We start from the raw sequence: 71,620 nt of genomic DNA, 5'->3' as shown, positions 1-71,620 counted from the left end.
TCTTTGCTTCTTGAAGACATTGACTTTCAACAAGTGTCCTGTCTGCAAAACGGATGACATTAAGTAATAAAAATTAGTGAACAATTGATTCTGTACACAGAAGTCAAATATAGTCAGCTGTCCATTAAATTGGAGTAATATGAACATGAGATCTTCTAGATAATGGAAAAAAATGGTATAACTTCTTCTGTATAAACCAAATTCCCAGTTTCTCTTTGTTCTATTCAGTTGGGTTTGCACCCATCTGGTTTAATGTGGGGTTAGTTTGTGTGTAGCAAGTAATCAAGTGATCTATTTGAGTTAAAGAGCTTTGATGGACCTGACCTAGCTCTGTGCAGAGACATGCTGGTATCTCAGTGCAACGATCCCTGGCCTTCCACAGTCTGGGAAGAATAATTAGCTTAGATGCAGCACTGTGTCAATAAACAACTGGATTGCCAGCCTCACAAGCAGGCTCAGAGAGTGGTGAAAAAACATTCAGTTGGCACCATGCAGACAAAGTAACGTTAAACTTGACCTAAACATCCTTTCTGGACACACATTAACTTCCTACAGAGCTGCTGAGTCTCTGCACCACACTCTCTAAAGCTGTTGCTCTGTCAGGGTTTCTAAGTTTTCATACAGAGCATCAATTCTGGATAGAGCCGGCTATGCTGTCTGTGGCCATAGTACAGTTTATCCACAAAATCGATAATCTGCCCCAAAATAAATGCATCAGGGCTGTACTTTGGTATTTCCAAATGGCTGAAATAAGGCAAATGTACTTTTACATTGATGTAATTATACAGATATGAAGTATATGCATTGCCAAAAAACCCCACAGTAATCTGTCACTCAAATGAAGCAGCATCATTTTATTCTTTGCATATTCAACTTAAGTACAATGAACCCCACAAATGTTCACTGATTCTTCCTGCACTTTACTAAGAGATGACACCAGAGAGCTCCTTTTCTGAAGAATTTCAGACAAAATAGGGTATAATTATGCTGTAGCCTGGGGAACTAGGACTTCCTACCAGAAACAGCCCCAGTCACTTGCAGTAAAATGGAGATATGCATGTTGGTGAATACAAAGAATGAACAAACATCTTCATTAATAAACTGGCAGCTATGACTTTTATTTTTCCCTCCACCATTTCAGTAACATGAGGTTTAAAACTATTATTATGATTTCAGAGCTCTATAACATGCCTTCAGTGCCTTCAAAAATTACAAAATGCCTCCGTCTGATACATGTATCTCCCAAATAGTTTTGGCATTTCTGGTTGGCAATAATAGCCATTTTTGGATTTACAGAAGGCTGCTAAAGAAAGTGTCTGGGCAGTACAACTATAGCAAATTTACTTCTGAGTTACCAACTCTGTGCTTGCACATCAGTACTGTTCTGCAGCAACTCAGTAAAACTTACTGTGTATGAACTCTTCGCTCGGAAGTTCACACATAGGTATCAGCAAAACTGTAATAAAACATATATGGTATTTGTTATTCAAATCTCAAGGGGAAAAAGAAGTTGTAGTCAGGATGTTGTGGCCGAACAGTTTTGTAATTCTCTTATGTAAATAAGAAATAAGATATATGTATATAGTTTCTGTTGTTAAAATCAGTTGTTAGAAGGGAGCTAAAATGGCCCCCATCTTCAAGCCACTACAAAAACACCTGTGCTGAGTCATCCCCCTTCTGTGACGGAAACCTGAGACAAGCCCGCCGAAACCTGAGAAAAGCCCGCGAAAACCTGAGAAAAGCCCGGGAAAACTTGTTTACAACTTTGCAGACCCCTCAGGGTACACCCATCATGAATATGGATGAAGCCTACACTATAAAGGGACTCGGTTCTGCCGGGTCAGGTGTGTGTCCTGGTAGAGCAGAGACTCCCGGCACACTCAGTGCTGTTTTGCTCACTCGCCACTTGCTAATAAATTTATTATTGATCACTAAAAATTGAGAAGTGGTTATTTCCCACTAAATTACTTTTAATCTATAACAAATTTGGTGCCGTGACTCGGATCCAGATCTTTTGGTGCGAAACCCCAGATAGGGGAGGCGCCCTATCTTCGGATAGCCCCAGTCTGAGGATCTCGTGGCCAAAACGCTGGATATCCGAACCCCTTTTAATTCGGACTCGGGAGTGAGCAAAAGAATCTGCAGAACCCCTTAAATTTTGTGCACGAAGACCGATCGAAGACTCCGGGGAGGAGTAAGTATTTGCGTTTGTGCAGTTATCCGTTCGGTTGGGGTTGGTAATCCCAGAGTGCGAATGAGTGAGAGGTCTCGAAGAGATCACCTGAGTGCGGACCCTTTAGTAGTGCAGTTCTCGTAGCCTGCGAAGGAGCGAGTCACGAATAAGGGGAGCGTGTGTGTGTGTGAAAGAAGGCACTCTGGAAGATGGGACAGAGGGAAAGCAAGCCCTCTGGATCCATGGGTGGGGGCAAGGAAGAATTGCCGGATATCCCACTAGGAGGTTGATAATCCCAGAGTGCGAGCGAGTGGCACTCTGGAAGATGGGACAGAGGGAAAGCAAGCCCTCTGGATCCATGGGAGGGGGCAGCTGAACTCCTCCCGCTGCTGGCTCCAGCTGGGACAGGGCTTGTTCCCGGGGCGCCACCGCCCGACCCGAGCAGCGTGCCCAAGCCGAGCCCTGGAGCAGTGTCGCGGAGCCTGGCCCAGCGTGGGGGAAGGGGGGGGCAGAGCTGCCCACTCCCCAGCCGGGAGGGCCTGTCCCGAGCACCCAGCTGCCCCGGGGTGGGGGTTGGGGCTGGAGCAGGGGGCACCGAGCGGCCCCAAATTAGCGTTTAGGCTTCTGCTCAGAGACAGGCTGCAGTAAACTGTCTCGAGGGGGCTCTGTGCTGAGCACCCCCCCCCCCCCCCCACCTTCTAACCCGCTCATACTTGTAACCAGTGATTCTGACCCTGAATCTCCCGGACCCCCTCAGCGGGTTACCCGAAGCAAAGTTAAGGAAGGGAGATTATACCCCCTTAGAGAAATGCTTGTGCCAGGAGTGGGGGCACAAGGGGAACCGGGAACGGGGTATGTCACTGTTCCCCTCAACACTGGAGATATTTTTAAAAAAAGAAATGGGGAACTTATTAGAGGACCCGCTTGGCGTAGCCAAACAGGTGGACCAATTTCTTGGCCCAGGTAGGTGTAAGACTTTGGGACAAGCAACATCAAGTGGGTCCCACAGCAGATCAGAAGTGGCTGTTGGTAAAACCCAACTGGAATAATCAAGACCCAGGCCACCAAACCCACATGGCAGATTTAAGAATGATCATAATTCAAGGAATTAGAGAGTCAGTTCCCCGAGGGCAGAATATTAATAACAGTTGTACTCGGGAATAGATCCTGCCACCCCTGTGGGGCAGGCATTATTAAAGACTCGGTTTGTGTCTAAGTCTTGGGCAAATATTAGGAAGAAGCTAGAAAAGATAGAAGATTGGCAAGGGAGAGGAATTGCTGAGAGAAGCTCAGAAAGTTTAGGTGGATTCCTACTTGAAGTGGTGGTATTGTTCTCGTTATCAGTTTGGATACCCAGATAATGATCTATTTAAATGTTGTTTCACCTCTTCATAACTCGTTTATTATTCAGTATACCTTTGCCTGCTTGACTTGGTGATCAGAAGGTGACAGCTTAGAACTTTCTATCCTCTTGGTATTTTGAGGACTGTAGACAAGGATCAAAAGATACTGTGATAGATACAAGCCCTTGGCTAGCTTCAGCAGCTTTTTTTTCTTAACAGTGATGAATCAATTTAAATAAGAAAATTGGAGTAAAACATTATCAGAGTGAAAGCAATAGTCCAAGAGGGAAAAAAGTGAGCAGATCTGCAGCTTAATCTGGCTGCCTGTTCTTCAAGCAGGCAGCTCTCTTACATCATTGGCAGGAGTTGGAAAAAAAAAAAAAAAAAAAAAATCAGGGTTCTAGCATACAGGCAGGTATATGGGCTGGGGAGCCAAGTTCAAGCTAATTTGCCCCCAGACCACATTCTTTTGGAGCTGCTAATCTGGTTTGTACTTCTTAGCCAAAAGATGGGGAACTGACATAATTGTAGCACACTGACTAGACAGCTCATAAATGTTGTGTCTTTTCCAAAGAAGGAGGATGCTGCTGTGCCCTTTGCAGACTTTCTCCTCACAGGCCATGGCCTAGAGCTTACCAGTTTTGTAATTTGTGATGTGCTATGTAAACACCGCGCACTGCGTGTGTGGTATAGCTGCCCAGATGCTTTATTTGATTGCATCTGGAAGTACATGGGCAACAGTCTTGGTAGATTTAAACTGCCCTTGCTCTAAATGTCTAGACCCAGGAGTAGGAGTTTCAGGTTGAGAGGAGGCAATGCAGAGTGTGTAACAACTCAAACATGCAGCAAACTACATTATTTTAGCCTGAAAACTGTTCTGTGCATTCCCCAGTACCTGCATGTAATAAAGCTGTGCAGAACATGGATGTTTTATGTGATGATTACCTGGAGACTATGGTTTCTTTGGGATCAGAGATTTTCATTCATTGAATGGTTCTGCCTGCTTTAATATGAAGGAAGTGGAATGTTTTTATTGCAAAAGGAAGGGGCATGTTTGCATGCAAAAGGAAGGTTTGCTGGAGGAGAATCCAAGATGAGAAAATGTCTTCTGAAGATTAGTGGGGTCAGGAACTCTATGTGCTGGGAACCCAAAGAACAAAGAGCCCTTGATAAAACTTAAAGTGGGTCCTCAGCAACAAGAGGTAGAGTTCCTTGTGGACTCAGGAGCCGAAACATCTACCATTCAGGCTCTGCCTCCAGGCTGTAAAGTATCATCAGAAAAAATCAGTGTAATAGGGGCTAAAGGTGAACCGTTTGAGGCCCCGGTTCTTCATGATGTGATTGTTGAATCAAAATGCAAATATGTGATTAGAACATTTTTATTATTACCAGAAGCAGATTATAATTTACTTGGACGGGATCTGATTATAGAATTGAGAACTAATCTGGAAGTAGAAGAAAGAGAACTCAAAGTCAGATTATGCCCCCTCACAGTGGCGGATGAAGAAAAGATTAACCCAGAAGTATGGTATACCCCAGAGACAGTGGGTAGATTGGATATCACCCCCTTCGAAGTCACCATTAGGAACCCAGAGATCCCGACTAGAGTCAAACAGTATCCCTTACCGCAAGAAGGCAGGAGAGGCTTAAAGCCTGAAATAGAGAGACTCCTTAATCAGGGGCTATTAGAACCTTGTATGTCACCTTTTAATACTCCAATATTGCCCGTTAAGAAGGCAGATGGGAGTTATAGATTAGTGCATGACTTAAGAGAAATCAACAAAAGAACTGTAACCAGATTTCCTGTAGTAGCAAACCCCCATACTTTACTTAGTCAATTGAATCCTGAAAATCAGTGGTATAGCGTAATAGACTTGAAAGATACTTTTTGGGCATGTCCTCTAAAAGAGGAGTGTAGAAATTATTTTGCTTTTGAATGGGAAGACCCAGATACCTTTAGGAAACAACAGCTGAGGTGGACAGTTTTGCCTCAGGGTTTTACTGAGTCCCCTAACCTCTTTGGACAAGCCCTCGAACACATCTTAAAAGATTATAACTTGGGGGAAGGTGTTACTTTAGTACAATATGTAGATGACCTTCTGTTAGCAGGAGGCAACCCAGAGATGGTACGAAAGGAAAGCATGAAGTTGTTAAATTTCTTAAGCCTCCAAGGATTAAAAGTATCCAAATCTAAATTGCAATTTGTAGAAGAAGAGGTGAAGTATTTAGGTCACTGGATTAGTAAAGGGAGCAAGAAATTAGACCCAGAGAGGGTAAATGGAATTCTTTCTCTCCAGGCTCCCAAAAACAAACGACAGGTTAGGCAGCTCCTTGGACTACTGGGGTACTGTAGACAATGGATTGAAAATTATAGTACAAAAGTTAAATTTTTATACCAGAAATTAACAAAAGACGGGTTGCTTAAATGGATCCCAGACGATGAGGAAAAATTAGAAAAATTAAAAACTGACTTAGTCAACGCTCCAGTATTGAGTTTACCAGATATAAGAAGGCCCTTTTATTTATTTGCCAATACTGAAGACGGCACGGCATTTGGGGTATTAACCCAAGAATGGGCTGGGAAAAGGAAGCCTGTGGGATACATATCTAAATTGTTAGACCCCGTAAGTAGGGGATGGCCAACATGCCTCCAGGCGATAGTGGCAGTGGCCTTGTTAGTAGAAGAGGCTAATAAAATTACATTTGGGGGGAATCTGAAGGTGTTGACTCCTCATAACATTAGGGGAGTACTTCAACAAAAAGCGGACAAATGGATAACAGACGCCAGGCTCCTCAAATATGAAGGAATATTAATACACTCACCAAAGTTAGAGATTGAAGTAACTAGTCTTCAAAACCCAGCACAATTCCTATATGGGGAGCCAAGCGAAAGTTTAAACCATAATTGCCTCCATACCATTGAAGAACAGGCAAAAATCAGGCCAGACTTAGAAGAAACAGAATTAGAAGAAGGGGAAAAGCTGTTTGTGGATGGATCCTCTAGAGTGGTAGAAGGAAAAAGAAAATCAGGTTATGCAATTATTAGTGGAACCACCCTAGAGGTAGTAGAATCAGGACCACTGAGTCCTAGCTGGTCGGCTCAAGCTTGTGAACTATATGCAGTACTAAGAGCGTTACAGATTTTAAAGGAAAAAGAGGGAACCATTTATACAGACTCTAAGTACGCCTTTGGAGTAATTCACACTTTTGGAAAAAATTGGGAAGAAAGGGGACTCATTAATTCAGAAGGAAAAGGGCTAATACATGAGTCTCTAATTATCCAGACTCTCCAAACATTAAGAGGTCCTAAGAAAATAGCAGTAGTGCATATAAGAGGACACCAACAGGGAACCTCACTACAGATCAGGGGAAATATTCTAGCTGATCAAAAGGCAAAATGGGCTGCACTACTAGCATTGATAGTAACAGAATCAAACACAAACGAAAGAACAGACCCCACCAAATTAGGATTCATGTTTACTAACCAAAAGAAAGAAAAATTGAAACAAATGGGAATTAATGAAAAACAAGGGGAATGGGAATTACCTGATGGGAGGAAGGTTCTCCCGAAGGCAATGGCTTGGAGAGTTATGAAGGGTTTCCATACTAAAACTCACTGGGGAGTACAAAGCACTGGTAGACCAGTTTGCTATTAAATACATGTGCATAGGAATTTATGATGTTGCTAAGGGAATAATAAAAAGCTGTTTAACTTGCCAGAAAATTAATAAGTACCAATTAAGAGAAAAGATTCAAGGGGGACGGGATTTGGCATACAGACCATTTGGAAGACAGAACTACCAAAAGTAGGACGGTACAAATACCTCCTAGTATTGGTAGATCATCTCACTCATTATGTGGAGACCTTTCCCACTGCTCGAGCTACAGCAAGTAATGGATTCGGACAGGGGTCCCCACTTTGTGTCTAAAGTAATCAAAGAGACATTGACTTCCCTGGGGACCAAGTGGGAATTCCACACTCCCTGGCATCCACAAAGCTCAGGAAAGAATGAATGGAGAAATCAAGAAACAACTTACCAAATTAATGTCAGAAGTCTACCCCTAGCACTTCTGAATATCCGGACCCAGCCCCGAACTGATACTGGAATATCCCTGTTTGAAATGCTATATGGTATGCCCTATGATATGGAATTTCCCACTGATCACCCAGTATTGGAAAAAGACAATTTGCAACCATACTTAATAAACCTCATGAATAGGAGAAAAGAACTACGCAAAAAAGGGATGGTGGTACAGAGACCTCCATTAGAAATTTGTATGCACTCCATAAGACCTGGAGACAAGGTGTTAATAAAAACTTGGAAAGAATCCTCTCTTACCCCTCGTTGGGAGGGACCGTTTCTTGTTATACTCACAACAGAGACTGCTGTCTGGACTGCTGAAAAGGGATGGACTCATGCTACCAGAGTGAAAGGACCCTTAATGCCTGATCACTGGGAAGTAGCTGAAACATCAGGAGATCTGAAACTAGTGTTGCAAAGGAAGAAGGACTAAATGAATTTTGTAAAACCCCTAACTGTGTTTGTTATCCTTTTGTGTGTTTTAAATGCACTACTTGTGAGGAAAGTTGGTGGGCGCACTGCGTCCACGGCTATTCCCCAAAGGAATACTGTGACCAGGGCTATAAAAGAGAAAGAAAATTAACCAGTCATCAACAGGAAAAATTGTGTGCGTACCAATGAACCTAAGCCCCATAACGTGAATATAGTACAAACTCTTTGCAAATTCCAAATACTCCAAGTGCCCTGTACGATCCCACAAGTGAAAGCCTGGAACTGGGAGGCGTTAAGGTGTCGATAACAAGACCCTATCCCCACAGAATACGACTGCTGCCGAGAAGATGGAAAGCCCCGCTGCTCTAAGGAATGAATGGAGTAGGCGGAGGAGGCAGAGACGTATGGAGAGGGGAAAATAAGAAAGGCCTCGAAGCAACCAGTTCAGGTGATTGTTGTGGCAAGGAGAACTGGAAAGCATGGGGAAGGAAAAGATCTGAGCATGCAAATCCTGTCGCAAGACAGAAAGGGGACACGTTTGTACAATTAGCTAGTAATTGGAAGATGAACCCACCAACTCTCCTCACTATAGTGGTCATTTAGGCTATGGGAGGAATCGCAATTTTGATGTTAAACCTCCATTTTATGAAACCCCTGGTGTTATTATTAATTGGGTTAACTTTCGGACCATGTATATTTAACAAGTCTGTGATGTGTTAAGGAGATTTGAAAAACAAAATTAGTTAAAAGAAAAGGGGGGAATTGTAATAAAACATATATGGTATTTGTTATTCAAATCTCAAGGGGAAAAAGAAGTTGTAGTCAGGATGTTGTGGCCGAACAGTTTTGTAATTCTCTTATGTAAATAAGAAATAAGATGTATGTATATAGTTTCTATGTTAAAATCAGTTGTTAGAAGGGAGCTAAAATGGCCCCCATCTTCAAGCTACTACAAAAACACTTGTGCTGAGTCATCCCCCCTTCTGTGACTGAAACCTGAGACAAGCCCGCCGAAACCTGAGAAAAGCCCGCGAAAACCTGAGAAAAGCCCGGGAAAACTTGTTTACAACTTTGCAGACCCCTCAGGGTACGCCCATCATGAATATGGATGAAGCCTACACTATAAAGGGACTCGGTTCTGCCGGGTCAGGTGTGTGTCCTGGTAGAGCAGAGACTCCCGGCACACCCAGCGCTGTTTTGCTCACTCGCCACTTGCTAATAAATTTATTATTGATCACTAAAAATTGAGAAGTGGTTATTTCCCACTAAATTACTTTTAATCTATAACAAAAACCACTCCCTTGAAATAGCCATAGTATTTGGAAAAAGGAAGCACCAGAAGCAAAAGACAGTGGAAGGTTATCCCTGCTTAGCTTCTTTTGTATCAAAACGCATGTACCTCTAATATGTAGTAAGCAGCTGATACACATTTGCAATTTTCCAAAACATTAAAAAAAAATCATACCATATTGTCACAAAATAATTTAGTTTGCTTATATGGTTTGTCTGCACAGAAGTGACTCTTGCCTGCTAAGGGACTGGTTTATATTCACAGATTACAAAAGCAAGCAGTAGCTGACAGATTCTCTACTATTTGTTGTCCCTATATATGGACAATCCATAAATCCTAACTCAGTCCTTACTTCAATTAAAATTTTGCCTAAGTAAGGCCCAAATCTAGAAAACATTAACAATCTTCTCAAACTAAAATGTAAATTCAACACCCCCATCCTTTCAAGTGAGGCTGCACAGTACTTACCAGCTCCTACAGATTGTAGGCTTGCTTTCTCTTCAAGATTTGCTTTACAGGGAGTTTGCCAGAACAAAAATGAATCCAGTTATACTCCCTTAAATATTTATTATTTAGTTCAAACTGAGTTGCTTAGGTACCAGCAAGCACCAGTACCAGCTATAAGGGCAATTTACAACAGATGCAGCAGTAGCTCTGTATTTTTCAACACTAGTAAAATTCTTTTACTCCTCCCATAAGCAGGACCTCAGCCATAATGTCCCTCTATTTTTCTCTCTCTCTTGTCTGCCATAAGCTTCTTCCATCCCAGGGTTTTGCTGCCCAGCCCTGATATGACACGGATGCAATGTGAGACAGTCTGCAGAGATGCAGGGAAGATACTGCTACAGGCAGAGGGAGCAGGGTGAGACAGGATGGCTGATGGCCGGAGGACTCTGCCATGTGCCTGCCCAGCAGAGACCCTTTGTTTGCCTGAGCAGGGTGGTGAGCATGCTCATAACATCCCATCTATCTTTTGCATGAGTTAGCCAATAAATAATTGCTTTGTGCTTCCCAGTTGTGTATATCTTCAAGGTGCCTGAACAAACTGACCCAAAAGAGGAGCTGTGAGATCTCCCACAATAACATCTCCTGATCAAAACCTCTCCACTAGCTTCCTGCAGTCCCGGAAATTGGGACTTGGCTTTCCCCATCCTACCAGCCCCTCTGCAACAGCCCTGCGGTTCCCGTGGCCATGCCCGGCACCCCAGGCTGCAGTACTTTGCTACCAACAGAGCAGCCCAGGAGCCCAGGCGCTGTTGCACGCATTACAATTTGCCAGAAAAAGGTGATTGCTGTTAATTACTGAAAAGCTGATTGCCAGTAGCTGCCCTGCAGAGATGCTTTCTCCACAACTTGGGTCAATGCCTGCAGGCAGGCAGCTGCTGTTCGAGGGTACGTGTTTGAACATGGCAGGTACCTGAACACCAGAGCTCAGAAACAACTTTACAGAGGCAGAGGCGAGCTGTCGCTGCCTGCACCACGCCACCGCAGGTCACATACCCCCTGCCCATTCAGCAACCTCTGAAATGCAGTGCATTCAAAAGGTTGGCCAGAATGAAGAACTGCAATAAGCTGCCTTTGCTGCTTGTTCTACGTGTGCACACACACAGAGGCTCCCTATAACTGGAACTATCATTTAAAATCACAAAGCATGTAAACTGCTTCGCTAACAGCAAATACTGCAGACAAGCGCAAACCTGTACAGACTGTGACAGGCTCTCTGGTTGCTCTTCCGGTGACCTTTACGATACTTCCGAGCAGTTGGACCTACAATGATGTTTTCAAAAGATACAGCAGTTAGTGTAATGCATTGCTTCAATTGCTTTACATTTAGAAGAAAGACGAAACTATTTTACAAACATTCCTTTTGTTTGGAAACTTCGCCCATATTTCTACATTTAAACATTAATTTTAAAATGGGTTTTCACAGAGGCACAACAATCTATACACTCAAGAAACATATAGTTATTTATATACATTTAAAGTAGTATTAAAAAACCAACAGTGAAAGTGTATGTCAACTTTCATCACACAGCAGGAAACTGTCTTAAGATACTCTGTCAGTCACTCAGGGAACCATGTTGCATGTTCTTCCACAGGATCTTCACTTCTCTCCATTCCTGTAGCAACCTGCACAGTTGAAGCACTGTACCCTATCACCTTCTCCTGCAAGCACCTCAAAAATGGCCATGTACATAATTTCTTTTCCCAGAAAGCATAAAAACCGCAACAATGCATTTATTTGATGAAGTTACTTCAGTGGCCTCTCTCTGTTATTGGAATTACATGCTTTTAAAATCATAAATAATAGATATTAAATCAAGGAAAATAAAACACCACAGAACTGAGATACATGCCATTATTGTCCTTCTAGTAACACCAGACAAATAAATATATGACTGCCCAGATAATGCTTTCTTCTTTCTGAAAACATCCTCCTTGCAACTGTGCTCTGGCTTTTACCTCAAACAGGGTCATTCCATTTCGATTCCCTTGCTCTGGTTTTTGCAAAAGCCATTCTGATTTTGCAGTGCATTACTCTCCATACTGAAAGCTAAAGCAAGATTTTAATTAGGTACCAGTACTATCTTGAACCTCCATCCCACCTGCATTGGGAAGTGGATCTTTTACTTGTATAGCTAACAAACTTGGTTCAAACCTATACAGAAAAACCCAGCTTTAGCAAGAGCAGTGGCTTCCACATGGGCTTCTGCTGGCCAAGTTTTATGAGTCCAGTTGAACTCCTTCATTCTCAAAGATGTTCAAGATGAGATCACCTTTGCAGCCAAAGCTATTCGATCAGTTAGGAAAGCTTTAGCCTGCTATCATATTCTCCAAAGCAGGGACAGAACTAGACTGCAAATACCTCAGGCTTACAGCAAAGCAAAACCACTACTACAGAACTGTATCTTTCATATAATTATAAATGTATATTCTTGATTTATATTACAGATGAAAAATCTCTCTTTTTCTTTCAAAGCCTTCAGGTTTCATTTATTTTGCACCTCTCATACAGGCAAATGCAGGTGAGATAGATCTACTTAAGCAGCATGTTTTATATTTAGTTTCTATTGAGAATAAATTTTTACTCGTACTAAAAATTTCAGAGATACAGAACCAATAACCTTTCATACATGTAATCTTGCTTAAAAAAAAAAAAAAAGCAACAGTCTGGAGTAGTTTTCACTGTAATGGTGATGTACAATAAAAATATGATGGCATTATTTTCTAATGAAAAGCTAACAGTCAGTATATTCTGGTTTTTTCCCTGTTACAGTAGGTAATTCTTCTTGATAAAGGAAGCTGTGAAATGCTTTCCTTAAGTGGAAAATTAAAAATGAATACTTATTTCTATTTTGCTTTCTATTTTAATTTCACTCTTCAATTAAATTAAATAACTATCATAGATAAACAGGGCTAGTACTAAGTATCAACATTTAAAATGCTTTCAGTTTGAGAGAGAGAATTTTCTGGAACAGAATTGACTAATGACAAGTTATTATTAATGAGAAGAAATGGCTCTCCTCAGACAGTAGTAGCTCTAAAGAAAGAAAGATAGCACTGATGCTCTTAAGACATCTGAGATGGTGTTTTCCAAGCAACAGTTGCAGTCCTCTCATCTTACATCAGCTAATGGGTTTAGCTTCCAGATTTTTTGAGATTTTTGAGGCATAGGGGTTTTAATCATGAAAGATCTTACAGATAGTATATTTTTTCTGATGAAAGTTAAGTCCCTCAAAAACAAATGAAGTCATAGAAGAAGAGCTGTCAGAGTTCATCTAACCTGACTTCAAACATGCAGAAATGTTTAGTTTAGCATACTCAACTACAGTCTCCCTGATAATCAATAAATATGTATAGGTGCCATGAGGAGTTAATTCATCCGTCTGACTTTGAGTAGGATAAATGCCAATTAGAGGTAAGTGGCTTTTCATCAATGGTCTGCCTAAGTACTGCCTAGGCTAGCAGATTGGATACATCAAAATAAACTTACATGAAACAAATTCCACCTAGAGCGCATAGTGTTAATTACATACACAATTATATACAGCTTTTGGGTTGCTGTTTTTATTTTTTTTAGGAGAAAAACGGTGGAAATCAGGATGAAGGTCCAATTTGCCTATCTCAAGTCCCAGATAGTGCCTCCTTGGAGTGTATTCCATGATAAAGGAAGACTGGAATAGGTTATAAGATTACCACCACTCCAACAAATCCACTGTAGGTTTCAATGTACTTTTTAATTTCCTCATTTTATTTCTTACTTTGAAGGAATTCACATATATAAAAAAACCCCAAACATTATTCCTCAGCATTAATTCCAATTAAAATTGTGAAAGCAGTGTTTCAGTTGTTAAGAGGTGCATACTCAGGATTTTTCACAGCAGAAGGACAATGAAACAAAGACAAACTTTTTGGCGCCGTCAGCATTGTTCATGCAACATGGTGACTATCTGAGAGAATAATCAGCTGGCTTTCACTCAGTGAAAAGCCCATGGGAGATCTTAGAAAGTATGTAAAACAATAGATATCTAGAATAATTATAAGGTTGGGGTAGCAGACTTATACTGTGCAGTTCTCAGAAATAAAGATCTGCTGAAATCAATTGTCTGAATATAACAACCTTAAAGACAAAAAGGCGGTGGGTTTTTTGTTTGCTTTCCAGCATCGTTGCTGAGGAAAAAAGAGATATCAAAACAAATCAACCTTTTTGTACATATAGAAATATTTCTAGGACAGTCAGTCAACTTACTTGGGAAACCATTTAGCATGTTCTCTCCGTGGATCACCACCATCTTTCTAATTTCCCACACATCCACCACAAGCAAAACACTACACTGTGTCTTTCTTGCCTGCATGTAGAAAGTTAAGAGATCTTGGAGATAATCACGCTTGTGTGTTTTATACTTGTTCACACTCTAGGCATGTGACCACGAGTATACCAGTGTGTATCATGTAAAGGTAAGGAAACTGTAATGGTTAACTAAATAAAACCAACCAACCAACCCGCCTCCCCGCCCCCCCCCCCCAAACCCCCAAACCCCCCAACCAAAAAACAAACAAAAACTCCCCAACAACTCTCTTACAGGCATTTGAGAGTTTTCGTAAAGATGTTTTACTGGAAGTGCAACACCAGCATGTGCTATTTATTAGAAAACACAAAAAGTTACAGGAAAGGAGTATGACTGGGTAGGAAAATAAATCAGATTACAAGAATTAAGAAGATTATAATTCAAAAAGATGAAGCTTTTGAGCAAAGAAAACCGAAGGCTCAAAAGCTCTGGCAGATGAAGTGCGAAAATAAAATCAGACAGGATGGAAAAAAAAAAAGTCCAAAAGTAACAAGCTAAAGGAATCTAAACCTTCTTCCAGACAGCAGGAACAAAAAGGAGTGAAGAGAACTGGTAGAGCCAACTGTTAACAAGGCTGTAAAAGAACCATTCAAAGGACAATGCAATTGCAAAGGACTTGATAATATTCACCGGAGAAAAACTCAGGGGTATTCTGATTGTCTAAAGCAGGGGGGCCATACAGAAAGTGGATCCAAAATCAAAGCAATTGTGCAGTAGATTATGGCTGAGTGGGGAAAACATAATGCCAGTCTTTAAAAAGCAGTCTGCGCCTTTGGGGAGAGGAAAAGACATCAGATCTGTAAGCCTGGCATGTTACAGACAAATAAGCAGAAAAAAGTATAATTATGCCATGGTACAAACCCACGATTAATCCACATCTTAATCAGTGCATGTGATTGAGGTCCCCTCAACTCAAAAAATTGGAATAGGAAAAGGTGCAGGGAACAGCAGCAAGGATGATAAAAATATGGAACACCTTCCACATGAGAAACGGTTGAGTTGTCTATGTTTTTCAGCCTGGGAAAGAATACATTTATGGGGCATACAATACATTGCAAAATGATGTGTGGCAAGAAAAAAAAAAGTTATACCCATTCAAGTACTGTAAGCAGATTTACACTGTTTTATAAATTAAAACAGAAATCCCTCCAAGCATCACTTCCAATTACCTGTAAAGAAAAACCCAGCTCTGGCAAGCTAATTGGGCTTTGTTCCTCTGGCATAGAACGGCCATCCGCTCGCGTCCTCAGCGCAGTACCTGCAGGCATACTCTGCTGGGTTCCTCTCCAACTTCTGAACACATATGTCGTACTTTGAAATATTACCCACCTCTTTGCCCAGGACAAATCCACAAGTGGGACAAAATTTCTGGTGCTGTTTGTACGGGGTACATCTAAACTTTATGGTAAATAAAACTAATCCACAGCAAAACCACTGCACACTGGATTTAACAAGTGTGTGTGATAAAACCCAGCAGCTGCCACTTCTGTCAAAGACCATGATGAATGAGATGTTGTCCTGGTTTAGCCAGTATAGGGTTAAGTTTCCCCAGCAGAGGGTGGGGAAGCTCTAGCCGGGTTATTCAGATACCATGCGGATGTCACATCCTGGCGCAGAAGCGGGACAAGGGGTTACCGCGTGTACTGTGGGATTTGCTCTGTTCTCACTGCTGTATTGGTAGATATTTTGCTCTGTTCATTGTTATTACTGTTATTGTTATTGTTGTTGTTTGCACTGTTGTATTAAACCTTTCCTTATCTCAGCCCTGGGGCTTTGTATTTCACTCCCTTTGTGGGGGAGGGGCAGCGGCCGCATGGTCTCAGTCTCCCGACAGGGGCTAAACCACCACAGATGTATAGGACAAGAAGGACTTCATTGTGTTCATTTCTCATGGTAGGGTTGTAACTCTTCTGCAGCTGTTTATGGACTTCTTGGAATTCTGCCTCTGTATCTTTGGCAAACTTGTGAAAATCAAAGGCAACATGTGGGAAACAAGCTTGCAATGCTGAAGGATGCAGTTCATGTGTTTTATTGTCATTGGTCTCTAATGTAGGGTCCTCTTTGACAGACATTTTCTGAAAAAACAAAGATGACTACCAAATTATATTACCTGTATCTTTTAGATAACATTCAGTCATCACCTCTGTTACCTTAACATGGTTTCCACAGGTTATAAACATTTGATTTTACCTTACTAAGAAGAGATAAGGTAACTGTAGAGTTTGTATAAACAGATGTATTATTAAATCTGACTAGCCAACTGAGACTTCTCTCATTGACCACTGCCCTTATAATGACAACAGCAAGTATCCTGAAGCCTTTACAACCAAAATGGAGGGAAAGAAGAGACATAAACAGGTGAGATCTGAGGAAGATGACACTGGTGATTGGCAAATCCCAAGCGCTTCATCCTGTAGCTTAAAAACCTAGACGGTGCCAGTAAACCAACATGCCTCTATTCTTCCATCTCAAAGCCATGACTGAATGTTGCTAGCACATTTTGAATTTCTCTTTAAATTAGGAAGAAAACTGGTGGCAAAACATGCAATGCCAAATGGAAGAGAGAAAATGGAAGTGAGAAATAGAAAAAAAAGAATCAAAACAAGCAATTATTTTATTGCGGTATTTTTAAATTTCAACTGTTTTCAATACAAGTAGTGACTGGCAGGAATTACATAATCCTTCATGAAAAGGAATGGGGATTTCATCATCAGAAAACAAAATTAATTTGGCAATTAAATTTATTGACAAATTCATACTGTCAATACTTCTGTCCAAGAAAGTGGTTTTATTAAGTGTTTGGTATTCACTCTAGTCTTCTCAAATATACCTTATCTGTAGAAGTAATGACTTTTTGTTGTTATTAGTACTGTGATAAGACAACTGCAGGAAATATTTTGCTATGTGATGGTTCAGAACCCAGCAAATGTGCCTACAGTTCAGCTCCATACAGTCAAATTCTGCTCCCTCCAACTCCAAAGAGCTTTGTTTTCTCAAATAATTGAGGGATCTTATGAGATTTACAACATTTACCAAACAAATTAATCCTTAAGAAAGTGATTCTAAACCCAGAATCTCCAACCTGCTTCTACTCTTTTTCACTGGCTATAAAATTCACATTCTTCACTCATAGGAAAATGTGTGCTCAACAATTTAAGTGTTTTCAAATCCCAAGGCAAAAAGTGCTACAAAACTTGTAAAAGTCTTCAAGTTCTATTATATTTTGAAAAAATACTTTTATGCATTGCACAATGGGCACATTTTCTTAAATATGGAAATGTGATTCTCATTCAAATTTGATTACTTAAAATAAAATTAATCTACTCTCATTCCTTCAGCTAGGAGTCTGCACAATCCAGTAATGCTTCATAGTTATTACTTTATGGCATTTTTTTATCCATAATCTACATCACAATCTACAATTAAAACTGTTCCTCATATTGGATAAGAAAGACCAGGATGCCCCGTAAGTTCTTCAGAAGCTGCAGTTGTTATGCAGAACTAAACCCAGACATTTCTTTTACTCATATTTTAATTAATATATTTGCAGCACTTCCCATCTTGGAAATTAGTTATGACCGTTAATACAGATGGCAACTTTTATTCCTGCAAAGAAAGTATAAAGTTGAAGGAAAGCAGGGGCACTCACTCTCACTTTTCCACAGTCCCCTTCACTCCACGTGGCAGTGCGTTCTCTAGTCACTGCGCCTTTCAGCCTCGAACTTCTTGCCAGTTGTGTTCTCAACCCCACCACAGGGTGTTTTTGTTTTTTTGTCTCTTCCTTCAAGACTTTATGGCCAAACCATATTATGCAACATTTTCAGGAAGTCTAAGAATTTCTCACAGGCCTGCTAATAAACTCATCCATTGACTAATCTTGTGGCAGATCGAGTAAATAAGAGAACACAAGAACAAGAATTAAGCAGGTTGTAGCGTCCAGCAAGCAAAGGAGACTTGAGATCCAGTGAATTCCAGTCAAAGAGTACAGATGAAGGATTTCCTCCCCACTCCTTTCAATACAAAGGCCACAGCTGGAATTCTTTACAGATTAGAGAAATGTGGCTCTGATAGCGATTTTTCAGGACCTAGTTTGAACTGCTCTTTCTGTCCAATGAGAAGGGTGGAATAGTACAAGCCAAATGATTACTATGACCATAAGCAGATAATGGAGTACGTAACTTCTACACAGGCTCTACTTCCAAGTATGTTACTTCGGTATCTAGCTAGAGAAAAAGCTAGAACAGATTTAAAGTGTTTTGAGAAAACCTTCTTTTCCATTATGAAATTATGATTGTGACGATGAAAATATTATCAGAAAACAACTGTTATCAAGACACTGTCATCAGTATGAGAATATCTAAGAGCCAGATGGGTAGGGCACTCCTTTGGCTTGGAATGGTGTACCAGACCACACCAAAACCAATGAATATGTCCTTTTTCTGCTAGTTTTTAGGACACCCTTACAGTAAGAGGCACTTCAATCACCTGATAGCACAAAGAGTTTATAGGGATTGTTTGACTCAGCACAAAATGAAACACAGATGTCAAAACAGTCATTTTTCTGCCAACACAGTAGAATTACTGCATTCTAGCCAGCCTGCAGCCATGAACAGGAGAAAAAGCACAGAAGGAGCTATGTTAACAAGTGAGAGTTTACACATTTAAAGGACTTGAAAACTGCCTGTGAAAATTGAAAAGCAGCATGTATGGGGTAATTGAAAAACAGGGAACTGATTTATGACAAGGGTTTGCTTTTTTGTTTGTTTGCACTTTTAAGATTCAGTGGTTAGGTTAGATTGCTTCTGTTCCTAACCTGACAACACAGCTCACAGTTTTAAAAATTAAGTCAGATACATCAGCAACTGAGTTACTCTGGATGTATTACAAATGTCTTAAGATGACTTCAGAAAACCAGATGTTATGTACTGCACCATCACAGCCTCCTCTTACTGAGGTGGAGCATGTTACATTGGCACAAATTCAAATTGCAATCACACTTTGAACAGACACTGTAAAATGGCAAAGACTGTCTTGCATTTGTCTCAATTTCCATTCTTCAGTGTTCAGATAAGGACGCATACTCTTGCTTCTCCCTGCAACTTATCGTCTGTCACTCTGGGCGTTTAGTCAAGGAGAGATAAACTTGCAATTCTCGCAATTCATTCTAGCCTCAGAATCAAAATAGAATCACCGTCTTCAATACTGTGACCATCAAACAACAGTTGGTATAAACTCAGGTCTTACACCTCTGAAAATTCCTTGCCTTTCAGTAACCTTACACTCCTACAAGAAAGTGAAACTTAAACCACACAACTACAGACACAGCAGTAATAGAATTCAGTTAGTTTTGAGTTGTACCATTAAAACCTAAAATGTGTTTTCAGCACATTTGTAACAGCTGTACTTGAGTTGCCTTACTGAAGGACAAGGTGAATAGCCACAATACTTGAAATGTCTCCCAACTAACTGATCAAAGCCATCTTTGTTATTTTCTATAGATATTTTCCATAGATCAAAAAATATTTTGATCTATAGAACTCCACCATCCATCAAAAGCAAAAGCTTGTGACAACTGATACACAAAATATATTTTCAGGGCTTCTTTTCTGAACAAATAATTGAAACAGAGATGAATCACATTATCGTACAAACCAGTTTTATCACTTTCACATTTACAAATATACATGTTACTCACAATAACATTCAGAAGAAGTCAGAGCTTTTCAGACAAGAACAAATAAATCAGATACAGGTAATTCAAGAATATATTAACAGTAACAAAATCATTAATACATTAGGTAAAAATTAAAGTTTGCTCCCAAGCCAGTGTAATTGTCTAGTTTTGAGGTGCCTCAATGAAAGCTACGGCTGAATAAACAAAATAGATTTACGCAAGAATGACATAGATAAGACAATTTCTAAAAAGCGATGACATCATACAGATACAGGAGCAGGGTGCTTGTGAATACAGCCAGGACAGCAGTGCAGAGAATCATGAACAAACAAATCGCATTCCACGCAAAATGCATTCTGACACGCTTTACATATGTAAACCTGTGTGGAAAAGATAAACAAGTCAAATTAGGAAAAAAATATCACCATCATAGCACTACAGCAGGGCAACAGTTGTGTCATCAAGACAGTGTAAACACACTGTATTGCTAACATCACAGAAACCCAAATGAATTAAAAGTTTCTAACAGCAAGTAGGTCCAAAGGGCTGAGCTCAAGTCACTGTAGATAGTTCCAAATAGCTAAGAGTGGAAGCTTATTTATGCAACTCTCTAGGAAACCCCTTCCCACACTGTTACAGACTTTGCGGTCTAAAAGGTGTGACTCTGTAACAGAGAACTCCAGTTAACCATGAGATAAACTTCCACAAATATTTTTCTGGACTTTAGAAGACTATACGAAAGGATCTCTACTGACACCCCTCAATGCAAATTCCAATGCAGTTCAACATACTTACATTTTGATCTTTCATTTCTCCCTGGCAGCCCTGACAACACCTAAAAGCAAAATTGTGTATTTTAACTGAAAAAAAAAAAATCAAGATTGTGTAAAATGATGTTTAAAAAACATCTCATACATAGTAACAATTTATGGCAATTATTTCAGCTATTCAACTGAACACACAGGATAACTGCTAACAGGAACTACAAATTCTGCGAAATACTTGTTATTGCCAGAGATGCCAGAAAACACCCAAACATTCAACAGTGTCTCCAGCAGCAAAGAAGCTGCTACCAGCTATTCTTACTTTTGTGATAAGAAAATTACAGGGTCCACAAGTACACTCATTATCACAAATATGATTTGCATACCGTTCCCCCTGATATTCTTCCAGGGGAACTTCCTGAAAGGCATCCAAAGGAAATAGGTGATGGTAAGACCGAGCCAGGTGAGGTGCAGACACTAATGTAAGACCTGCAAATAAACAGACATCAAAATTGTTAGAAGAGAGGTCTTACTGAAAAGCTTTTCTGTGTTAAACAAAGCAAAACAAAGATTACTTTTTAATTAGTCAGTGGTTCAGAGCTTTTAAAAATTAAAAACCGTAAAATTATTTGTTTACTAGCTTCCATAATACAAACCTGTAATCCTTTCCAGAATTAAGTTCAAATATAAATTAAAGAACAAGCAAATTGACCAAACTGCTAATTAAACGGTTTAACTCTGTCTTTTAGAAGTACATTTACAATGCAGTTGTACAGTTAGCAAGTTTTTCATCCTCATGCCATAAACCAAACGCAACCATAGAAGAGTCTTCCGGTTAAAATTAAATGTACAACTCCCCTCTGGCAAGGATGGTTCTGTTGTTTCATATCACCGGTTAAAATAGTGCCCAACTATAAAGCTCTGCTGCAGCCTGATATAACATTGCTGAAGCGATGCCATAGCTCTGTTTCAGCTAACACAAGTCTGCTGATTTTGACTGGGGTAGAATAAATTTTCTTCATAGTAGCTTGTGTGGGGTTATGTTTTGGATTTGTGCTGGTAACAGCGTTGATAATACACGGGTTTTTGTTACTGCCAAGCAGTGCTCACACAGTCAGGGCCTTTTCTGCTCCTCACACCACCCCACCAGCAAGGAGGCTGGGGGTGCACAAGGAGTTGGGTGGGCACACAGCTGGCACAGCTGACCCCAGCTGACCAAGGGGATATTCCATACCATATGATGTTGTGGTCTGCAATAAAAGCTGGGGGAAGAAGGCGGAAGAGAGGGATGTTCAGAGTTATGGCATCTGTCTTCTCAAGTAACCGTTATGCATGGAGCCCTGCTTTCCTTGGGGTAGCTGCTGATGGGAAGTTCTGAATGAATTCCTTCCTTTGCTTGGCTTGTGTGTGTGGCTTTTGCTCTATCTACTAAACTGCCTTTATCTCAACCCATAAGTTTTCTCACTTTTACCCTTCAAATTCTCTTCCCCATTCCACCAGGTTGAAGTGAGTGGCTGTGTGGGGCTTGGTTGCTGGCTGGTGTTAAACCATGACAACAGGTCAGCTGAGGCATGGGCTGGCACAAACTTCTTCACTGCTCACTCACGTGCAGTGTAAAATTCCGAGCTCTTGTTCTGCTGACAGCTGCAGCTGTGGAGAATCTGTTGCTGATATACACGATTTCTCCAGTTACACTATGACCTCTCTGCAACGATACTCATGCTGATTTGAAAACCTTGATGTGAAACTAGGACAAGGCAACACAAAACTAGATTTCATCCTCTTGCCAAATGCATGCATCTTGGTATTACCTATCAAGTTTTAGTCATATACCTGTAGAAGGAAACAGGAGGACAGCTGTCGCTCACACAATATTAATACTACAAGAAATTATAATCTTGCCTCCCGTCCTCATTAAGGGTGGGGGAAGCACCATTAGTTGCATAGTCCATTAACATTTGCAAGACCTGAAGGGCTTCCATTTACAACTCTATAGCCTTTCATGTGTCACTGCCCTCGGGTTCAACTTCGAAACCTTTCATCCACATACTCCCAGAGGCAAGGGGGTACTTCTGTCCTTTTACTCCAAAGCACTCTTTACCTTCATGGCCTTGCACTAAGGAGTCCAAAACACTGGTGTGTCTGTTAAATCAGGATTCTTGAGGAAATTATTACCATTCATACACAAATCACCCTTCTTTCCTCCTCTACTTTAGGGCTTTTAGTTTATAACATTATACTAGGGAATAGGATACAGCTTTACTGTTACAGGTATAGTCCTGAAAGTCCCTTGTAGGAAGCTGACACCCCAGGACACAGGAATGCAGGCTTCTTAAAGTAAAGCTGCCTTTTAACTCCTAAGTATAGTTGAATTTTTCTACCCCTTAACACCCTTACCACTAACTCATAATTCATCTGCTCACCTTCTCTTGCTACTCACCACAGATTTTACATTCCACTGGAAGTTCACAGTATTTGGCTCTGCACTGGGGACAGAAATACCCACCCAGTGTAAGACTTGGCTCACTGTTGTTTTCCAATTGCCTAGAGTAGAGAAAGACAATTTAATATCCAAGAGATAACACCATAATACTACACAACTACAAATACTACATAGCTGTCACAAGAAATAGTTTTGAAAAGTTTCAGTATCTTCCATTCAACAGTTCATGTATGGAAGTGTGAGAAAGCAATTGAGAGGGTGAGATATCAGTAACCACATTTTCCCACAAAAACAAAACAAAGACCAAATCTTCCCACAAAAAGAAGCCAATATATCTTTAAAAAATAAAGTTATGAAAGGTAACAGCATTAGTATTTCTATTTACACACACAAATATTCTGCATTAGCTTATTAGTACTAACTCTTTCAAACAGCAGACACTGTTTCCTTCTGAAAATTCAGACTGCCCTATCATCCCTGAAATCTATGATTCCTTCCATTGAGAAGAGCACTAGTATACTAATCAAATCAGGCCCCCATTTTAAACTTCCCTTTAAAATCACACTAGTAGACAGATAAAAAATACTTTATTCCAGATAATACCCTTCATCCTCATTATTATCTTTATAGTGATAAAAATACTTGGCTCAAGGAATGCAAGTAGAATTGGTAATAATTAATACCTTGCAGCACTCTTGTGTTCTAATCACTGCACAACACAACTAAAAGCCATTTACTACCTTCAGAAAATTTTAAATGTAAATTTTAAAAAGCATATTTAACAGAGGTAACTATGGCCACATACTGGATGTGCAAATAGAAATCAAATTTCTATTGAGAAGTCACAAGATATTAGTACTTTTTTTATGTTGTTTTGCAACATTTTCGATGACATACAGATTTTCTAAATATGACTAATTATTATTGAATTCTAATCAACTCTACTTACGCCATGCTAAAGGATGGCTTTGCATCTTGATCAGACAGAGAAGCAATAGTATGCTGAGGAAAACCTGAAGAGAAAAATATCCTGTATTACTGATTTTAAACATGCAAGTAATCTTTCAGTTTCTTACTTCAATGAAGAAGTTCAAAGATTATTCTAAGCATTAAGACCTACCTCTTCGTTTGTTTGTTAGTTATTACAGGAGAAGTAATACACTCAGTCCTGGTTTTAGCTGGGATAGAGCTAATTTTCCTTCTTAGTAGCTAGAATGGTGTTGTTTTGGATTCAGTACGGAATTTGTTGAGAAGAATGTTGATCTGTTGATAAGAAATCAAGGACTTTTCAACTTCCCATGTCCTGCTAGTGCGCAGATGCACAAGAAGCTGGGAGGGAGCAGAGCCAGAGCAAAGGACCCAAACTACTCAATGGAATATTCCGTATCATATAACATCCTGCTCAGTATATAGATAAAGTTTATCCGGGAAACTGGGGCTCTCTCTCTCCTCTGGGATTGCAGTTTCAGGACTTTCCCTCCTCTAGGGAACAGGCTGGGCATTGGTGGGTAGGTGGTGAACAATCTCACTGTGCATCACTTGTTTGTATATTTTATTATTACTGTTATAATAATTATTTTTTAAATTGAATTTCATTTATTAAATTGTTCTTATCTCAAGCTATGAGTCTCCTTACCTTTACCCCTCCAATTCTCTTCCCTGTCCTCCTGGGGGGGGTGGATGGTGAGCAAGTGGCTGCTTGGTGTTTAGCTGTCGGCCAGATTTAAACCATGACACATTCTTACTAGGTGTCAAATTCTTCCTAAAGGTCTCCACCTACATCCACCATCAAATCCCTCACTGTTATTTCCCCCAACTGAAAAAAATCTTTTCACATACTTCATATTAACTGAAGCTCAGTGGAATCCCATTTTTGAAGAACAGCTAAAAAGAAAATGATGTGTAATTGTAGGAAAGCATAAAGAGCACTACATGAATGTTCACTTGAACAACAGTGTATATTCACCTTCCAAGTGCAGTATATGACAGATGAAAGTATAGCACTTTATGGAAACTTCAACAGATACCATTCCTTCTACCACTTTTATTTTTTACAGCTCATGTCAAGTGGGCAGTTAATTTTTCCGACTGTTGCTCAAGCTTTATCTATAACAAGTAAATCTCTTCAGTATTTAAACCTACACATAAAAATACATACATTCTTATCTGTGAGAACAGGTGGATGACAGCAAGAAATGAGTGCTCTTATTCGTGGCATTAGAGTTCCTATTCTGGTTTAACTCCAGGCTTAAATTTATTGCGAAATGTTATCAGGAGAATGTAACTAATCCATTTGCTGAAAGAACACCACAACAGTGCTCCTAACAAACATATACTAGATGGCCAAACAGATGGCTCTTACAGTCAATTAAGCTTATAATAGTTGCCTTCTGCAGGGAAAAAAACCAGAGGGACAAAGAAATTAGTTTTTCATCCTTCATTTCACCAAGTATTACCTTTATACCAATTACGTACAAGCAGTATCATTCCAGTTTATTGTTTCCAACTGCAGTTATTTGTCTTACTTGTTTTAATTCTTAACTTTATTTAAAAGCTATTTTGCAGGAACAACACCAAGAAAATTACTATCTATTTCGCAAAATAGAAGTAAAAATAAAAAACACCATGTGCAATGTCTTTATTATGCTTCTAGCTACTTGTATGGCTTTAACACAGAATATGCAAAGAAAGAAAAAGACAAATTCACAAATCTTGTGCTAGGACTTTAACAAAACTGTATCTTACCCATTCGAATAAGGGAGCACTCAGAACTTGAACTGGCAGGTGGAGGACTAACATGACGCATCAGCAGCTCCTTATAATGGCTTTCATCTAAAATAACATGGTATGTTCCTGCCACAAAGAAAGAAATGCCTTACTCTCAGATTATGGGCAGATAAGAATACAAACATATTCTCCAAATAACATAAAACAACTTAAGTAAAAAAAATAATTTAGCCAACCCTGTTCCTAAAAAGCAGTCCTGTTAATGCTACTGAAAATTACAAGTTTTGAAATTAGTAACACCAGAATGTTTTATTAGATATGAAGGCTAATACCTTTTTCTCCAATATTGAACTGTAGTAATGATATTGTAAGAGTTACCACTGTAGTAGTAAATGATATTAATGTGTTACATTAATCAAGTTCCACATCACACAGCTTTATATGCGGAACACTAGGTTTTAAAATATATTTATATTTCTTCTCTCTAAAGATGCAGCTACCAGGTGATAATAATTTTACTAAATACTGTGTATTTTGTAGATTTGGAAAACCCTTGAATTTTCTGCCAGCATAACAGAATATTTGTCCTTAAGTATCAAAATGCATTAATGAATATATGACAAATTAGTTACTTAATTTCGATTTTAAACTTGTAGTATACTTAGTAGTATAATTACTGAACTTCAGATACATACCACCAGTTTCTTGGGCAAGTACTGTACAAACTCGAACTTCAGCACTTAGACCGATGACAGAGACTCTGATCTTAACTGCTTTTAAACACTTCAAATGGAAAAAGAAAGCGCACTCAAATTCATATGCAGAACAGAAAAGAGTAAAAAGGTTCAAAGTTTTAAATGAAAATTGATTGGTGGTGACACTGCACCTGTCCGTTTTTAGTCTAACAGCTTGGACGTTCAATGTAGTAGTCAAACATCACTTCTGTACCTTTATTAGATCATAGATGTTGGCTGGATCACACGTTGTCAGACTGCTGAAGACTACCAAAACCTCTCTGCTTGTATGTCCTGGCATGTGCCTAAAGAAAGTACATAGTTAACTTACTTCTGTACACTAAGCTACTTGTATGCTAAACTTTCCAAGGACTTTAACGTACTAAAGTCAGGAGACAACATGATAAGAAGTGTCCTACAAATTATAAAACACTGTTGTAAGATCCTTCTCTGAGCACCAGAATTTCACTTTCCAAAAGCTAAACCCTTCCAGTATCTAAAATACAGTATTTGATTGTGTAGTTATTATCTGATTGTTTGCTCTAATGCTTAAGTTATCCCTGTACCTTATCCTTACTCTCACAGGTAAAACTCACTTCAAACTAGCAACACTGCAGTAAGTCTTCCTGACTTCTTAAAAAAAAATCTCTCTTATCAGTTTCTAGGTGTAAATCCATTACTTTTAAGTACTGGTTTTTAGTTCTTAACGGAAAACTCTTCCAATTAGACATTCAAATCATTTTATTATTTGACTACTAGTTTTGTTCTGTCAGTGTTTCTTGCTATAATTATTTGTTAAGACAGTCTTCCACAAATGTTTATCCCATCTCAATACTTCATACATAAAAACTTTTTTGCTATCTACGCTACCTGAAAATTAACCTTTCTAAAGTATGCTAGAACTCTCACCAGATTACTGTGATTCAGTGTGTTTCTTTTCCTGTTTCTTATTATTAACCCCCAACTCTGTGCTCTCTCATACCTTAGCCCTCTAGTAAAAAATTGCAGGGTCTTTCATCACCATATTCATACACAACATAAAATCACCTACTTTGTTTTAAAATAGTGTTGTTTTTTATAAGCAGCACACCTCTAAATAGAAGCATCTTGTGTTAGAAAATTAACTTCAGCACTACTAGCATATTAACTTCTTAACAGCTTGTATTGTAAGAGGACATAAAACTGTCTTTTAAAGACTCAGGTCAGCATGATGCAAGATGCTACTTGTTAAAAATACTGTCTCTGCCCCTCCAAAAATTCACAATCAGCATTATACTCATTATGGAAAACAAAGAAAACAAAACCACCTCCATGTATATACTAACTTTAAGGTCTGCATAGCCAAATTTAGGGAATTATATAGAGATGGCTCTCCACTGCAGTTCATATCCACTGCTTTCTTCAGAGCAGTTATGTGCTTTTTTGAGTTACCTGTAAGTGAAAAAAATAATTCACCTGAAATAACAAGTTAAAAGAATTGAAATATTTAAACTATATATTTAATGAAGTGTGCTTGTACAACAACAGTTTTCAAACTGTGACTTGTAACTCTATGTTTCTCCTTAGAAACTGACCTCTTCTTCAGAATGTAGAAAACAAAAAACCAATATATTAGCAGAATAAATGTCTGACAAAAAGAATAAAATCAGTTGTGTATCATTAAGTGCTTAACACGAGTGTGAAGTGTCTCACAAAGTGTTTCAGCAGAAACAGAGTTTAGTTTCCTCTGTTAATCCTCAAAGTACTGTCCAAAGATTGATCCTCAAATTCCTCAGTACAGTTGCTCCAGTTTAACAGGTGAATGAAGACAAAAAAATTAAGACTTCTCTCTAAAGCCACATGGATTGCTAATGACAGAAGGCAGGAACCAAAGAAACCTTGCTTCTTAACATCTGATCAGATCTCACAAATGTTATAAAATACTAAATTAACAAGCTGGGTGAGAAATTAGCTATAGGGGAAACAAAACATACTTTAGTTGCTATCTGGGTAAGACTTGATCATGAACAAGCACACGATGACAATTCTAGACCAAAACAGATCAAAGTAAAGACTGGTTTCAGATAACTTGCAATAACTACTCTTTTAAATTAAAAATATTACGTTAATGCTATTTCACTTTCAGCAGTGTCATTCAGGTAGAACTTGCATCATCAACGCAACAGATGAGAACATCTCCAATTTAGAAAAAATACCTCCCTACCTGAAAGTTCTGTCATTTTTTCAGCTCTTTTACTCTTGGTTACAATTAAGCCAATCTGGAAAAAAAAAAAAAAAGAAAAAGAAAAGGCAAAACTTTTCTTAGCAAGTTTAAAAATAAGTTGTTACATTTTTGCTGTATTTTACCCAATACTTCTTTATGGATCAGAATTACTTAACTATGCAAGTTTACTTGTACGTTTAACAACAGCAGCACAAGACTACGCATCAGCTAACATACATTCATGTTTTTCCAGTACTTTTGCCGCAGGGTACAAAAAGAAATCTAAAATTCTAAATGCTTGAAAAAAAATATAATCAGGTCTTCTGTGTTAGAATTTATGTTCAGGAAAAAAGGAATAGGTGGGTTCTTATTTTCATTAGTTTGGGCAGAAACAAGAATTTCACCAGACTGATGAGGCAGGGAGGGGAAGTAACACATCAATTGAAAACAGTTTACTAGACAGTGTTAAAACTAAAACTAACTGGTAAAATAGTTATCAATTACTTGTTTCTTGTATGGTTGTACATACCTGACTAATAGGATTTTGGTCAAAGTACTCTTCAACAAAATATTCCAATAACTATAAAGAAAAGTTAAGACTGTTAAAAACTAAATAGTTTTATTCCACATGCGTTAAGTAAGTGGTACTTGCAAAACATCCAGTATAATTTAAAAAAAAGGGAATGATCCCTTTCTTCTTCTTTCTCCCATGTTACCAATTCAATGTAAATTTCAGAAATTAGCCACCCCTTATTTTATTCATATGTGAAAGTTCTAGATTACTGTTGGTTCAAATTAAAGTTTAGAATACACCAGAAACCAGTAATCTGTACAAAATCATCAAAACTCAGGATTTCAATGCTTTGCTTCTGTTTAGAGAAGACCATATAGTACAAGATGTACAGTTCAAGTCCTCCAGTCTGAAGCAGCAATCCAATTCAACTCCTGCCTAGCATCCATTCAAACCGGAATTCATCAAAACACAACTATAAGAAAAAAAATTCTAGATGTGTAACGAAAGCATGTTCTTCTTTCATCCCTTATTACAGTGAACACTTCAGCTTAATTTCCACATACTTTTCATAAAGTGTCTTTCCATAACACATCCTTACAAAGTGCTTTTACTATACAGAAGTACTAATGCAAGGCAAACTAATGTTACACAGATTTTACTATTCAAAATCCAGGAAGACTACAGACTAGCAACAGAAATAAGGGAAAAAAGTAGAGACAAGATGACAGATGAGGCTATGCATGTACTCTAGTAACAAGAGACTGCTATTCTTTTAAATGCAAAATTGAACTGGTTTATGGAGAAACAGTGGATTAAGAAGAGAAAACTTTTGAGTACAGAAATACCTTTAAAGTGCAGGTAAGTCTGTTTGGTTTTAAATCTTGGTCCTCCATAGTTCTTGATCCATCAACAACCACGTAAAGGTGACGCATCTGCAATTTCATCAGAAGTGATAATCACTCACAGAACATGTATTTAAATTAACTGTTTATTATTCCATTTACTTGAAGAAGCAACTACTTCCTCTCTCAAACAGGGAAAATTCGGTACACTGGGCTATGTAACCAACAGCAACTGAAAGAGTAATGAGTTTTTTCCACTTTTCCTTTAAATGAAAAAAAAAGACTCTCTTGAAAAATGCACTGTTCTTTTCCTCCCATGATAAGCTACAAAATATGCATAGTTTGCACCTTCACCTCTTCTGAAGAGCTCAGTGTTGTATAAAGTAACATTGCTATTTACATTTAAATTATGCCCATTTTTCACATGAAGAAAAATTGAGTGTGTGTATGATCTGACTGCTGTGCAGAACACACCCTGATACAGTGAACATGCCAAACCTCCACCTCTGAATACTCATGCTTCACATCCCACACTGCCAATGAACAAAGAATGTTTTAGAAAAAAAAAAAAGTTTGGTGGAAAAACGCAAGCTTTAGTCTCAAGCACATAAAGTCAGCAAAGTGTATTTTAACTTAGGCACAGTAGTTTTTGACTCAGGACAGACAAGGGTTAAAACATTAACATACCATTCCAAGTCGAACTTGTCCATGGTGTTCACAGAGTCTAATAAAACACAAGAGGATTTAAGTAAGATGCAAATGAATGAACAGTTCCTAAAACAAAAGTCTGGAACAAATCTGGTATAGACTTCTAGCAAATATGAAGCAATAACAAAGCATCAGGAACTTTTCAGTGTAAATACACTGAAAAAAAGACAATTCAATTACAAGCAGATTTTATGTCTCAGAAAACAAACAAACAAAAAATATTTCTACCAGGTTTAATGGATCTTTAGAATTTAATCCAAATTTTGAGTATTTTAACATAATCTGAAATAAAACAAAATCTAGATTTCATCTAGCAATTTTTCTGACAATCTGAAACACAAACCTGGTGCCATGATACCAAAACCCAGCTCAAAGCATGGTTCGTATATTAAAAAAATGTTGAAGGATTTCCTCTAAACAGTGCCAATTGCAATTGCAGTGCTTTGCACCGTGTTTCACCGGGTCAAGACCTCACCTCTTCAGCTAGCATTCATCTGGGGTATCTAGCCTGTATGCTTTCAGTCTTAAGATTAAAGATAATTTTTTCCCCCTGGCACAATTAATAAGTGGCAGAAAAGAAGCATGTATCTGGAGCTCTGAAGGGGTAAATACATAAAAAGATATTGCAGGCGTGCCGATAGTTTTACTCAACCTAGAGGACCCAGTTTCAGAACGATTAAGTCCTTATAACCGACCAAACCAGTATTATCAGCAGGCTCGTGGCAACACATCATACCTTTTCCTCTTTGCCTTGAAAAGGATGTCCTCGATGGTCGCCTTCAGCGATCCGGATTCATCTTCTTTAAGAATTTCCCTACGCGAAACAGAGTGTTACTGCGCGGAAGGGAGGTTCTTCTCGTCTTTCACCAAGAAGAAGGTGAGGAAGGAAAAGGAAAGCCTACCATGTTCTTTCGTAGCCTCCTTCCCAGCGCTTGGTCCGCTCCGGTTCGTCATCCATCTCCGCGGCCGCGCTCCTCGCTGCACCGACAGCCGCCGGCCCCGGCCGGGTAGCCGCAACCCCCGCCGGAGGGGAAGCCCCGTTACGGGGCCGCACGATGGGTGAAGGGACTATGAGGAGGGACCGGCCCCCAGCGGGCGGCTGGGAGGGCTGAGGGGAACCGGACCCGCGCTCTGTCCGCGTCTGCCGACAGGCCCAGCCGTCCCGCCGCGCCGACCCGGAAACGCCAGCGCCCGCCCGCTTCCGCTTCGCTGCGCCGCCAACCCCTCCCGGCTGCCGCCCGGGCCGCGGAGCGATCGTTCCGGGCAGGAGGGGCGGCAGCGGCGGCAGCCCGGGGCCCGAGGTCCCCTCAGAGGAAGGAGCGAGGCGAGGCCCAGGGGCGGTCACCGGTAATGCCGGGTTTAACTTGCCCTGAGCTTCAAAATGCTCTGAGACCGCACCCGCCCGGCCCAGCCTCACCGCCAGGCGGGAAACAGACCCTCGGGGCAGGCGGGAGCGCAGCTACCCGGCCTGTCGGCGGCTCCTGTGAACGGACGACCCTCAGCATCTCAAACTGAGGAAAATTTTGCTGCCGCTACAGTTAAATACAAGATTTTTTCCACAACAACATCAAAATACACCAATTATTAAAAGGACGGTAGCGTCGCTAAAACATGTTGTGGGCACATCACTGGCATGGGCACGGAGCCATGGTAAATTTAGTCAGGTCAAGCTGGCCCTCGTTCACTGTTCACGGATCAGTTAACAGAATTAAGGCACTATCTGGGTTTACATGGCATTTCTGTAATTAACTGAAGTAATTTCAGTAATTAACAGAAGAATCCAGGAGCCTGGAAAAAGACTATTATTTACATATACTGTAGCGTTGAATTTCAATGCATTATTACACTCATCGGTTACTTAATGAAAATAACTGCCTATTCTGGTAGCAGAAGCACTACTTTAACTTTGTTCTAAAATACAGAATTTGGAATGCATTAATTGCTGCAAGTTTAAGGCATATTTCCTGTGATTTTAATGTGCACATAAGAGCAAACCGAGTAGTGGAGTAATACAAGTTTTTGCAAATGCACGGAATAATCTCACTGTACTCAGAATCACCCCCTTGAGGCTGTATTCTTGTTTCACTGTGATAGCTTTCTTTGGGGATTTCTTTTAATAAGCTATCACTACAAAACTCTGAACAGTTAACTAGCACTTCTATTTAAAAAGTGGGTCATGGTGCTCTGTATTCCATTAAGTGAGTGTGCTAATTGCTCTGACCAAAAGAAATTATTTTTCACTAAATGTTGTGTACATTCCACTTTCCAGTATCTTTAAATTTACTGTTTGACTCCTTTGCAAGCATACCATTTATTTTTAAAGGTGGCCAGAAAGATACAAGAAGGACTCTAGTTCATATCCAGCAGCTCTTAGCATTACAGATTAGAGCAGAGAGGTTTTGAAATATTAATATAGTAGAATGGTGCTGGGCTGGATGAGTTCTACCCATACATGCCGATGAAACTTTGGAAAAGTTTATTTTTGGTCTATAAAATAGGACAAGTCTAGACTAGAAGATGTAATGTAGGGATTTCTTGGAGACGAAATCTTCCTGAAGCTACAGCATTTCCTTTTCACTCACTTTTCAAAATAGGGCAACAGGCTATTTTGTTTGCACACACAAAACTCTGACTAGTCACTAAAAGAAAGGATCAGGAAGAAAATCAGTGACAGTTTTAACACCCAGTAGAAACAGTGTGTGTTCAGATGGTACATAGATCCAGGAGGGACTTTTACTGTTCTCTCCAAGAAATCTGAAAGCACTTGTAATAGTGATTATCTTCATATGCAGGCAGAAAACAGGTTGTGCTTGTCTCACTGAAAATGCATTGTTAAACTTACAGATGTTAACTAATCACCTTTCACAACTACTGTAGTAAATATTATAAAACTACATTTAACTATGTAACAGTAACCTTCTATTACTCTTACTTTGCTATGCTCAGAAATTGACAATTCTGCAGTAATATCATACCAGTTGATGCGAAATGAAGCACCACGTGGTCCCTACATTCAGAGTTTAAAACAGAAAGTTGTTAATGTTAAACCTAGAGAATGATTTGTTTAAATACAAGAAAAGCATACTTGAGAGTACTTGAGAAGATGACATAGTGACAAAATGTTGCCAGAGGAGGGATTGGCCTTTGTGAGAATGACGCAGCAGGGAAAAAAACCAGAGAGTATAAGGGAACAGAGGGACAGATTTGTTAGCAGAACAAACTTGCTAATAGAAAAACAGGATCAGAACTATCAAACATGCAAAACTACCAAGATATGAAATGTGCTGTGAAAAAGAAAAAAATTATTTGCATATAATTTACACATGCCGATACGTAATTTTTATGTATCTCCAGAACAGACTATGACACACAGTGGTAGAAAAGGAAAATTACTGTAACTATTCAATTATAGGTAAAGAGGAGGAAACCCAGTAACATCCACAGAGTGCACATATTTTAGGAATAGTAGGGAATAAGCAATCTTTCAGGATGAAAGAATACATCACAGCCATTTTTCATGTTCTGGGAATTCCACAAGGTCTTTATCTGTATTTAAACAGGACTACAGTGTATATTCTAGAACTGTACGAATGTCTCAAATTAGTTTTAAAAGCTTGCAAATGTTTGCTTTCCCATAACACAATGCAGTTACCACAAGAAAGCATAAAATGCAGTTACGCAAAAGTATACTCTTTCATGTGCAGAAAGAATTTGAGATCTTTTCAGGTAACAGGTAAAATACAAAAAGAGGTAACAAATTAGTTTCAGGTATTTTGATGTTACGTGATTATGTTTTGCTTCTACCGAAAATAATTCTGAGCAGCAGTGATCCATCTCATGTCACAAGGAGTTTCCATTTCGTAAGCATCATAGTGAGGATTAGCTCAATCAATCTAGAAATAGTTTTAGCCAATTTCTCTGCAAAGGAATCATAACTTTACTGGATACAGTGGAAGTATGCCAAGGCTGGGTTCAACCTCTTGAATTACAGGAAATTTGCCAAGCTTCCGTTTTTAAGGGGTGTCACTCTGCATCCAAGTAAGACAATAGATGAGGAAGAAAACATTTAAACAGTATTAACATTTCCTTAAGTAGCAGTGAGGAAAAACTTACTGCCTCTGTATGGTTCAATAAAGGGGAAACAGAGGAGAAATGAATTAGCTTTCAATGAAACCATACCTGGGAAAAATCCAAGATATTTTGAAGGAAAGCAATGAAAACTACTGAAGATGGAAAAAGGGGAATTCTTTAGTTTAAGAAATCAAGATTTGCTTCTAGGAACCAAAACGAAGTTGTAGTTTGATCTACTCCCATTAGATCACATGCCATCCTTTCTTAAGTAGGAAGAAGTCCAACTTACAAAATGTGAAAATGGAAAAATGGCTGCAAGCTGACAATTTTAATAGAAGAGAGAAATGAGACTTCTTTCAGAACAGGGATATTTTTTATTGTCAAGGTCAAGAATTTCAATGCTGGACAGGAACACAGGATATACAATAATTTTGTAGATTATGATTGTGCAAATGCTTCAAATCCCACCACAATTTTGAGATTAATAAACTAAATACTGGATAGCTTCTTCTACAATTTCAAATCAATTAGGTTTTCCATTGCTACAAGTATTTTTAGTTGATATGCTGTCATGAAAGCCAGTCCACGCTACTATGCGATACAATCTTTTGGTGACATTTGTTAGGTGCTGCTTTATCTGCTCTGTAAAAATGTACAGATTAGAAAAGAGCATGCAGATGTTCCTACAGTTATCTTGATCAAGGATATCCAGCTGTTTATCAAGACAAAAAAAAAAGCCCTTTTATTAATTTATTCAAGTCCAGTTTAAAAACTATGACATTCCCCAAAACTGTAAGTCTCTTGGACATTTATTTCTCTTTGTAGATCTATGGAGCCAGGTGGGTATTTTCTAAGAGGAAAACTGAAGGATAAAAGATCTTGCTGTATACACTCAGTGTCCAAGGACTGGCTGTAACTGAGAGGACACTGTATGCCCACTCATGGAGGGCAGTATGACTTGGTAAGATTCAAATAAATGTTTAACTACCTTCTGCAAAAACCCAGTCACATGAGTTAAGACTGCATAGCAGACTGTTTACACATACATGCAACAATGTAGATTCACAAAATTGAGACTAGAGAGACTAAGACTAGAGAGACCAAGGTGATAATCATCTAGTAACTTTAGTTTTATCTGAAGTACACCTTCTATTCTTTAAGGATATCAAGAGACCACTTTCCCTGATAATTCTGATTGTAACCATTTCTCACTCAATTTCCTCCTAATTTCTGTCTTGCATTTCCCTGGCTTCAACTCCCAGCCATTAATTGTTATTTCATTAATCTCAATTTCTGAGAGATAAAAATGTTTCTTAGACTAATACTTTTTATTTGGCATGTTCAGGGCACTGTTGACAAGACCCTTTTCAGACCTCCGTTATTAGGCTAGAGCAAAACCAGCTCACCAATTGTATGACCAAAAGTGCCTGTTACCGTGAGGTCCTAACAGATCCAGGACCAAGCAAGTAGCACACTGTAATGGCTGCAACATGTTGCCCTGCTGGACCTTCTAAACTGTGAAGGTAAATGCCTTCTCCTGGGGCACCATGCTCAGCACACCCCAGTGCCATGCACTTGCACTAATCCTATTTGAAACCCAAAAGGCTGGCAGAAGGGAATATTCCTACATATCTTCTCTTACCAGCTTTTGGAAAATCCACTCAGACACACCTGTGGCACCTTGCTAGGAAACATGGAGCAATCCACACACAGCTGTCTCCGCATGTTTTATTTCCCCCTTCCAGCCACAGGCATGGTGTCGCCTCTTCCCAACCCATTTGTTGGAAACTGCAGAAAAAGTGCAATGGTTCTGAAGAGGCTATGCAGGCACTGTCTGAGGGACCAGGAGACAGCTTCTCAGAGACCAAAACAGGTCACTGTCAAAGGGAGACTGGAACTGTGTCTCAGTGTCCTACAGGGGGAAGACCTACTAAGGGTGCAGACAGTGACTCTTCCAAAGAAAACATGACTCAGCTTCTTTTTACCACTTTATGAACATCAGCTGATCCTTAACTTGTATTAATCAGAACTCCCACTGAGAAAAAATGAAAAACCTGGGTGTACAGTGGAAGGTCATTTAGATTGAAGGGATCTGGACAATGACCTCTCTTACAAGAAAACTTTAACAAGTATACAGCACAATAGGTATAAAACTTGGCCCAGTTCCTTTATACGGTAGAGAGGTTTCCTCTTCTTTGAAAAGAACAGAAACCTGAACTAGAGAGATACACCTGATAAGAGAGGGACAACAAGGGATATCACTGGCTGTCTGATTTCAGACTGATGAAAATATTGAGACACCTTCCAGGTAGATGAGACTGAAGGCTTTCAAATGAAGAGGTGCCAAGTTCTCAAATTCTCTCAGTGTTCTCACAGTGTCTTGTGTTATTTACTTAATCCACTAAAACACCTGGCATTAAGTGGCTGTTAAAATTGGAATGTTAACTTTATAAATATGAAGGTGGTTTTGTAGCCATCAGGATTGCTGTGTGAATGATAAGGGCTCAAAAATCAGAAGGGATAGAACTGCCAGAGCGAGGTATATTAATCCATTTCCAGTACTGAAGAACAGAGGTGGTACTACCATCACCATTCTAAACTGGAAACAGCTTTCCTGATGTCTTGCCTTTAAATTAAGGCAAAAGTTGAAAACTTTCTTTTAAAGAAAAAATGATTGCTAACAAAAATTTGAAATAACCTTAATCAGAGCAACCTTTTTCTAACAAACTGCCTTTATAAGCAATAGAATAACATGGCTACACTGGTGGGTTTTCTTTCAAATTAAAATATATTTCAGAACAGACAAATTGCAGTTGTAGAAAACTGTACAAAGAAACTATCAATGCTTCTAACAATTTTAAAAAGTAAAAAAGTAAACAAAGATGTGAAAAAGTATACAAAGAGAAAATTTACTGGCTTATGAAAACATCTGCATATACAAACCTATCCCCAAGATAAAATATAAAAATATATATTGAATTTATGCAGATATGCTCTGGAAAGCCTGCCTATTAAAACATTTTACCTAGCCTTATAAAGGATACTAATAATTTACACTTTGAATGAGAATTAATTTTGCTGTACTTACCCTCTGAATGCACAAACAGCTGCTGCCTAGACAGAAAATCCTGTTACTTGCTGATGAAGAATAAAGTGTTTTGCCTTTAAATCCATGGATTCCTAATAAAATGGCCCAGAAACAGTATGCAGAGCTTATTGGCCTATAGCAGCACTAATGGAACACTAAAATGAGTCTCATCCTGTATCTCTATTTCTTTAACACCGTGTATAAATGTGTTGCATCACCTCTAAAGAGGGGAATAAACAAAAAACCCCCAAACAAAACCAAACAGCAACACCCCCCCCCCCCCCCCCCAACTATGGCTGCTTAAATAGAAAGTTATTTTGCATCTCTTATTGGGTGAAATTCCAAATAATTTCTGACATACAGCAGAACATTTGGAAATACAACACAAAGTCTTATTAAACTAATTTTCAACTTGCCAAAATTATTCAATATGATTAAGCCAAAATGATTAATGCCAAAACCCAGCCAGAAAGAACAGCTCAACTCCTTCTGGTATCATTAAGATGTAACCTATAAATAAAATCTGAAATGGTTAACAACATTTCTGTGCAAACTTTTGACACGGTATTTAGAACTGCTTTCTCTGGTGGGCTTTGCAAGTTCGCAAATACAGCATTTTCAAATAAAGTATTCATATTTAAGAGGCCAGGCTGTACACTGTCTAATAAAAGCAGAATGTTAGCATAGGTTTTATAAACTTATCTGATAACTTCATTACATTGATTTAAAATTGGATCTGCATACAAAACCTAGCAGTAATGTACAACATCTAAGTAAGTGACAAAGTGATTAAGCAATCCCCATAGGTGTACTGTTCTGAGAGTAAATAAATAGTTTAAAATATGCATATTGATTTAAAAAATAGAAAATAGTATCCACAAAGTGAAGGCACAGCTAAGTTTCTACATTCCAATTCATAACTTTATCATAGTCCTGAATTCTTTGTTTTATGTGAGAAAGCTTATTCTTTAGGTATTCACAACGCTCCTTCTTCTCCAGAAATGCAGGATCCTGCCAAAAATACAAAAACCTTTAGATTAATATATTACACTTTCAGACTCTTCAAAGAATAGTCTATTACCTTCATGAAAGGCTGGAAAAAGAGGTTCTGCTTTTATATGCTGTAGTTACTTAGTAAACAGAGCAGTTTTTAAACAGAAATCTGCAAATATAAATGACATCCCACTACATAATTTAGATTTTATAGATGTCTTGCGGAATGTCTAATAAATCCCTTCCTCCAAAAATGCAATGAAGTTTAACAAAAATGGACACAAAATTTGAATTCCATGAAAAAAAAAAGGTACTTGTAATGTATTACGTTTTCAATGGAACACAGGTACACATTTACTGCCCACATTTAAAAATGCAAAGTGAAACCTCTTGTATTACACTGAAAGTTACTTTTTGAGAGTCTGTCCAAGTTGCATACCACAAAGAAAATACTAAACTTCTATTCAAGGGTAAGACTGTTTTCTGTTGTTAACTTATCTATTGGCTGTGTCAGTCATGGTATATAAATGAACTGGATCCCCCCAAATAACCAGTCTTCTAAATACAGAATGCTAAGAGATGAGACATACTCTCAGAAGATGAAAACATTTAACTGTTGGGTCAACCCCCTCCCCCCCAGCTAACGGAATCATTATTCCCAAAAAAGGTTGCTGGCATGAGTGGAGTGGTGGAGTTGTGTCCTAACTTTGCCAAAGTTTTATAAGACAAAATATACAAAGACCTGTAGTAGCTACAGATACCCTGAGCCAGTCAGTGCATTGTACCTAGTGTCAGACATGTTGGCTATTTACACTTTGCTATTCATTAGATTCACTAGCAATGTAAAGTTGAAAACACTCACGTTTTTCTTCTTCTTGTATTCTTGCAGAACTTTCGATATCCTTTCCTGTTCCTAATGAGAGAGACCACACATTTTTAAACACCTTCAGTATGCTCCATTTCTTCATGTAAATTCTACAAAACACTCATCAGAAGTAAAATTTTTATTTGATCAATCCATTCTAGTTGTAACATTTTAGTTGTAAATCTTGTACTTGAAAAACAATGAAAGTACACTAATTGTAACTCATTCAAACTTGAAAGCTACTAGCATGAAAAAAAAAAAGCCCACCAAAAAACCACAAAAAACAAAAAATCATCTATACAACTTAACTGCAACTTGGTACCTAGACTGATGACCAAACAAGAAGTAACATATTCAGTGAAACTTTCTCTCCCACTAAGTCACCTTCAGCACTACAAGACACTATGCCCTACCTAAAGACAGTCAGAAACTGTCCAATACCACGCTTGTTTTCCACAAGCCCACTTCACAGGTACTTACATATATGCTTTCAGGATGGTGAGGTAGCTGTCTCAGCAATGCATCCAGCTCATCAAACTTTTTTAATACAGCATGAACTTCCACAGACAGTTCTTTATACTCAGCAAACTGGTCATTGAATACTGCTTTGTACCGGTCTCGCATTTCATTTGTTTGAATTGCTGGGTATTTCCTTAAAAAAAGTTTTCAAGGACTAGTCTTAGAGGTAGGAATTCAACAAACACATGGACCCTTCATCTTGATAGTGTACTTCTGTATTGTTTGCTAACCTCATAACCTGCTGAAATTTGCATATATACAAAGCATTGAAATCACAGAATCACAGAATGACAGACGGCTGAGGTTGGAAGGGATGTCTGGAGGTCATCTGGTCTTGCCCAGGATTGTGTCCAGAGGGTTTCTGAGTATCTCCAAGGGTGGAAACCCCATAAGCTCTCTGGGCAACCTGTGTTAACCCTCACAGTGAAACAGATTTTCCTAATATTCAGGTGGAACCTCTCGTGTTTCAGTTTGTGCCCTAGTCTACAGCAAACAGTATAAAAAAGTATGATCTCATACTTCACCATGGAAAGGCCTACCCTTTGAAAGGAAGCACATTACATATTTAGCACCTAGAAAGTACAAAAATAGCCAAATTTCAGGGGCTAAAAAGACAAGTAATTTCCCAAGTATTTTATTTTTTTCTAAATTGTCTGTGTGGTGGTCTACTGTTCCTTTGGCAGTTTTTGTACCTGCTAGATTATAACATTCTGCTTTACGATTTGAGGTTTGGACGGGTTTTTTTAGATTTAAGATTATTTACTTATTTAACTGGTTCTATGCCATTGATACCAGCACCCATCCTCTCTATCTGTAACATTAACTTGATAAGAATTGTGAGTTCCCATAGCACATGCATGGCAGAGAAACCCTGAGTGTATATATGAGAAATGCTGAGTGAAAAACATAATTCAAATATTCTCCATTAGGTTTGTTCATCAAAATCAAGTCACTTACGCTAAGTAGTCTGGCATCACAATAGGTTTAGGAATGTGTCCTGCAGGTATATGACCATTAAGTAGTTCCGGTTTTCTTTCCACTGATTTAAGCTGCCTGTAAGTAACCTCTTCTCTTGGTCTGTCATCACTTTCATACTGTTTTAAAAGAAAAAAAAATTAGTTCTTAATGAAGTTGGTTTTACTTCAAATGCAATATACATAAACCACAAAATACCCAACTCATTTGAAGATGGAGATACAAGTATTGAGCAGCAGTAGAAGCAAATCATAGCTATTTCTTACAACCCTTATTGCAATTAGGAAATTAGTAAAGAGTTACAGTAATGTTTCTCACACAGTATCTGTCTTCAGTTTGTCCTAACAGCAGTACCAGTGACAGATAAATACTTGGGGCTTGGAAAGATTTGTCTTGGATGTCTTAAAAAAACGATTTAAGGAAGTTTCCTCAGATATCCATCTAATTTGTGAATGAACAGGAATCACTCAGTTCTCCAGAGTTTCCCTTTCCCTTTGCACAATTTATCTCCTGATCCAGAAATAAAAGCATGTGGAGTCTTGTTGGAACACATAAAAAAGGATCCTGATCCAGTACTGAAGCAACTGGGGAAATTCACAGTATTTAACAGGAGACATTTATGACTGAAATAAATAGACCATCAATTCTTTAGGAATCATTAACATCTGCTGTTAAGATCATACACAGTCTTTATAGTGTATGCAACTGCATCTTTGTGCGGCAGAAGCACTAACTGCTGATACTTCAAAACCAGCAAGGTGGTCTTTGGAGGGATGGAGGGAGCCGTCTCAGAGACACAGGAACAAGCTCAACTCACAGAGCACCTCCCCACTGTGCTTCCACCGACTCTCCTCCAAATTAAGCAGCCAGCCAGGAGGAAAGAGTCTCCAAAACCTACAGCACATCAGATGACCTGCCATGTCTGCCAAACTCTGTGATAAACACTACAGAACTTGTCACTTCATAAAAGAGGGTAAGAACACACAGAGGCAGTCATCAGATTTGCTATTTACAGTAGATTTTATAACCTAGTCTAACTAGTAGTTAACTTTTTTGCAAGCTTCTTCTGAATCTTCTAGGTAGGAAAATGTTGTTTGGACTACATTAAAGAATTAAACCTAATCTCTTCCAAGCCAAATAAGTAAATAAAGACATAGGTCAATCAAAATAGTCACAAGAAAAAGAACAACCATTTTGAAATACCAGTAAACAGAAAAATTTCCTACCTTCTTTTCTGGAAAAGAGGACTGTGTTTTCATCTATCAAAAAATGGAAAGAACTGTAAGTTTTGTTTTCAGCAAAAATAGTATGCAACAGGACACACTCTTAATCTAAACTTTTCCAAAATCACACTGCACAGAGAATTACATTATATTTAGGTTTAAAGAAGTTTAGCATAAGGAATATTTACAGAGTAATTGATTTAAAGACTGTTTAAGAATGGTGAAACGAAAACACTACCCAAAATGCAGAACAAGAACAGGATCTCCCAGAGCACAGCTGTAATGAACAGCTTGCAGGAAATACTTCATTCACCTCCCAGTCTCCTTCATTATTTCACATTTCAGCCCATATTAACTCACTGACACTCTGCAGGCTAATTCATTGCCTAGAAAACACAACACTGCACTAACCAGTAGCTCAACCAGCAGCTGTTTTGCACAGCACTCTCCAGAGCCTAACCTGTATTACAGAAGTATTCCCTTTAGAAATGTTATGTGACTGGAATAAAAGAACATGGATACTAACAGGGAAGAGCAACTGGACACTTTCTGTATAATTCCAGCAATCATCTCATTCTTGCTGGACATATTAAAAGTTAAATTAAAAAACTTTTGTCAAAGAGCTGCAACGTACTTTTCAAATAGGGAGTCTCAGTTTTGTATTAGATGGTGAAATGAAAACCAGCGTTAAATGAAAATGCTGCAAATCAAAGTTGCATTTCCTCTGCTCTGTGACTGCAGTCTGAAGTCACTCCTACTAAAATCACTTAAATGCTGACTGCTCCTTAAGTTAGGTTTATGTAGGCCTCACGTACATTCATTTTTATGCTATATTAAGTTTTATTAATTTTTTAAAGTTTTTTTGGTGGTCTTTTCGCATGAAGGAGGTTTTACACAAATGACTGAATTCTCAAGCTGAGAGCAATTACAGTTTATCATTAACCAGCTGAGTATTGAACACTTCTAGTAAGGGCAAGGCCAGCAGCAATGCTAAATACTTGATGTGATAAAGATATTGATTGAAATCTGAGACACCAAAATCTAGCCAACTCTGTTATTACTATTATTTTCTGGTAACTATTGTAAAGAAAGCTGAAAAGTAAAAATAAAGAAGTACTTGGAGTTTTGCTTGCAAAGTAAAAATCAGTATTTCATGTTCTTACAGTCATTCACACTAGCACTTAATGTGCTGAAAGCCCAGTCTTCAAATAAATGCTAGGTGGCTTTAAGCCTAACTCTACTGCACAGCTGAACAAGCATATTGTTCACTTCTTCCTTTGTTTGGAAAATATACACCAGGAAGTAGTTCATCAGCTGACACAGGAAGAGCTGAGTATTACAAACAGAACAGAGCCAGCTCCTTACCAAAGTGAGTTAAAAAAAAAAAAGTCCAAAAATTTGGATCAGACATCTTAAAAATGCCTTTCACTTGGTGATATCAAAAACTGTTAAGACTGGTGGAAGTTCACCGTCCAAGACCTGCTGCTGAGAAGACACCTGTCAGGACTGTGTCTACGGCATGGAAAGATCTTCCAAGTGCTCAGCATCACGGCATACCCAGTAGACACAGAGTAACTCGGGACTCACCTCCTGTTCCATTAGTTCCCTGTGCCTCCTGGCTCCTTCATGCCTCCATAACTTTAGAGAAACCACCGCACTGATTAGATAGATGATCACGGTGACAAACAAGAAGATGATCGCGGCTGTCTGACCTCCCTCTACGCGGCAAAAAGATGCATTTATCGGCGTCTTAAACAACTGGTAATAGCAGAGCCCACCTCGGTTGGTATCGTTTACATACACTATGGCAGCCGACATGTACAGAAAGAACAAGGCGACGTTAATGCCGAACTCGGTCAGAGGCCACCAGTTGGAATCGAGGAGGATAGTCCGGTAGTACATCGACATGCCCAGCACCAGCAGCACGATCGTGACTATCCACGCCATTCCCGCCACCACCAGGATGAAGGGCGTTTTGGGTCCGCTGTAGGAGTAGCCTCCGTAGGCGCCGCCGGCCCCGTAGCCGTAGGGCTGCGAGTACCCGAACATGTTGTACCACTCGTTGTCCTTGTGCACGTAGGCCGTGACGCAGGCGAAGACGGCGGCGCCCAGCAGCAGCTCCGCCACGCAGAGGATCCTGAGCAGGCCGGCCCAGGACTTCATGTAGGCGTACCGCTGGTTGTAGGCCTCCACCCGCTCGCTGTACGCCCGGCCGGTGGCAGCGCGCCGCTCCAGCGACCCGAAGGGGTCGGCGGGCAGCATGGCCTCGGTCTCCTTCCGCGAGTGGTAGCTCCCGCCCGATCCTCCGTACGGATCCTTGTAAGAGCCGGGCACCGACCGGGGCTCCGGCTGCAGAGGGCCCGGGGAGGGCGGCGGCGAGCACTCGACCCCGTCCGAGATGTACCTGATGTCGGAGGCCGCGCTGTCCCAGCTGGAGCCGTTGTTGCGCCTCCCTTTGAAGAAGTTCTTCCACGAGTCCGGGATGAACCGCCGGACCGGCTTGAGCTCGGCCGGCCCGCTCGGGCCGGGACTGCCCGGGCCGGGACTGCCCTCCCCGGGGCAGGCGTCAGGGCCGAAGGGGGGCTGCAGCGGCAGCGGGGGCGGCGGCAAGGGGGCGGCGGCGGCCCCCAGCTCCGCGTCCCGCGGGAGCGGGCAGCCGGGGCCGGCCCCGCGGGGCAGCGGGGACCTGCCGGGCCGCCCACCCCCCGAGCTGGCGCTCCTCGACATGGCTGGCGCCCGGCCCAGCCCCGCTCGGCCGCCTCTCGTGCCCGCGACAGAGGAAACTGCTGCGGAGGCCGAAGGGCGGCCGGTGCCACGCCGGGTGGAGGAAAAGGGACGATCCCGGCGGAGAGCGCCTGGCGAGACCCGGCCCGGGCGCACCCGCCGCTCCGCGCCGCGCCCTGCGCACCCGCACCTGCGCTGCGCCGCCCCGCCCCGCCCGGGCGGCCTCACCTGCGGCGGCCCAGGCGCCTCCGCCCGCGCCGGCGGGAGCTTCCGGGCGGGCAGCCGCGGCGGGCAGCGGCGGGCAGCGGCGGGCCTTCCCGAGCCGGGAGCGGCCGGCCTGCAGCGGGGAGCGGCCGCTGTCCCGCCCGCTGCACCGCCGCCGCTGCGGGCCGCGGGGAGCTGCGCCGAGGCCGCCGCGGGACCGCTGAGCCCGGTGACTTGTGGCGGGTGGGGGGTGGGGGTGGAGCCGCCCCGGTTACAGGGAAACCGTTCGGACAAATGAAAACCGCTTTTTCGTGTCCTACCTCAAACACGGGATTATTCTTTCCCCCTGCAAAACTGCAGGTTAAGGAGGAAACCGGCATGCTGCACTGTGAACTTACTTGTACAGAACGCGGAGAGCACGGGGACTTCTGCTTGACTGTTAGATTTTCCCCCTGATAAATGATGGAAATGTTTTCAGAAAAGGAGTCCAAACCAATGTAATCCAACATGTGTCCAAGTTATATTATTTAAAAAAATATATATTTTATGTTCACATAAAATATTTGTGGCAGAGTACAAAACAACATTGATGCAGGAGGAGTTTTATTTACACTGTCAGTGTGGGATATAAAATTTTTTACATACACGCTTCAGTCTCGTCTTTCAGAAGGTTCAAACTTTGAAACAGCAATTTTTGAAGGTATAAATTTTAATAAAACCTTCAAATGCTGACAACTTATCAAAGGTGAATACCAGAAACATGCTGTACAGATGCAGAGTAAATAAAAATGTTAAATATAGAGTGACACTACCCATCTACAGTTTCTTTCTAACTCTACTAGTCTTAATTTATTGTTACCTCTCTTTATAAATATAGCTAACTTTTATGGCTCAGAACAGGCAGGGAATGGCTTGTGCTTTAGTATTCAGCCCAGGTCTGATCCTGCAAAGTTAAGGAGAAGCTAAGGAAACTTGTCTTGATGCTGGCTTTGCCTTCTACCCCATCTATGCAGGTAAAGGAGTACTTTTGTGCAGACTGTGCTCTCTTTAGCAAAGGCTGTTGTAGCATATTACCTGTTTTGGTGAGTCAGTGGTTGATATTTTGTGATATTGAGTTGCTATCCTATTCCTTTGTTTTTAATTCATTTTCCTCAATGATGAGCTGCAGCAGGCAGAGGCTGGCTTCAAGGCAGTTCAAGGATGCCTCACTTGGTCCAAGATTAAAGATCTTGTCTTCTAGATAGGATTTAGGGTTTGCCAGTGGTAAGTGAGGGGGAGATCAACAGTGGGAGCTGTGGGAGGATGGCTGGAGACAGACCCATGTTTTCTTCAGAAATGTGCCTGGCGGAATGAAAAAGAGTGACCCAGATTTTCAGGTGTGAATTGCAGGGTCATACTGACTTAAATACAGCGCTATGGTCTGCTTTCCTTCTCTGTTTCTTCTGCTGCCTCTGTCACACACACCCATCGATGTGCAGCTTGTGGAGCCGTGTGCCTGAGGTGGTGCCACTGACCTGTTCAGCAGGCAGCCTGAAGGACCCATCTCAGAGACAGGTCACTGGCATTACTTGTGCACTTGCTTTACTACCTCCCCTTGTTCTCGAAAGCTGAATTTCAGCATTCTGCGAGTGACAAGGAGAGCATCTGTTTCCACGGTGATTTCTCTAAGTGACTCTTGTGTTTACCGTAGAAGGAATCCCTTCCCACTAAGGCAATGCCAACAGCAGTGGTGGCATCAACAGAAGCTAGTGTCCGTTGAATGGCGTAATGGCATGACGTGGACACTGATTTGGCCTGTCGGGTTCTCCCTTGTCTCTTACTGTAGCTCAGTGTACTTCTCTTCCTATAACCATTCTGGCAGGTTGCTGGGACAGTGTCATTGAGAGTCTATGTAGCAATCAATGTGGTCGTTTCCTCACACCTGCCAGCCCTTACTGCAAATTTCTGTAAGAAAGAAGACATTCATAATGACATACAGCGGTATGTACAACTGAAACTTTACACACACAGCCTTTCGTATGCATATAACACACATTTATACATACAGGTGTATATACATTCATGTGTGTATATACCCCCCCATACACACCCCCCTCCCTCTGTGTGTGTAAAACTAGCCTGGGGACTCCCATTTATGAACACATACACACACACACTCATGGGCTGCTTGCTTTTCTCGGTGCATTTTATTTGACATTGAACTTCACAGATAGGAAGTGTGCAGACTTACGAAGAGGATCGTGGCTGGGCATAAAACTGTGATGGGCTTACTTTGGAGGGGCCTTCATCTGTTCTCACGCTGCGGATTTTTATGGTTTCAGTTAAGAACTTGTCATACCAAAGACTTTGGTAAAAACCTTTGTTGTAACAGTTGCTGTTATTTGATAAATAGTGACCTTTTTAACAGAGTTTCCCATGTTTTCGTCTCAGCAGTGCCCTGAAGAATTTCTGAAGTGTATTTTTGCATAGAAAAGGAAAAAAAACACCCAAAACATACAAACCCTACTAATAGCAGAGTAATTTTGCATGAAATATCCTGGAGTAGGGATCTGTTCACCTCTTACCCGTGCAAAAGGTGCGTTCAGGTGCAGCTTTTTGCGCATAATGGCAAGAATTTCTATTACATTACACTTCACTGAAGCAGTGGCAGAACTGCATTCGGTTCAACTTGCCTGTGTGAATGCATTCATTTCCCAGAAATTTTGTGCAAGTTCAGAGAGACTGAGAAAAAGCACACCTTATTAGCTCTTCCTCTTTCAGGCTTTATTTCTTTATTTACCCAGATGCACTGGGCTCTGCTTCATCATACACTGCATGAAACTAAAGCTATCCTGAATCATGCCAGAATGTCCTTTTCCATCCCACTATAGTTTTTTAGTGGTCTGGGGAGTTCTCTGAATAGTTAGGGATAATTCTGTTATTGACTCTCCCCCCACTGAAGTAAGTCTGAAATATTTCACCTACATGCGAAGGTAAAAACAATCTGTGAAAGAAATACAACTAATTTCTGTTTCTGAATACCAGGGCTGAGTTCAGATAATATGTAATGGGGACTACACCAGTTCTTAAATGAACAGATAAAACTGCATATGGTTAAACCTAGAAAATGACACATTTTTCTTACTATATGTCCTGGTTTAACCAGGATAGGGTTAAGTTTCCCCAGCAGTGGGGGGGAGCTCTAGCCGGGTTATTCAGATACCATTCTGACGTCACATCCTGGCAGGTCACATTTTTCCTGGCGCGGGAGCGCGGTGCACTCGTGGTTTTGTACATCGTGCTTCAAACTGCTGTATTTGGTAGCTATTTTGCTCTGTTCATTGCTGTCACTATTACTGTTATTGTTGTTGTTTGTTGTGTTGCTGTTGCACTGTTGTATTAAACCTTTCCTTATTCCAGTCTTGGGGCTTTGTATTTCACTCCCTTTGTGGGGGAGGGGCAGCGGCTGCGTGGTCTCAGACCCCGGCAGGGGCTAAACCACCACACTATACTTTTGTTACCTTCAAACTACTGATAAAAGATCTGCGTTTGAACATGCTGGGATAAATTCATTCAGTAACTGTTTCTGTTTCATTAGGATGATTTAAGCCTTCCCTGTGATGTTTTGCTTGGGCATCTGGCCATTGCAGGGATGAAACGGCCAACAGATTTGATAGCAGTCTCCATTACTGCTCTTGGATATGGTTCAACTGTCCATTTCCATTTGACGAATATTCCGAATAAGTCTCCCACAGGGCAAGTAACCTCTCAATAATACTACTTTCATTTTGAATTTGCTACAGAGATACCTGCTCTAACATACTGCTTGTGCAGTACTATGCAATGATGGGTGATTCCTTCTTGCTGTCCACCATGCCTCTCCTCAGTCCCTCTCTGACAAAGTTGCAAGGACAGCCTGTTCCCATCTGCCACTCAGCTCAGATCTGGCCCCTTTTCAAAACCAGTCTGGACTTACGGAGCATGCCCATAGTGCTAAAAAGACTATGCCCTCCTCTTCTACCAGTTTGTTCCACAAATGTTCAGTAGGTTTTCATCATCAATCCTTATTTCTGAGGAACAATGAAAATGGAAAGAGTTGATTCACTCAGAGTTTACAAAAAAATTGTGTTGCTAATTTTAAACCCACAGTAAAAGGCTACAAAGCTGTATTTATCGATCACACTATAAGCATAAATGGTAAACTACAGACATGAAATTAGGAAGTTTTACTAAACATGCTACTGCAAGGGGTTATGAACACGGAAATAAAGGTTTAACACATTGCAGACAAACTCTTCTCTTATTAAACAAATTCACTCAATCCATTTCTCTTCTATACCTTCCATTTTTATATAGAGGACAACATATTGTGTGGTTGCTATGGATATTTAATCAAAAGTTCAGCAAAAAACTCTAATACACCCCTGTCCAAGTACCCTCTTTTTTGCAACTTCTCCTCTACTTTCCTGTCACTTCTTTGCAGTGTGACTGTGCTGCGAACCAGCTCATCTTCCTCTGCATGCCTAATAGTGATAGCTCCATTTGGAAGAAGCAGTCCTACAACTGAGTGCCACAAAATCAGAAGAAAACTATTTTCCTTATTGTTGTTGTTAGTATTGTTCTTCTTCCATCTCTGATGTCCAAGTCAAACTGCAGTGTTTTTTAAAGAGAATTTTATGCCATGAGACCAGAAAATTGACAAGGGCGACAGGAGAACAAATTGGGGTATCATCTTGCTCAGGTGGTTTACACAGAACAGAGGTTGCTCCTGTTGAGTTCCCTGGAGGAACAAGAAGCATGCTGATTTGCGGTGGCAAACACAGACATATAGCACACCTACTTAACACATTTGCTAAGTTGTGGAGCAGTTTGCTAACAACTGGCTACGTGAGAAAGGGCACAGCACCGAGGAACTGCTGACAACGGCGACGTGATGGGAAAATACCGAAAAGTATCAAAGAAGAACAAAGAACAGAAGCAAGACTATGTAGAAGGCCTTGCAGAAATCATAAGGGGTGGGATTGGTATTTAACCTTAGCAACCAAGGTATCTAACCTTAGCAACCTATAGGGAGCTCGCTTTTTGCAATATGTATGAACTGATTATTGTAGATATAAAAGAAGTGTGAGTACTAATAAAGTTGAGCCTTTGTGCATTAAATGATGGCTGGGCTCCCTCTGCGTTCTTTCAACACTAAGTCTCTCTACTGTGCATTGCTGAGGTTTGAACTCAGCCAGTAGCCAATCACCACGCACCCAGTCACTTACTCTTGCCCCCCCTCCCTGGTGAAATAAGGGAGGGACAAAAAAAGGAGAATTTTTAGATTGAATAAAAAAACCCCCAAACAGTTTAGTAATAGTAGCAAAACAACAGTAACAATAGGAGGTCCAAATGTGCAATACACAATGCAGGTGCTTACCACCCAGCGACCGGCACGCAGCCCACCCCCAGCAGCGATCCCAACTGCATGAAAAATCCTGCCGTGCCAACTGGAAGCAGGTATGAAACAGCACCTCCTATATATACTGAGCATGACGTCAAATGATATGGAATACCCCAGTGACCAATCCGGGCCCGGCCCTCCAGCTGTGCTCCCTCCCAGCCCAAGGAAAGTTAACTCTATCCTGGATGAAACTAGGACAGCATCCTGAAGGAGAAAATGCTGTCCTACAAGACAGTTCGGGAAAGGGAGTTGAGGGTCAGTCTCTCTTCAGCTGCTGTTTCCCTCCCTGCACTTGGCCTTATGATAACCACCAGACTTCAGAGGAAGATGATGCTGACTTCTGTTCATGAAAATGAAGCCCTTGAATAATTGTGTGTGTTCAGTTCTTAAATACTGCATTTTGCTTCCTGCCTGCACAGTGGGAATGAGTGTGCCTTCTCCAAGTCCTTTACTTTATGCCAGTTAGACTGCAGGTTCTTTGAGGCTGGATTTCTCTTTCTTTCTCTATGTGTATATATAGAAAAGTGCAAAGCAATCACCTCTCAACAGAAGGCTCACAGCCCAGCCACAGAGCAGGCATGAGTTAGGGCAATGGAGTTTAGAAACACGCAAGCCAACTTCAACATATACACCAGTCCTGAGGGGGAAGGTCGAGGGGGCACAAGTGGAACTTGAAGTCAGAGGTACGTAAAACCTGTGGGATCCTGTCTTTACTCAGAGTGCCTGACAGAGCACACTAAGCATTATTTATTAGCCTAGAAAATATATACTCCTGGCTACCTGTTTTGCTGATTAGGGATACCGATTAAACTCAGACACAAGAGTGAAAAGAGTAGGTGTATTTTACTGGAAATAATTAAATAATATAACAGAATAATACAGAAAACATACGGTAAGAAAAGACAGAATAGTGCACTCAAACAAATAGGAAAATTAGGGTAATGTATCAAATCATTACTACCTGAGAGAGAGAACAGTGATTAAGAAAGATCCATCACCACTTGCATACTTTACCATCATCCAGATCCGCAGTCGCTGGGCAGCCCCGGTTACAGCGAGGATTTGGAGAGCCTGTCCCGGCAAGTGGGAAATCCTACGTGGTGCGTCCACCCGTAGGTGAGGCTTCCAAAGTTGCTTCAAGCGGGTCCAGCCTTGTATACCCAAAAATCAGCAAGCCAGAAGAGCTGGCACCTTTGATTTAAGTGGAAATATCTGGTTTCAATCTCATATTAGATTCCCCCAGAGCCTGGCCAGGGCTCAAGGGAGAAGCTAAGGGAGTTTCCCTGCTTATCTAATTGGATTATGAGCAAGGTCACACATCAGGTCACAGGGCCAGACAACTGTCTCCATGACCCTGTTATTTTATCCACATACGAAGAAAGATAAAGATACATTCAAGAGAGCTACATCTTCCATACATATTTTACTAATGACTACATACTGAGTTAGCAGCTTTGGCTCAGGGCCGGTTGTTCAGGCTTCAATATACATCAGAATAGGTAGTTTGTTATAACTTAGTATAATATCTATAAGCACAATGGTTATCCGTTATAAAATATACAGGATTCATCTATAGGTCAACTCTGGCTTGGGCCCATTGTCCAAGCCTTAGCACTTCACTACCCAGCCTCAGGAGTTTGCTGTTAAGCTCTGTTATCTCAAAAATCTAGGTGCATAAGCCATTTAGTAACAATTTTTTTTCTGGCAGGTCTCTTGATGTAGGAAAATCTTCCTCTTGAGGTAGGAAAATCAGTAGATCACTCTTTGCATCCAGTTGCTGTGCCATATCAATGATGTGTAGAAAGCAAAGATTTGGACTTCCTTTCATAGCTAAACAGCAGTTTCCTGAAAAGAATAGGTGAAGGAAAATCCTGACAGCCTTTTACCAGTGAAATTAAGAGATAAAAAAGATATGAAAATAAACCTTCCAAATCAATTTCCCAACACCTTCCCCTCCCCCTGCTCCTGGATGTTAGGAAAATATTAGGAAAAATTTCATCAACAAGAGGGTTGTGAAGCTCTGGAACAGGCTGCCCAGGGAAGTGGTTGAGTCACCATCGCTCATCTCCTGTACATGTGGTGCTTAGGGACATGGTTTAGTGTTGGACTTGGCAGTGTTAAGCTTATGGTCAGACTCAATGGTCTTAAGGGTCTTTTCCAACCTAAATGATTCTATGATTCTATACCAGCTGTGCAGGTCTGTGTGGGCTGAAAATTAAACAAGACCAAGTTTGAAGGTTATTAGGTTTCACAAGTGGGTAGGAGGGTTGCAGTGCTGTCCTGGGATCTGGAAGCTGAAGTTGAGACAGCCTTGCTCCATAGCCCAACACATGTATTGCCTTGGAACCCCTTCCCCAAGCTCATGGAGGGACTTGAGACAGAAGGATCTGCCTTCCTCTAGTCCACTGCCTTGTCTGTAAAAAGGGAAAAAGAACCTTTCTTGCTTTAAAGCCACATCAAAAGAGCTACTGTTTGCCATGTGGAAATTAAATGTCTGTTCAAATGCAGCTGTTTCCTTTCCCCATCTGATACCACCACCTGGGTGTCCAAGTCTGGGTGTTTAATACCTTTGCATCAACCTGCAGACTTGCTACATCACGTGAAAACCATCCTTCAACTATAAGATCTTTTCGGTGCATCCTGAGATTCAGGGCTTTTCTCGGCATTGCCCCTACTCTTGTGGGACTTAGAGACAAGGAACAGCACCTGCTATAGAGCTTCCTTGGTTTCACCCAAAACCAATTGTGAGGACAGCCCCAAAACTCCCCTCAAAGCAAGCATGGAGGATCTAATCTGTGTGCAGAGCTGTGATGGGGCTGCTATTTCCAACACAGCACCAAACAGGTACCTGGGTGCACCTGGGGGTGTGATGGCTCTGAGTCTGTCAGAATTCCCTCATTTCCCCTTTATCTTCTATCACTGACTTTTTTCAGATCTGCTGAGGGTTTTCCTGCTGCCTGCTGCCTGGGGAACGTTCACTGAGACTTGTCAGCTTTTATTTTATGGCAGGCCTTTCATTTGCTATTGGGTGCTGAAGGCACGCCCTGTAGCGGCTGGAGGATGTCCTTTGAGCTCTTCTGGAATACATGCTCATTTTGTGGTTGATGCATCTGCAGGGGTTGAGATTTAGTGATCCAGGTAGTCCCTGTTTCTGTCTTGCCATGTTCCTAGGAGTTCAGTGGCCGAGGATGGCTCTGTGTGCCATGACAAGCATCCTTGAGGGATCAGGGCCTGCAGAGGAGGAGGCACATCCAGATGGTCCAAGTGCCAGGCTATCCCTGGTCTCCTGGGGTTTTTGTTATGACTTCAGAACTACTTTTTGTCTAAGCTTACTGGGAATTTGGGCTATGTCAGTATGCGCCATAGGTATACAAGGATGGAGGGGTTTATCATTATCATCATATGGCAAAAGCTCTTCTGGGCTTTCTCTATCTAAACATCTTGAGTCAGTGAGAGTGTCAAACGACAGTTTGTATTCACCAAGCACAGATCTCCTTACTACAGTTCAGTGTTTGGTTTGTCAGTAAATGGAAATCACAGGAAGAAATGCAGTTCCTGCGGTGATTTCAGGCTGCTGAAATTCTCAAATTACAGCAAGACATCTCAATCTCGACATTTCTGAATACCTTCCACTGCAGAACCTGGGTCCTGCCACCCGTGGGCGTTGGTTTTCTTTATGCATTTGTAAACAAGGTGTGTTACCAATGCATTTATTAGCACTCCCTGCTCTGAACCCGTCATCTTCACCTGTATGAAACATTGCCTGTATGACTTTCATAACTTCAATATTTCTAATTAATTTGTGAAATTAATTGGATTCTTCTATCATGCACTAGTGTCAAGATTTATAGTACCTCCTGTGGCCAGCAGGTCGAGAGAGGTGATTTTCCCCCTCTGCTCCGCTCTTGTCAGACCCCACCTGCAGTGATGCGTTCAGCTCTGGGCTACCAGCATAAGAAGGACAGGGACCTGCTTGAGTGGGTCCAGAGGAGGCCACGAAGGTGACCAGGGGGCTGGAGCACCTCCCTTGTGAGGACAGGCTGAGAGAGTTGGGGTTGTTCAGCCTGCAGAAGAGAAGGCTCTGGGGAGACTTTATAGTGGTCTTCCAGTATTTAAAGGGGGCTACAGGAAAGGCGGGGAGGGACTGTTTATCAGGGAGTGTAGGGATAGGATGAGGGGTAACGGTTTTAAACTGAAGATTTAGGTTAGATCCAGGGAAGAAATTCTTTACTGTGAGGATGGTGAGACACTGGAACAGATTGCCCAGAGAAGCTGTGGCTGCCCCCTCCCTGGAAAGGTTCAAGGCCAGGTTGGACGGGGCTCTGGTCTAGTGGAAGGTGTCCCTGCCCAGGGCAGGGGTGTTGGAAACAGATGATCTTTAAGGTGCCTTCCAACCCAAACCATTCTATGATTCTATGAAAGTTCAGTCCTATAGAGATAAGCAGAAGGTAGGCGGAAGCAACTCTGTTTGACATTCATGAAGTGTATTGATTTACACTTGCAGACATGTGCCATTCATTCTACTTCTTTATCTCAGTAAATTCAATGTACCTCTTCCTTCACTCTCTTCTCCAAGCAAGTGCATCAGTAAAATCACTGCTTCCAGCCCAGTGTGCAGAAGCAATCCTATTTTATAGCAGTCCTGCATGTGCACAAGGTCATGTGAAAATGTTACGGAAGGGAAACAGATTTTCCAGGCCCAACCCTACAGAGTGCTGTGGAATTCCAGGACACCCAAAAGTGTTTTCCTCTTCCATTGACTGCAGTGGGTGTAGGACTTTTGGCAGCCTACAGCCTCAACTTTCGAGGCTTGGGATTTTACAGTATAACTAAGGGGAGCTTTCAGTTTTTGATTATTCTTATGTACGAGTACGGTAATCTGTAAGAAGGTGTTTTCCAAAAGGAAATTCTGGCAAGACAAAACTTCATTTTGATACCTTGATTCAGACATCTTGTCATGTGTTCTGTTCCAGTGTATTGTAAAGAACAACACTTTATAATGGAAATTGATTTGCAATGTTTTGACTGACATGCCTTTTCCAGTGCCTTTAAATGTCATGTTTGTACTTTGAAATGCCATTCCGGGTTTGTATCAGTGGGATTAAAGGCCGGTTTGATGTGAGGCAGGGTATTTCACAGGTCCCAGCACCTCCCGGTTGTTGCCATACTCTATTTTTCAGGTTTACTTTCTGTAACAGCTTACTGTTCTTCCAACCTCCATCCACCCTTTGACAAATGGTCTTTCTAATTTCCCTTGGGGCAATTTTCATTGAATTCCTCATTATTGGTGTGCCAGCATGCACTAGAGGGATGGTGTGAATTACAGCTGCTATTTGCAGATTGTGCTGTGGACCCGTGCTGGGGGGCAGCAGCCACCAAAGGCACCCACACCCCAGGAGAGGGAGCACCTCTTGCCCATGGGGAGCAAGCTGGGCACTCCTCAAGCCTCCCAGTCCAGCACACAGGCTCCTCTCCCTGCTCTTTCCTCTCTTTCTTTCTGTTACTGATTGTTACTTATTTGTTATTAATTTGAGTTGATGATTTTTGGTGATTTTGATAAGGAATGATTAGGACTAATCAATTAAATAGAATCTCACAGAAACACCGGGTTTTGTAAAAGATAGTGGTGTAATGTTTTAAGTAGTCATAGAGATGTTGTATTTAGTTTAAGGTAACCATACAACCAGTTACGCTGCTAGATGAGGTACCATTGTTAGATTGTTTAGTAAGCATGATTTATTGCCCTGTAGACCAGGTGTTTTAAAAGTTGTACTGTGAAAGGGCCTTGAAGCGTGTTAAAATTGCAATGTGAGCCAAAGTCTCTGAGTCAAGGACATTGGGGGGTCCTTCTTTTGAGTCAGTAGTCCGTGGTGGTCACAAAAGCAGCCCCCTGACTCATTTCAGGACTCAAGTGTGCATGACCAGGAAGAGGTGGGAATATGAAAATGAGTTACAAGAATTAGCATGTTTAAGAACTTGATTAACATGTATTACTGTACCCAATATAATCAGCATGCTACATGAGTTAGGTGTGCGTTGTTGGCGAGACGACTCCCCTACGCACCCGGCTGTTAATAAAGGAGTGTCTGCCTATCTACATCACATTGGTGTCGATAAGTTCTTCTATCCCGTTTTGGTGACATTTCTGCCTTCCTTCCCCCCTTCAGTCCTTCCCTTCTTCCCTTTCTTCCTCCCTCACTTTTCCTCTTTCTCTTCTCCTCCTCTTTCTGCCTCAATTTCCCCCCTATTGAGATACTTCCTTGACACCCAGTGGTATTGTATTCTCTGAACACCAGAGCAAAAGGCTGGAAAACTTCTTCATGGAAACGGTTATCAAGCATTGGAACAGGCTGCCCAGAGGAGTGGTTGAGTCACCATCCCTGCTGGTATTTAAAAGACATGTAGATGTGGCAGTTAGGGACATGGTAATGGTGGACTTGGCAGTGTTAGGTTTAAGGTTGCTCAATAGCCTTAAAGGTCTTTTCCATCCTAAATGACTCCATGATTCTATGATTCTATGGTTCCAAGCTCTCTACAAATTAAATTTCCACATTTGTGAAGAATCAGGAAGGAGAGGGGAATGCACAGTTGCAAAGGAGTAGCCTTGTCTTTCTTAGAGATTTAAACCAGAGACAAGTAGTAGAACCAAGTACCTCAGGGCTCTGTATATAATGTACCTTGTGGAAATGCAAATCTCCTTAGACAAACACATCCCATCCTGCTTGTAAACAAGAGGTGGCTGGACAGGACAAGCCAGGGTCAGTCAGTCCAACTGCCAGTGGCACAAGAGATCCTCATCTCCAAGAATGCTCAGATACATCCCTGATATAAAGAGACAGATGATTTGGGTTTTTCCAACCTTTTTCTCCCCTAAGGAGCCAGAACCCTTCTAGGGATCCTTAAAAGATCCTGCCCTAATAATGACAACAATCAGGGCACAGGGACGGGCCAGTTGACAGTTTTGGTGCTGTCCTCGGCACTGAAGGGGGTCAGTGCAGGGAGAGAGCTGAGAAGCTGAGAAAACATTCAGACCTACCCCCCTGCCACCAGAGAACCAGAGATACAGCGCTCACTCACTGAAGCAGCAGGAGCTTTGCTTTAGAAGTTTCAGTTCGTGCTGAATACGAACTAAACAACCTGTTCAGCCAGCACAGCCTGAGATCAGGTATTTAAGGCTGAAGAAGGTGGGGTTGTTCAAACTCCTGTGATGTGCCCAGGGATTTCTCCCTAGGAGATATTCCTGTGGAGATGGTAAAAGAGAGGTAGGGAAACTCTCCTATTGCTTAAAAAGGCCCCTTCTCTCCCACCCTGGTTTCAAGCCATAGTTCACTTGATCGCTTCCCACTAATTGTACTACAGCAACCCAAGGAGAGAGCCTGGCTGGTGTGATTTATGGCTCCCTGCAAACTGCAGGCAAAGTGGCTTTGAGAGTATGGCAAGAAGAGCAGATAGACCTGCCCTTGCTTGTGTGGCCCAGCCAGTGGCCCACACCAGCACAGGGGGGATGACTGCAGCTCTATGACAGGACGGGTTTGCTCCACATTTTTGATGGGTTTGCCCAAAATGGTGCTTGTGCACCTATTCTTCTATTCTCTGTCCATCCTCAACATTATTTTGGAGTGGGATGAGAAGAATAGGTGCCTTTAATGAACTTGCTGAGCTAATGACCACCACTAACATGTTGGTGTATCTGAAGATACAGCTAATACTGGAAAAGGAAACTCAAAGAACTTCAAAGAGGATTTGCTTTTTAAACAGTCCACATAAATTTAGGATCTGTACGACTCATACACATTTTTATTAATTCAAATCATTGTGTAGCTTGAATGATCAGGAAGGGGCTTTCATTTGGTCATCAATGAATGTGTAAATGCCTGAAGCTTGCTAGCAAAATACCCTTCAAATTCTTAAGTCTTCCTAAGGTTAGGATAACTTTTCAACAAAATGATGTAAGACAGAAGGAAAACACAAGTATTGCTGCACACCCAGAGCCATGGGGACCATTGGTAAATTTTCAGCTGTACTTTATTCAGAGGCCTAGATACTGTAATTTTGTGTATGTCCTTGTCATTTGAGAGATGTTCTAGGGACACAAGCCTGTCCTTGTAAACATGCAGATGAAAGAACTGTTGCAAAAACAAATTGCAGAGAGAACTCCTTCCCCTACCACTAGATAGCAACAAGGGAAGCCATTTTACTGGGCAAGTAATACAGAAAAATTGTGCAGCCCTACAACTACAACCAAAGTGTCCTTGTGTCTATCACCCCCAATCCAGTGGGGCTGTAGATTTTAAAACCAAACCAGCAAAAAAAATGGTGCAGAGACTGGCCTGAGATATCTGGATGTGTTTGTCTCTCCCACTGACATAGACGAGAAGCATTGTGAATAGAAAACATGAGCTGCCACCTCACGAGATTTTAATGGGCAGACCCATGTGGCTGACTCACACAGCACCCTTTGCTCTCACACAGTCAAAACTGTCAGATAATGCTCTTCTAAAATAAAAAAGAAGTGCTTGGACTAATGACTCTCACCCTGGGCTGGCCACTGACCAACCAGGTCCCGCCTGCAAATCCCGGCATTGCCCAGGCAAAGGCAGCCAGGCGGGGGAGGCGTCATCCAGCTGTGGTGTGGTGGTTTAGCCCCTGCCGGGGTCTGAGAACACACGGCCGCTGCCCCTCCCCCACAAAGGGAGTGAAATACAAAGCCCCGAGACTGAGATAAGGAGAGGTTTAATACAACAGAGCAACAGCAACACAACAAACAATAACAATAACAGTGATAACAATGAACAGAGCAAAGTATATACCGATACAGCAGTGAGAGAACCGGCTGCGCCAACCCACACGATCACCGATTCTTCCCATGCTCGCGCCAGGATGTGACGTCAGCATGATATATGAATAACCCGGCTAGAGCTTCCCACCCACTGCTGGGGAAACTTAACCCTATCCTGGCTAAACCAGGACATGCAGGCAGACAACGCTGCCTGGTCCCACCATGCGCCCCTCGCAGGAGACGTCTGCAAGGTGTTGGGAGTGGGGACGAGACACAGTCATGGGCATGCGTTGCAGGAAACCAACCTGGAGTAACATGGAAACGTCGAAGACGACAACAAGAAATGGTATTTTCATTTTAATCCTGATGCTGTGTGCCTGCAGGGGCAGAAGACCCGAGGTGACATCACCAAGTGGCGGAGGCCGGCGTCACCAAGCGGACTGTGATGTCAGCGAGTCACAGACTGTCACCTCACGTCCCTCACTGCTTCTCTCCAGGCACCGGCAGAGCCCAGCCCAGTCTGGCTCGTGCCTGGACTCCTGCCGAGCGTGCCTGCGAGGTCTGGAGGGTCGAGCAAGGCTGCTCCCGGTGCTGGGTGGTGCTTTGGGGGCTGCTGTCGGCAGCTCTCGGTGCCCGTCCTGGAGCCATCCCCTGGGTTTCCCCAGCCCTGCCTGGGTCAGGCAGCTGGGCACCGCCAGGTGCTTGTGGCAGCGGAGGTGAGCTGTGCGGGGCGGGGTGGGCGAAGGGGCTCAGGGAGCCGGAGGGTGTCCTTCGTGAGGAGCCTGGGCATTTCTTCCTCCCCTCCCTTCCCCTCTCCTCCCCGGGACAGCGAGTGACCAGGGCCTCTCTGCATTTTGCAGCCAGTGTGTGACACCAGCGAGGGGAAGCAGCTCCTCATCCTCGGCTCTCCCGAACCTGCTGCAGAGCACGGACATGGCCACTGGGAGAGAGTCGATCTGCCCCGTCTGCCAGGATAGTCCAAAGGACATCGCCTTTGTGCAGCCATGCCAACACCAGTTCTGCCTGGGCTGCGTCCTGCGGTGGGCAAAAAGGACATCCAACTGCCCACTCTGCAGAGGCCTGATGGAGAAGGTCAGGTTTTCTGTGAGGGGAAGAGATGACTACCTAGAGCACGTCATCACGCCCCCCACACAGCCATCAGTGGCCAGCAGCCAGGCAGGCAGAGCTCCTGGCCACGTGGCCAACGGCAGCCCCCATCGCCCTGAGGCGTCCCCTCCATCCTCTCCACAGGGAAGGCTGTTCCTGGAAGAGCAGGGGGCTGCGGGGACAGACGAGAGGGCTACCGTGGGTGGCCTCCTGCCTGAGGTCTGGGCATTGCTTTTCCAAGAAAACCATCATCTTCTTTACCCTGCACTGCTCTGGCTGCGCCGGGAGCTGGAGGGAATCCATGAGGAACAGTGGTGGCTGGCAGTGACAGCAGAAAAGCTGGTCCTGCACGCCCTGTGTATCTGCGGTCCGGATGAAGAGCACATTGTCCAGCTGCTGCAGCACAGCCTCCAGGAACACACAGCACCGCTGGTGCATGGCCTCATCAATGTCATCGTGCACCAGTGCAGCCATGAGGCCTGGAGGCTGCTGCTCTCCTACGCTGCCAGGAGGGAGCATGCCGGCCCCGCATCCAGCCCCAGCCCCACCACCTCCTGGGAAGGGTCTCCCGACTCCAGCCCGACCTCCTCCAGCAGCCCTGAAAGCTCTGATGGGGAGGAGGAAGCCGGCACCCTGGAAGCTGCCCTCCGCGGGGGTCCCGGCCGCCTCCCATCTGTTCCTGTCCCGGCAGAGCAGGAGCAGCACCAGGTGGAGCCGGGGCAGGTGGCGGTGGCAGGTCCCTCTGTCCAGGGCTGCAGCCGCAGCCCCTCCATTCCTTACAGGGGCAGGGACTGCTCAACCGGGGGGTCCCAGTGCCCCCCAAAGAGGAGGGCCCCCGGCCCCCAGGACTCTCCCCAGCCCTGCAAGAGGCCGCCCCGCCGGCAGCACTAGCAGGGCTGCAGCAAGTCTTTTTTCAAGGAAAACACAATAAATCGCTGTTTGTCTGACCCCATCTCTGGGTGCTGCTTTCTCCCCCTTCTCCTGGTGCCTCTCCCTGTCCCACCTGCCCCACTGTGGGTGACACCCACCTGCTGGGGGGCACGGCCATGGGCCTCTGGAGCCCCAGGGCCACGTCTGTAGTGCCTCCTCGCATGGGAGAGAAGTGAGAACTCTTGCCAAAGACAAGAGGTAATCACTCAAAATCTCATCACATTTAAGATGCATTTGGGTTTCCTTGTTAAATTTGCAGTGTAAGGTTTTCCATACAAAATTTCAAATGGTATAACTCCTTCTCTAACTCTAGGGGTTATTCTAAATCTTAATAATGCTAGTGACAAAACCTCTGTCCACTTCATCTGGTTTTCCTGACACAATTTTCCAGTCTGCCTCTTTATTGACTGGTTCATCCTCTCTACTTTTCCACTAGACTGCAGCCTGCATGGAGTATGAAATCCCCCCTAATTTGTAAAAATCTTGACACTCCCTGAACTATTTCTGCAACAAGATAAGGTCCTCTATCTGAAGAGAATCCTTCTGTTACCCTAAACCTCAGTAGAATTTCTTTGAATAAAATTTTTACCACCTCTCTTGCTTTATTGGTGCAACATGAGAAAGCTTCAGGCCATCCTGAAAAAGCATCGACAATTACCAACAAATATGTATATCCATTTCAATTAGGTAATTCAGAAAAATCAGTTTGCCAGCATTCCCCAGGCATCAAACCTTTTCACCTCTCTGGGAGGGGATCTCCTTTGGATTTTAGGATTATTTTTGACACAAATTTCACATCGTTGTGTAACACTTTTGGCAATCATATTGATTCCTACAGCATATGTCTTTACGGCTTCAATTAAAGCTTCAGCTCCCATATGTGTACTCTTATGGGTTCTCTCCATTAACTCCCTCATTATTTGTGGAGTTACCACACATTGTCCAATTGGGGTTACTCGCCATCCTTTGGCAGTGTTTATACATTTTAATTGTTTGGCCAACTTTTTTTTTTTTTTTCTGTATATTTAGGGGCATCGATTTTTAAAGTTCTTTCTGGGACTAAGACTGCTACAATTATTGATAAAAGCAATTGTTTTTGCAGCCTCATCTGCTTTTCCATTTCCTACAATCACATCAGTTTGTCCAGATCAATGTGCTGTGCAGTGCATCACTGCTATTTCTTTAGGTTTATTAATGGCCTCAAGTACTTTCATAATTTCTTCACTGTATTTTATAGGATTCCCCTGCAAAGATAACAACCCACTTTCTCTAAATTGCACCATGAGCTTGTATTACTCCAAAAGCCTATTTTGAGTCAGTATAGATATTAGCCCACTTTCCTTCTGATAATTCCAGAGTTTGAGTTAAAGCAATTAATTCAGCTTTCTGATAGGATGTGCTTACTGGCAGCAGTTGTGTCTCTATTTCTTTTTTTAGGCTGACAACCACATATCCAACCTTCTGTCCTCCTTTCACAATGAAGCTGCTTCCATCAGTAAACAGCTCCCAGTTGGGATTCTGTAAAGGAGATTCCTTCAGGTCTGAATGACTGGAGTATATCTGTTCAATAGTCTGTAAACAATCATGTGCCAATTCTTTCTCATGCAAAGGTAACAACGATGCACTGGACACTTTCGTTGCTATATCCTCTTGTTGCAGCAGTACTGCTTGGTATAAATAACACCATCCTGCTCAGGGATAACCAGTGGTGTCCTTTCTGTTCCAGTACTGCTGCAACAGTATGTGGCACATAAACAGTAACTTTCTATCCCAAGGTCAATTTTTGTGCCTCTGTATGAACAATACAGCAGCTGCCACTGCTCTCAGACATCCTGGCCATCCAGAGCCTACCTTGTCCAATTGTTTTGAAAAGTAAGCTACTGGTTTTCTCCAATTCCGCAACATTTGTACAAGCACTCCCAGTTCCTGATGTCCTCTCTCATGTACATAAAGTTTAAAAGGTTTTGTTGAATTTGGGAGACCTAAGGCAGGAGCACTTATGACAGCAATTTTTACTTTATCAAATCCTTTTTGGCATTCTGGAGTCCATTCCAGTAACTCTCCTGATCCTTTAACAGCTTCATACAAAGGCTTGGCCATCAATCCAAAATTAGGTATCCACAGATGACAGCATCCGGCCATCCCTAGAAATCACCTGAGTTCTCTTTTTGATCTGGGGGGGTGTGATTTGATAAATTGCCTCCTTTCTTTCAACTCCTAGTTTTCTTTCTCCTTGGGTTATTTCAAATTCAAGATAAATCACGTTTTTCTGCATGATTTGTGCTTTCTTTTTTGACACTCTGGATCCTGCTAACCCCAGAAAGTTCAGTAGACTGATAATTGTCTTTTTACATTGTTCAGGCATGTCTGCCCCCAACAAGATACCATCTACATATTGTAACAAGGTAGTTGTAGTCTTCTTATGTTGCCATTGCTCTGGTTCTTTTGCCAGTACATTACCAAAGATTGTAGGACTGTTCTTGAATCCTTGAAGAAGTACTGTCCAGCACAGCTGCATTTTGCGTCCTATTGTAGGGCTTTCCCATTCAAAGGCAAACAGTTTCTGACTAAGGTCTTCCACTGGAATGCAGAAGAAGGCATCTTTTAAGTCCAATACTGTAAATTAAACATTTGAATCAACTATCATTGTTAACAAAGTGTAAGGGTTGGGTGCCTCTGAATGTACATCAGTCACTATTTGATTAATAGCTCTCAGATCTTTTACTAAATGGTATTCCCATGAATGTGGCTGTTTAACAGGCAAAATTGGAGTATTGTATTCAGATTGACACTCTTGCAACAGTCCATATTTTAAAAAGTTGTTAACTATAAGCTCCAGTCCAACACGGGCCTTCAATTTCATAGGATATTGTTTTCATTTTACCAGTTTTGCTCCTGGATTCAACTCCACTCTTACTGGTTCTGCTGACTTAGCTTTTCCAGGCTTCTCAGTTGCCCAGACAAAAGGGACCACTGCATCCATAATCTCCGAGGAGACTTCAATTTGCTTTCCTTTATTTCCAGAATCTTTTGTCTCTAATAATTCCTGTAACACATATACTTGTGCCTCCCAAGCCTTGTTTTGCAGAATATGTACTCAAACTTTGTCCTGATCAAAGGTTATTTGTGCTTCCAGTTTATTTAATAAATCCTTTCCCATCAGAGGTAATGAACATTCGGCCTGTACAAAAATTCGTGAGTATTTTATTCCAAATTTTGCACTTAATTGGTTGAAGGAAAGGTCTGATTTCTCATTTTCCCATGGCACCAATCCCTGACATAGAGAATTTGCTTATGGATGCTTTACAACTATTTAGTACAAAATATCTTGCCCCTGTATCAACTAGGAATTTAACTGTCTCATTCCCTAACTTAACTGAAACCAGAGGTTCGGCTGGGGAGTCTAATTCCTCAACCTCCGGACCCCATCGATCCAAATCTTTCATACCAATCATAAATAAGTCTGCCTCCAAAATGGGTGCAGATGATGATATCCGATTAACTGATTGTCTCTGTGGGCATTCGTTTTTCCAATGTCCCTTTTACTTGCAGATTGCACACTGGTCCCTTCCCAGAGGGATTCTATTTGCTGTATTTCCCCCTGTTCCTTGTCCATGCCCTCGTCCTCTTGGGAAGCCTCTTCCTGAGAGGGGGTTTGTGCTTGAGCAAATGTGGTTGCTAAAATTGCAGCATTTTGTTTCCTATCCTTTAGTTTCTCTTGTTTCACCTCCTTCTCCTATTCTTCCCTATTATTGAACACTTTGTATGCACTTTCTGTTAACTGAGATATTGACGTTCCAGACATGCTATCTACTTTTTGTAACTTTCTTCTTATATCTGGTGCTGACTGCCCTACGAACAAAGTAGTCAACTGTTGATACTGTTTATTCATCAATCTGCTCACCCCTGTATTTAGATTCCAGTCTGGCTTCTGTGCTGGCATAAAACTATCCGGACCATCCCTTGTATTTAGCCTCTCATTCTCCTTCCAAGCTTTTTCCAGCACTGTTCTCTTTCCCTCAGGCAGAAACAAAGTGTTTAGCAACACCTGCACATCATTCCAGTCTGGATTATGATTTTCAACTATCACACATTTTCTCCAGATTTTCTCAATATGACCCATCAGACTCCTTCCAGTTCATTAAATCTGAGGTTGAAGAAGGAGCTTTCACATATACAGGTGTTCCATCTGATCCTACTGCCTGGTGCAGCGGAACCTGAATCACAGGATTCTGTTGCGCCTGAGTTCTGCCTGCAATGGGACTAAACGCTTCCCCTTTTCCTTGCTTTCAACAACACTATCCTGATCTTTACCTAGGGAAACCAACAATTGCACATCCTCTTTTTTATCCTCCATTTTCAAATATTTTTTTTCCAATACTACAAGCAGAGCAACATCAAGGCAATTCCTTTCTACCCTCCATTGTTATTAATACATTTGAATCTGATACCAACGGTTTACATTTTTTCCTTGTTTCATGATGGTTTCTTAAAGTAAGGAACAAATCCACATATGGGATTTCATCCCATTTATCCAGCCTTCTGCAAAACATGAGTTACAAAACTGTGTTTCTTTCAAAGTCCCCATTTCTGGCCATTTTTCCTCATCCTCCAATTTATACCTTGGCCACCACTGAGTATATTATTCCTTTAATTTTCCCTTTATTAGGGGACCTCCACTGAACTTATTCCAGTGTTTTCAGGATGCATCCTAATGGGGAGCAAGGGGAAACCTCCTCAGATTGTCCTGTCCCTTGTCCTGCTCCCATACTGTTACTTGAAAACAACATTCTCTACCAACCACGCTTTCACGCACTCAAGTTATCACTGTCCAAACGTCCACAAAGCTTTTAAAACACTTTCACCTATTGTTACCATACTCCATGTAATGTCTCTTTATCATGCGTTGCACCTTTGAGTCAACTTACCTGCTCCAGATGAGGACATTGCTCATGGAGACCCTGAACAATAGGTAGGTTCGCACTGGAATCTGGGGAGCAGCTTCTCCCCACCAGCATCCAGCAAGACCACCTGGGCCAGGCTTCGCAGCTGTCCCATCTGGGGTGCCAGAAAACTCCAGGTGCTATCTCCCTTTTCAATGTGATTAAAAACAAGGTGTTGATAACTTGCCTTCAAGAAAGACCTGTGTGAACTGACTAATGTGAAGTTCACTTTGCACTATTAGTTCTCACTATTTTTAAGGCTTTTTAAATTGTAACTTTATTGTAGAACTAGTCTTACAGAAATTCCAAAGCAGTACAGGCTCATGTTTAAAACTATTTGATCTAAATTCCCCATACCTGTAGAAATAGTTATAAGAATTTATTTTTCATAGTCTTTACTCTTCCGGAATATTGATGCAGTGATATTTTCCATCATTCTGCTTATCCAAATGGTGCTGAAGGAGCAAAGACTGTGGGATTAGTTTCTTATGCTTTTCTGGGCTCAAAGTGACAGAGTTTGATAAAGGGTTAACATGTCTTTGGGAACTCTGACAGTCTCTGCCCCTCCATTCCTCCCCTGCATTTGGGAAGATATATGCTCCTTCTCAAATAACTTAATATGCCTATAAACACTTTGTAGAGTCCTTGAAAAAAGAGTTGCTGCAGCCCTGCTAGTGCTGCTGATGGGGCGGTCTCTAGCTTCTTCACCATCTAATGTCTTCACAAGGCTTCACGGCCTCTTGTAGGGCTGGGGAGAGTCCTGGGACTGTATAAATCAGTCTCTCCACACAGGTACTGTCTGCAGCAGCAGACAAGCATTCAGCCTTGTTTTTTTTCTCTTTTGGGTCTAGAATTCCATCCAGCACAACCTCTCCATGAACAAGTGCTTCATCAGGATGCCTCGGGAGAAGGGCAAGCCAGGGAAAGGTGGGTTTTGGAAGCTTGACCCCCAATACGCCGACTGGCTCAAGAATGGTGCCTCCAAAAAGCGGAGAATGACCCCAGTGCAGATCCACCTGGCCTTCACCAAAAGAGCCCAGCAAGAAGCAGAGTGCATCGCCAGCCCAGCTGCTTCGGCTTCCACCTCCAATAACATCCTCAATGTCAATGTGGAGTCGCAGCAGCTGCTGGAAGAGTTTGAAGAAGTCACCAGCGACCTGAACTCCAATCCAGCAGGGCACAAGCACGAACAGCCCTCGCTCAAGCAAATGGCTAAGGCACCTCAGCTTTCCAACCCTGCCTTGCTGATCCAGGATGAGCAGACTGAGCTGCGATCACTGGAAGGGGACTTGGACTGGGAAGCCATCTTTGACACCAGCCTGAAGGGAGAAGTCTCCATTTTGAGGATCTGGAGCTCATACCTGCAAACAACCCACAACAGGCAACATGGGCTTGACAGGAGATGGGCAGCACAGGGACTGTGCCCAGGGACAGGAGCAGGTCCTCACCGAATCCAACCAGAACAACCTGGACTTTGAAACCTTGATGGCCACTTCCCTCCTGCAGCATCCCTGGGATGAAGAGACAGAAGATGACCTCTCCAACTCTGTCAACATCGAGCAGTTGTTTGACCCCAGTGATGCCTCTTTGCCAGCAGATGGGAGTGACTGGAGCAGTCTGGCATCTCTCGTATAAGAGGCCGGACACCCTTCAAAGCCCACACAGACTTTAGTAGGACGCTCCCCCCATACTGCTGGGACTCCCAAGGGACAAGATTTTCTAGAGACAGAGATATCTACATTGACCATGACCAGCTAAATTGTAAGATGATTTACAAAAACACTGGGTGCAATAAATGATGACTGCTTAAGACAGCTAGTCTTGCCATTGACATTACTGTGGCGGAGACCAGAGCTCATGTGCAGAAAGCAGTTCTAGCATCATCCAGAAAGTTACATGTTCAGCACTTGGTACTCTGTGCTAGGCTCCCCGCAAACCATCAGGTAAGAAAGGGAAATTCAACACTCTTCTTTCTATTTTGCCTGTGTGGAATATTTTCTTAAATCACATTGTGTGTAATTAAATTACATTGTGTGTAATTATTGAGCATGTATGTTCTTGTTAAGTGGCCTTGGGAAGTAGATATTTCTGTGCCACCTGCAAACATGTTTTAGCAAGCTGCAGGTTTCTACGGAGATACCTGCCTTTTCTGCTAGCCCAGGAGTGGAATATTTAGCACCAGCTAGAGTGAATAGTGCAAAGAGACTGTAGATGTGTAGTCACTTAGGAATGTACAGTACTTAGAGTAAGTATGATTCACAGGGTTCTGGGAATCTTTGACCTGCAGAATTGAAGGAGCAATAAACAAGTGAGTATACTGGAATGAAAAACACTTCTGGCAGTTCCTAACCCACTGTGTTCCTTAAAGTCACACTGTTTCCACTTCTCATTTTGTGTTGCTTAGATTTACCTCAGAGACATATAGTAAGAATCATAACTAATCATCTGTTTTTTCTTCTCTTCTTAATTCTAATTGACATGCAAACACTCACCACAAATTTTCCAGCTTTTCCCGCCATTACAGCTCACAAAAAGGCATGAAACGTACATAAAGGCTAGCATTGCAGGATTTTTCTTTTTTTTCTCACTAACACCGCTGACGGAAGAAGAAAGTTTGCTCCCCAGCTAATTACTTAGAGGCTTGTCCAGTAATATTTCCAGGCTAGTGGAAGCTGGGAAGTTATATTCATCCTAGAGAAGAAGAATGCAGAGATTAAATGGGATGAGAGTTTCAATGATTTTTAAAGAAGCTTATTTAACAAATCTTGGATTTGGGTTTGATATTATGGCAATGCATGTGCATTATACTGATGGACGTAAAAAGCTACCTGGCTCTTATGGGATGCAGGTACAGAGGTCTATATTGGAGAAAAGGGAGCGTGCATTGTAACATACACACTAGTGACCTGCACGGTTAATTTCAGGGCACTGCTGTATGTTCTCGGAATTCTAAATTACACAACTGACTTGGAAAACCATAGTCAATAATCTGCCAAAAATTCCTTTATTCTGAAGATCACCTGTGCAGCTGATGAAAGCATGTGTTTCCAAAGGAAAATTATTCTTTTTGTTTTCTAAACACAGAGTACAGTAAGTTGTAATGAGCATGTGCACACCAAACAGCTAATTTAATTAAGCTTCCATAAGCATAATGCAGGATGAATTCAAGGATAGTCAGCATTACCTCTGGCTGATTTCAGATATGTTGCACAAGATTAAAAGGACTTGATGTTTTCAATAGCAAGACATCTTAGGCCACAATTTCAGCACCGTTACTGAAAAAAGGTGGCATCTGTCCTCTCCTCCCTGTTTTCCAAGCTGGCCTTTCATCTCAGTCTTTTGCTCTCTGCCCCTTCATTAGTGCAGCTGGGTCTTGAAAGGGGTAAGGGAGTTAATCTAGAGAAAAAGTAATCTAGCATTGTCTAATTTCAGAAAGCTTTCTTTTATTCATTTGTCTTTTTTAATGACAGCAAGACCTTAAAAAGGCATTGTCAAATGCAAGAATGTTCTTCCTCTAAGTTTAGACATAAATGCTGCCTCTTACACCAAAGGCATTGGATTTTGGCTCTTTCTGAAAGCAAAGCAGATTCCTTTCTATATTCTAGGGCATTTGTATGGCATTGTATTAGGAAAACTATTGCTTAAATCATCAGTTGGGTTCCCATCCTAGTTTACTTCATATGTTAGTTTGTCAGCAGTTGGCTTTTTCTCCTACCAGAGTTTCTAGACATTTCAACACATCAGCACTGCAAACTGCCCCGAATTACACTTCACAGTAGGCAGCTCAGTTTCCTTCAATACAGAGCAACAGTGCCCTGCTGTCAGCATCTGTGCTGGATTCCTCCCAAAAGGAAGTTACTGTGCCGTTGTGTGCGTGGCCGTGGTGCTGTATGTGATGTGCGCTTCACAGCAGTTGTGCTGTGGTTTATCACTCGCCTGAGATCTGATAATCTCATGAGATTTTCTATAGAATTAGTCTGGGTTTAATTCATATCCTATTCTGAGGTCTTTCAGCTGCCGTGAGGTAATTTCACCCAGAAAACAAGGTAACATAACGTGAATCCACCCAATATTGTAGCCACAGGGACAGGTTTACAGGTGAAAGCAGCGTTACAAAAAGACTTTAAATTCTGGCACATTTTGTACAAACTTCCTTACCATGTCAGTGTCTAGCATGGATCAGACCTGCTGCCATGCAGGCTGCTGCTCACACTCTCCATTTGTGCAATCCTTTGAAAGCCACTGCATTTTTTTGCTGGTAGAAGGTAGGGAGTGTCATGGTTCATCTAATAGCTATTTCAGAAATGTTGAACAACGTCACGGAGCTCTGGGGGAATTGAGTGGATGTTTGACCAGTTCCCTTCCCCAAAACTGCAGAACCTGTAGCAGGTGAATCTCTACCGTGATGAAGGACAAATTTTCTGTCTGATGTCACGTAAATCACTGCAGTCAGGTATAACCCTCTCTGACTAAAGCCACAGCAAACACGGCCATTTACAACAACAGAGACAAGACTTTTCCTCTAATCTTGCAGTCTATGTACTAAATTAAGATGAACCTTAAATGGTGTGGCTAATGAGAAATATGATTTAAGTGTTTATTTTAAGTTTAAAAGAACAGTCAGCTGAGTCTATTGCTTGATTTGCATCCTTTAATGTGTACTGTAAATTAAAAACTGTTTTTTAAATCTGCTGAAATTCTTTTTCACCTGCCTCCTAGGCCATCTTCTGTTTGTCATTGTGTGCATTGTAAATAAGTTCTCTACTACATGTTTGGCTGTTGCTTCAAAACAGAAAGTATATGCTATGTATTTCAATTAAAAGAAGCCCTGTGGCAACATGGGTTAGTCACAGGCAGAGGCCAAGTGTACCATTATTCTGTGGGAACAGCAGTCAAGAAAACCAGCAGCTAAGGACAGTGGGCAATGGAACATGAAGCGTGTTGTGTCAGCGCACTGTCGGTGCAGTTTGGGCACACTTGGTCTTAGAAAGTGCTGT

The 71,620-nt window shown here is 41.7% G+C and overlaps 3 protein-coding genes across 10 annotated transcripts; all 3 read right to left on the bottom strand.

The window, feature by feature from the left end:
* Window positions 1-13,506: 13,506 nt before the first annotated feature.
* On the bottom strand, window positions 13,507-16,329 carry LOC141937821 (baculoviral IAP repeat-containing protein 1b-like). Its single transcript, XM_074856031.1, is given in 5 exon segments — window positions 13,507-13,600; window positions 14,072-14,171; window positions 15,341-15,623; window positions 15,626-15,689; window positions 16,322-16,329. Coding segments are annotated over 5 exon segments (549 nt in total).
* Window positions 16,330-16,767: 438 nt separating this feature from the next.
* On the bottom strand, window positions 16,768-31,989 carry GTF2H2 (general transcription factor IIH subunit 2). Of its 2 annotated transcripts, none has more exons than XR_012626997.1 (15): window positions 31,683-31,989; window positions 31,517-31,594; window positions 30,760-30,796; window positions 30,076-30,162; window positions 29,246-29,296; window positions 28,717-28,771; window positions 27,839-27,944; window positions 26,728-26,818; window positions 26,475-26,562; window positions 25,798-25,905; window positions 24,002-24,065; window positions 23,050-23,153; window positions 20,996-21,098; window positions 20,641-20,705; window positions 16,768-20,225 (listed from the first exon to the last, which is right to left on the bottom strand). XR_012626997.1 is itself a non-coding variant. In XM_074855383.1 (15 exons), the coding sequence occupies exons 1-15, from the start codon at window positions 31,736-31,738 to the stop codon at window positions 20,106-20,108; spliced, it is 1,188 nt and encodes a 395-aa protein (XP_074711484.1). In that variant the 5' UTR covers window positions 31,739-31,989; the 3' UTR covers window positions 16,768-20,105. The 2 variants fall into 2 exon arrangements, 1 of the variants encoding a protein (XP_074711484.1); XM_074855383.1 differs by having other exon boundaries at window positions 20,641-20,680.
* A 3,213-nt stretch (window positions 31,990-35,202) lies between these two features.
* Window positions 35,203-45,442, bottom strand: MARVELD2 (MARVEL domain containing 2). Of its 7 annotated transcripts, XR_012627087.1 has the most exons (8): window positions 44,102-45,442; window positions 42,518-42,550; window positions 41,274-41,410; window positions 40,278-40,449; window positions 39,795-39,845; window positions 37,940-38,950; window positions 36,523-36,639; window positions 35,203-35,563 (listed from the first exon to the last, which is right to left on the bottom strand). XR_012627087.1 is itself a non-coding variant. In XM_074856074.1 (6 exons), the coding sequence occupies exons 1-6, from the start codon at window positions 45,239-45,241 to the stop codon at window positions 38,834-38,836; spliced, it is 1,650 nt and encodes a 549-aa protein (XP_074712175.1). In that variant the 5' UTR covers window positions 45,242-45,442; the 3' UTR covers window positions 35,203-38,833. The 7 variants fall into 7 exon arrangements, 2 of the variants coding, with proteins under 2 accessions (XP_074712175.1, XP_074712177.1); XR_012627085.1 differs by having other exon boundaries at window positions 36,494-38,950; XR_012627086.1 differs by having other exon boundaries at window positions 36,523-38,950.
* Between the last annotated feature and the right edge of the window lie 26,178 nt (window positions 45,443-71,620).

This window comes from Strix uralensis, chromosome Z, assembly GCF_047716275.1.
Source record: "Strix uralensis isolate ZFMK-TIS-50842 chromosome Z, bStrUra1, whole genome shotgun sequence".
In the NCBI taxonomy this organism is placed as follows: Eukaryota; Metazoa; Chordata; class Aves; order Strigiformes; family Strigidae; genus Strix; species Strix uralensis.
This window is presented reverse-complemented; position numbering and strand designations above follow the sequence as displayed.

Coding starts and splice junctions, on each gene's coding strand:
- MARVELD2 (XM_074856074.1), bottom strand. CDS start 45,241: ATGTCGAGGAGCGCCAGCTCGGGGGGTGGGCGGCCCGGCAGGTCCCCG. Junction 41,411..42,517: donor CCTCTTTTCCAGAAAAGAAG/GTAGGAAATTTT, acceptor CTTTTAAAACAG/TATGAAAGTGATGACAGACC. Junction 38,951..39,794: donor AATACAAGAAGAAGAAAAAC/GTGAGTGTTTTC, acceptor TATTTTTGGCAG/GATCCTGCATTTCTGGAGAA.
- GTF2H2 (XM_074855383.1), bottom strand. CDS start 31,738: ATGGATGACGAACCGGAGCGGACCAAGCGCTGGGAAGGAGGCTACGAA. Junction 31,595..31,682: donor GGAGGCTACGAAAGAACATG/GTAGGCTTTCCT, acceptor TGTTTCGCGTAG/GGAAATTCTTAAAGAAGATG. Junction 28,772..29,245: donor ACCAAAATCCTATTAGTCAG/GTATGTACAACC, acceptor TTTTTTTTCCAG/ATTGGCTTAATTGTAACCAA.